General features: G+C 38.0%; 3 protein-coding genes across 3 annotated transcripts; 1 reads left to right on the forward strand and 2 right to left on the reverse strand.

Annotated features, from left to right (window-relative positions):
* The first annotated feature begins 10,724 nt into the window (after window positions 1–10,724).
* Window positions 10,725–11,839, forward strand: LOC131695009 (uncharacterized). The gene is made up of 2 exons (XM_058983545.1): window positions 10,725–11,567; window positions 11,628–11,839. The coding sequence occupies exons 1-2, from the start codon at window positions 10,902–10,904 to the stop codon at window positions 11,766–11,768; spliced, it is 807 nt and encodes a 268-aa protein (XP_058839528.1). The 5' UTR covers window positions 10,725–10,901; the 3' UTR covers window positions 11,769–11,839.
* On the reverse strand, window positions 11,837–13,097 carry LOC131695008 (uncharacterized). The gene is made up of 2 exons (XM_058983544.1): window positions 12,735–13,097; window positions 11,837–12,680 (listed from the first exon to the last, which is right to left on the reverse strand). Exons 1-2 carry the CDS (start codon window positions 13,001–13,003, stop codon window positions 11,846–11,848), a joined length of 1,104 nt encoding a protein of 367 aa, XP_058839527.1. The 5' UTR covers window positions 13,004–13,097; the 3' UTR covers window positions 11,837–11,845.
* A 7,243-nt stretch (window positions 13,098–20,340) lies between these two features.
* LOC131695007 (pro-interleukin-16-like) lies at window positions 20,341–21,735 on the reverse strand (the record flags this gene model as incomplete). Its single annotated transcript, XM_058983543.1, has 2 exons — window positions 20,341–21,457; window positions 21,520–21,735. Coding segments are annotated over 2 exons (531 nt in total), but the record flags the coding sequence as incomplete, so codon positions are not given.
* Window positions 21,736–55,000: the final 33,265 nt, after the last annotated feature.

The raw sequence follows: 55,000 nt of genomic DNA on the forward strand, positions 1-55,000 counted from the left end.
TTAAAACTGCAATTTGAATATTTAGGTAGAATATGCGACTACCGCTTATGAGCAGATTATTGTATCGCTAAAATCCAATATAATTTATATAACACGTATAATAACCATAAGTGGTGTGGATACTATATGATCGCATAATAATATATTCAAAAATCCTTATTATGTATTACTACTAGTGATATTAAATCAACATGCAAAACATAGTGTTTAGAGCATTCTATACTACATCAGTACTAAATAAATGCTAGTAGAATACATTGTTTGTTATTTGTATCCGAAAATCCTGAATTGTCCAGCGTTTATTTTTAGAATTTGGCACCAGTTAGACAGAAGACGAAAAGGTATTTGACCCTAATAATGAAACCACATACGCCGGAAGCGCCAAAAAGCGGAACAACTACGCAGAATGATGATCCAATATTAGAATATAGTGAGGACACTGAAACACAGAATCTAGAAGAGGATTTTCCAAGGAGGAAATTCATGTTAGCGGAACAATAAGAAATTTGGACAATAAGATTATCACGCTTACACCAAACCTGCTCCTGTCTCTTTTGGAGAGTACTGAAGAAGGAAAGGATCTGATTGAAAAGGCGAGCATTTGCGAATTATCCGAAATTAACCAGCTCCAACTAGCCGGGACCATCGCTCGATTTCACCTGAAACACAAAAATATTATTCAAGTTTGAGCGAAAGGTAATAAATAATAATCTGAAAAGTTTTGATTTTAATTATATCACAGACCTACCAGACATGACACTCGAGATCACCAAGGTGTTGCAAAAATTTAACGGCATTTTCAAACGTTAGATTACCATTCCCATAACTTTCCGTGCTCACCACAAGAGGTGCGCAACCGTATGACATGATTGACAAAAATACCCAAACACATGCCATCAACCCATTCATGCCCATGTTGTTTGTAGACAACAACGTTTTTAAACAACTAAAACTTTTGATTAAGGCAAGATTTGCTCACAAAAACAAGTAAGGCTAATAAATATGTCTATTGGCTTTCATTTGAGTATTAACAGTTATAAGGATCAGCTCTAGAACTGAAGTTATTGCCATTAGTCTGATTGAACTCCGATGGAGCAGTGCTGCCAGGGACCGTATACGTTTACGATGGAAAATGAATTTTTCATATAACTTCGTTATGTTGCAATATTAGTGAAAACTGATAAAACTTATCAATTTAGACTATTTTTGGCTACGTTTTCCACGCAATTGGAGTATTGTAAATACTCTAGGAGAATTGTAGTGAGCATTGGAAGGTAAAAATTGAGCAGCTTCTAGCACTGCAAGGAAACCACATACCTTTATGAAAAAAAGTTATTCGAGTTTTTTGGCCCCACCGTTTTCAAGGAAAAATAGTTTTGAAACCCTACATGTACTAGAAAAAAGTTGGGCATGAAAGGGTTAAACGTCCGCGTTTTGTTATTGCCGTTATTGTGCTAAATGAACTATGTTAGGGACCAAAGAGAATAGTGAAAGAGACGCAGAGTGAAAATCAGTCAAAACGGCAACACTCCCTTTACGATGATTTCAACACTAGAATTTGGCAACCGTTTCCAAAGGCAGCACTTTAAATGACTCCTATTATATTTTGAAAACAAACCTTTTGTCGATCGTTGAATTTGTTTATCAAACGATGTGCATTTCGAAACAAAGAGATGAAATAATTCTAAAACTTGTTTTTACTCATACATAGACTCTAGAATGCACCTTACAATCACGATTGCACTAAATTCTGACGAAAATTCAAATTTTTTTTTGATAGATTTACAATACTTATCTCCTCCAACTCAGGCATGAGTAATGTTTATTTACATTGCACGATTGGTCTGCTCAATAAGGTATTTTTGGCTTCACACTATTCGTCTCTTTTCCTATTCTCTTTGTTAGGGACAAACAAAAATAAACTGGTGCTCTATCCTCGACAAACATATGATTACGGCCTAAAAGCCAACTGTCAAAATCCACTTTGAATGGAAATTCCGGACAAACCGTTACACTCCAATCACAGATGTTGATAATAAACGAAAGAGAAAAGTTTTCTCTTTCATAAACTGTTGTGAACTATGTTCGACTAGTAACGGTTTGTCTGGAATTTCCATTCAAAGTTGATTTTGACAGTTGGCTTTTAGGCCGTAATCATATGTTTGTCGAGTATTGATTGTAGTAACCGTTCCCCAGTGAGCAAATTTTCTGGCAGAGACCACTCTGCTAGATGTCTGTAAGTCTTGGTTTGGCAGCCCTGTCAGATTTCTGCGCGTATCCTCCCGCTTGGAAGAAAAACGAGCAGCCAGCAAAAGTCCGTCAGGATTCCGGCAGCTGTCAAAATTATCAAAATGGCGCTGCCAGAATTCAGCTATACTCCTTCCAGTTATGGCAGGCAGATTCGCCTCACCGGTTCTTTTTTGTTTATCGTTGTTTCATTTTCGCCATATTTATATTTTTCCAAGAAGGATAGTTTTGGAAGATGAAAAAATAGGAAGAAACAAAGATTTTGGTTTAAAACAAGGTAAGTAATATGGATTTCATGTCTCCAGACATGTTTTTATTATAAATTTACATAAAATTAAAAAAAAATTAAGAAAAAATACAAGCAAAACCTGAAGCGGTGCAAAACCGGTCCTGCCGGTGCGTGCCTGGCAGAAATCCGGCAGAAAAAACCGTTAATAACCGTAAGGCGAAAAATTCTGCCAGAAACGGTTGTTGCATTTGAGCCGGCCGGCTGGGCAGCGCTCTGCCAGCCAGACCCCCAGAAATTCTGCCAGAGTTTTTATTTCGCTGCCGGCTATCTGGGGGGAATCCTGCCAGGCACGTCCAAGCGGGCTGTCGGGTTAGTTGAGCTAGGGCGAACTCGGTTTCGCTCGCATTTTCTGGCAAATTTTGACAGAAACAGAGCAAAACCCTGGCATCACTCGGACATAAACTGTGCAAAGATCCTGGCAATTCCTACCTGGCAGAATTTAGTACGAATTGAGCAAAACATCTGACAAAGATGTGGCAGGAAGCGTGCAGAGATCTTGGCCGTACATTTCTGGCTCGATTCTGGATAAAAGTGAGCAGCATCGGTTGGTTTAACCGCTTCTGTCAGAAACGGTTGTTGCATTTGAGCGAATTCGTTGCCAGAATTCTCGCACAAATCGCGCAAAATGCTCGCAGAAACTCTGCCAGCATCAATTTCGCTTTGCTCAACTTTTGCTTACTTTCTGCTTGCCACGCTGACCGGGTCGTCTTGAAATCAAAACTTAAAGGTGCTTTCTGTATGAACAAAACGAGGATAAACTTTAGAGGAGCAATGTATGCAGGAAGCAGTGGCCATCAAAATGCACCGCAAATACGATGATTTTGGCAGAGTTTGCAATTAATTCAGTATGTTTTCTGCTGGCCATCAAATGAGAGTCGATTAGGAAATTATTTGACACATTGTTAAGAGTTAATACTAATCCAGTTGAAAATAACAATGAAAATCAAATAGCGTTGTCACAGAGAACAGACATCCACGATCGAACAAAAATATTTAAAAAACGTGTGTAAACATTTGAATTAATATACTAAAAACACTAGCGCCGCCACACCAACCTATCCCAACTATCCGTCAAATCGATTCCGGAACCGGTTCGAAATCCTGGATGGATTCTGCATGGAATCTAGCTCAAAGAAAACAACCGATTCTGACTCTATCGGTTGACGCATTTGAGCTGGAATTCATGCTGGAAGTCCGAATCGGTTCCGGACTAGTTTGACTGGGTAGAGGAATAACCGTTGTCAATTCTGTCGCACTCAGCCACAAAAAAAACATGACGACAGTAGCGCACCTGGTTTAGATATCCAAACTACCTTCGAAACCGTCCTAATGATAATTTCTTAATCTATTTAAAAAATCAAATTGTAATCTGCTACGTGGAATGTGAAGATGTTCGATCGACACTCGGATTCGAATGACACTGTTGAAGGTCCGCTGCAAACCAATGATGGCACCGTTTACTCCATAGTTAGTCCGGCGAAGAGGTAATCGGAGGAATAAATTATTGCGAAGGGCGCGAGGGCGAACGTTCATATTTATCGCACTGAGAAGCTCGGGGCAGTCAATTCGATTTTGCAAAATATCCGAAATCGTCATAGCACGGAATAGATCCCGCCGCACTTGCAATGTATCGAGTCCAATAAGCAAACCCCGGCTTTCGTAACTTGGCAGCTGGTGAGGGTTGCTCCAAGGCAATCGACGAAGGGCAAACCGAACAAATCTGCGCTGTACTGTCTAGGGTGACCATATTAGACGAGTAAAAAACCAGGACAGTCGAAAGGGTACTGATTCCCCCGTTACCTCTCAATCGACATTGCCTTTTCCGCATGCTTTCGGCAGTTAAAAAGTTCTGGGGTCTGGCAGGCAGAGCTTGCACAGTAAAAAAGTTATGGGAGTCTGGGAGGAAGAGCTCTGCCAGAAAGTCTTTCATCGGAATTTCACAGTGGCAGTTCTTGCTACACCACCATAAGCAAACGTTTAATGCTGAGATGGTCTATGCAGTGCCGGCGAGGAGTTTTCAGTACTAAAAACACGACATGGACGTAAATCAGAAACATCAGTGATCCCAAGTAGCTTCCCTGCGCTATGCCTGGCAATCTCCATTGACAACCATTATCTCTCGACTTGAGAGCTGCAAAACCTACCGTTGTTACCAAAAATTTCTCCGTTTAATCGATTGTTATATGAAAACTGGCGGATAGCTTGGTGTAAATAATATCAGTTTGAGCCCGAGCTTGAAAAAATTGACATCCCTGCGTGAATTTGAAAGAAAACAAAATTCAATTCATGCACGTCGCGATGAAAGAAATGTTTGGTTCGTTTCCCTCGTTTTCGTTCATGCTATTCTCGCTGTTAATGTTGTATGGGCTTTTACGATTACCTGGTTTGAGTTGCTTGTGGGGCCTACGGGTCACGATCGCGTATCCGTGTTCTTTGTTATTTACTTTAATATCGGTGGTGCTGGCAGTTGTTTGGGAAGTATTAGGCACATCACAATGATCGTTCACGCTGTGCGTACGTTCTGTTGTTCCAGTAATCGTTGGTGCCTGAGCTACAAATCCGATGGTTTGTGATTTAGTTGATGTTGATGAAGGGCTGTGTGAAGGGTATGCTTGCAGTTGATATTGCTTCGTTAGAGGTTTGTGTACATGGTTTCTCGTAGTGTGTCTTCTTGTATAACAACGTAGGACACGCAGGAGTCTGTCCTTCATACGTGCGCAGCGTGATTTGAGATTTGGTCACGCGTTTTGCTTTGAATTGAAAGTTCAGATATGAAGGAATAGGTCACTCGCATTCTCACGAAATAAAAACCGTTGGAAATACCTAAATTTTCTCCGGGTTTCAAACTTAAAGTATTCCACCGTTACGTATTCCGACATGATGGTTGTAATAAATTTATTAATAGTACCCAGGTGTTGATCGTGCAGACGCATATCAATCTTATCATTGTCGATATAAATGGGTATCTTGGTCCTATCATGCTCAACGACGTATTGCATGTTGTCTTCCATTGCGTAGCTTTCCGTTATAGCCAAAGTTGTAGTAAGCTTGTATAACGACGGCTTCCGATAGTCTAAACTGCATTTGCAAATTTGCTGTTGAATTTTGCTGTTGAGTTTCAAACATCTTGAAATGAATTATCGATATCGTATCGATGAAATTAACGGTGCTTTATTGTTCACAATGGCTTTAGAAAATATTTATTATTCGATTGCTTTGCTTGTTTATAATACTGGCACGGTACATATAGACAGCAGACTTTAGGTAGAAACGTTCGTTTGATTCACTGCACTGTTAACAAGTAGAGCGACTGATTAGGTGCTATTTTTCTTTTTATGGAATGGATTTCCAGTAAGACGAAAAAAACCACTAGCAAGAGATCTCAAGTAGAAGCAGAAGCACCAAAATGCCGATGTGTCTTTTCAGAGGTACCAAAGGGAATTCTTCGAGTCCCGGATTGAATGACGATTTAAGCCAAGGAGAAGCGCTGGTAATCATTGTTTCATCGATATTGACGACGTACTCTTGGGAGATTTAAAGAACCATCAAAAGGTACAATTGGGAGATTCGACTATATTAAGTTTTGTTTGACACATTCCGATTGAGGATGAGTATATGTTGCAGTTATGGTTGCGGTCAGTCGTTACTGCGATCTAGAGCATAGTGAAAATCGAAGACTGAATAGATAGAAATATATTAGGCTTACACGAGAAAAACCAGGACAAATCAAGCATTTTCCTCGACTTCCCAGGACACCAGGACAGACAATGCAAAACCAGGACATGTCCTGGGAAACCAGGATGTATGGTCACCCTAGTACTGTCTCAATTCTATGGATAATAATAATGAGGTTTCCACACAACTGAACAATATTCCAGAGTTAATCGAACGAGTGAGCAGTAGAGAGATTTCAAGCAGTAAATATCTGAAAAGTGCTTAGATATTCTCATTATGAACCCCAAACAGCGTGATGCCTTTGCCACAATATAGCTGATATGCTGTTTAAACGTCAGTTGTTCATCGAGAAAAACTCCGAGATCTTTTACACAATTCGCTCTGTCAATCGTGGATTCAGCTAGACAGTAATCGAATCGAATTGGCGTTTTTTTCCTCGAGAACGTAATGACCGGTTGAACTCGCACCATTCCGCAAAGGTTACCAGTTGGCGTTGAAGGAAAGCTGCATCATCAGTATTCCGGATTCTATGGTATAACTTGAGATCGTCGGCGAAAGACAACCGTGGTCCTTCTAAACCAAAGTTGACGTCATTGAAATATAGAAGAAAAATCAATGAACCGAGATGGCTGCCTTGCGGAATACCAGCAAAGCAAAGCAACTCTACGGATACACAATCACCTATCTTGACTGCTAGACGACGATCACTGAGATACGATTGCATCCAACGGAGAATATTAGTACCTATCCGACTTTGCCACTGTAATAGCGTGATTAATCTTGTTAAATGCAGCTGAAAGGTCCGTGTATATAACGTCAGTTTGAAGGCCGTCCGACATGGCATCTGTAATATATGTTGTGAACGACAGAAGATTCGTAGATGTTGAACGTTTCGGCATAAATCCATTCTGAGTCTCGGAAATATACTGCTTGCAGTGGCTGGAGATGGGTTCCAACACAGCCATTTCAAACAGCTTAGGAACTGCGCTTAGCGTTATAATACCACGGTAGTTGTCAACTACTTTTTTGTCACCTTTTTTGTGAACTGGAAATATGAAGGAGGATTTCCAGAGTTCGGGAAATACTCCGGTTGTTAGCGACAATTTAAACAGATGACAAAAAGGGGTTCAATTAGACCGGCAGAGCATTTTTTTAGAATAATAGTTGGTATACCATCTGGGCCTACCGAGGTTGAAGCCTTCATTTTGCCAATCGCCAGTTGCACCATATTATTGTCGATATTGATAGAGTTCAACGACTGGTATGATTGAGGTACATTGAGAGCCGCGGTGTCAGTTTCTCGTTGGAGAAAACACTCGCGAACTTTTCAGAGAATAGTTGGCAAATCGCCTGTAAACTAGAGCTCATACGTCCTCCATAGCTCATCGTTGAAGGCAACCCGGATTCCTTTCTTTGCTCGTTTACATGCTTCCAGAATGTTTTAGGTTCGGACTTCAACTTACTTCGATGTCTTTTTATAGACTTGGTTAACATGAACGTAGTGTTGTCGCAGCACGTAGCCCCCAAACTTGGAGTACTTCTTCAGAGCGGCTCTTTTAGTCGCTTTTAACCGTCTCAGTTCGGCTGTGTGCCACGCTGGGTGCTTAGATTGAAGACCACTTCTTTTGGGTACATAGCGATCGATAGCATAGCTCATAACATTGGAGAAGGTCTGCACTGCAACGTTGACATCATCATTGTCGAGAATTTCAGTCCAGTATGATGCTATTGTAGTCGGCTTTTCTAAAATTATAGCTGACGGTGTCAGAAGCATTGCAGTCATGCCACAGACTAACAGACATAACACTATGAGGGAATTCCTTCAAAAAACATCGATCCGACAATTTTCCCAGAACACTAGCTCCACCTTTTATTCACAGTCCCAATCACTCATTTACTGGTGGGTTACCCCTCAGGTTTGGGAACAATTTTTCACTAGTGATCTATCCCCCATATGCTTGTTCATATGTCAGTGGCGCCATAATTTCAAATGTGGCCACAGTCCCAACTACAAATATATTTAAAATGACCGTTAAAGCGAGCGAAGCTTTGTTTTTGAGTGTTATGTCTGTTAGTCTGTGGTCATGCTTCACTCGAATCGCTTCAAGCACTATATGCAGGGGAGGGTGGTGTCTAACAGTCTTTACCAGGGGGAACGGTGCTGCGGTAACATTTGGCGCGTAGTCAGATTTGCTCGAAAAACAGAGATCAAGGATTCTGTTGTTCTCGTTCACCACATTATTCGTTTGGCCCAGCAGATTTAGACTGTAGCAGTCAAGCAAACTGGTTATACCATCATGAAAAGATGACAGTTCGGGATCAGCGAACATAAATTCGTCAGAAACAGAGCGCCGTTTTAATCCGGAGAAATTGAAATCGCCAACAATCAGGATCGCATTAACCGGACTTGCTTGAGCGGAAATCCGTTCCAGTGACTCAGTATGTGAATCAATCAATGTCGAATCACGAGTGCGGATCGGTGGAAGATAAACCACGCAAAGAAAAAGTGCGTAGCCAGCCAGTTTGATTCGCACCCACACCTGCTTGACACAGACCCCCAAAGTATCGTCAATCAGTTGCGCTTTCAATCGACAATGGATAGCCACAAGTACCCCGCCGCCGGTAGCCTTGAGACTGTTGCGTGAGCTGCGATCAGTACGGAAAACATCGTAGTTGGCACCAAATGCTTGCACTGACAGAGTGCTATCGCTAAGCCACGTCTCTGTGAGGGCGATTATGTCGAAGCATTCATCCGAACTTGCTATCAAATACTCGTCGATTCCTGAATTCATACCGCCGGCATTCTGGTAATACATTTGTATAGGTTTGGATGCTGCGGTTGACTGGAAGCGAGAAGCTGATCAGTGCTTGCTTTACCAAAATCAGATTCGTACTTGCCGTTGGTATCGATTTGGAAGACCCCTTCACCACTCCTGCACACAGGACCGGGACGACTGGTGAACGCTGGCTGCAATGGCTCGACTGTGGCAGGGAGATCAAGGGCTTCCATTGAGCTAGCTGCAGTGCATCCCAGGGTGCGATGAGTCATACCAGCATAGCATAGAGTGCTTAGTCCTTCTGTGATCGTTGTATAGTTGCATAGTTTAAAGAATCGCCACAAGGCAGCGATAGTGTGCCAAGTGAATTTAAATTGGAAATTATGATCACGTTTTATTCAGTGAACTGTTCTCAGAGTCATGTCTGGTAGGTCTGTGATTATATATTTTCCCATTAGAAAATCATTCCAGCTGCAGAAACGGTCATGGACCATGGAGGTATTCATCGTCCACAAATAATAGAGAAAAATAATAACTATTTACATGTTAATTTAATCTTAAGTCAAAATGTCAGATATAGTATACCAAAGTTTTGATAATATTTTGTAGATGTGATGCGTTGTGATGTTTTTCCAAGTCGACTGTAGTTAGCATCTTTTTCCAATGCCAAACCTCATATCTACACTCTCGGCTGCAATACAGTACGTGAAATATATCACAACTACAAACCCGTTTCTCAAAACGTCACAGTAAAATGTACCATCTACAAACGGTGTTGCCAAGACCACATATGTAAAACAGCATAATAGCAAAGGTGATCGGCAAAATGTAATAAAATAATAGTTATCAATTATCTCTCTATTATCTTCGCGAAAAAACATGTAATATGCTTATGCGATCCTGTAATGAGTAAAAAGAATTAATAGCCTTCTGTGTGCTTTAATTGTTAAATAAATTTAAAAGTTGCAAGGAAATTTTCGCACGCGATTTTCTCCGTTTGACGTTTCTGTTAGATATGCTGTAACGAAAAAAAGCTCTAGAAATATGTCGTATCCAACTTTTTACGTGCCACAATGGCGGTCTAAATTGTTCAGTTCGTAATACGCTTATTGGCCCTTTTTTACAATAATCGTTTACACCAGCTTGACAGCAACGCCCAATTGAAAATGTCGGGCGTTCATTGAATAAACATCTAACGCATTGGCCTAACGTAGGATGATTTAATCTCACTGGGCGGTTGACGTAAACGATTATTGTCAAAAAAGGGCCATTGAACGTATTACGAACTGAACAATTTAGACCGCCATTATGGCACGTAAAAAGCTGGATTCACGTGGAATTTGTTTGAATTTAGTTTGAAACACCACATGAAATGCGTTTTAATGGATTTCCATGTGACATTCAAAGGGAATCATTTCTTTTACTTTCTAATACTATGTTCAGACTACAGAGTTAAAACACGTTATAATAATTAGTAACAAGAAAAACATCATCAAGATAGCGTTAAAATACTTTTAACTCGTAGTTTGAATGCACTATAACATGAAAACGCACATGAAAATGATTTTTAATAGCATATGGTTCTATATCAGGTAGATTAATACCCTGTCAAAAAAATGTTTCTTGAGGTCGTGATATGGAGATGGCGCTGCTGTTGAAAAAATGCTTTACTTGGATCGATTATGTGAAGCGTCTCGTACTTTTTTTTACAGGGTTTGTTTACTTCGTCACAAAAATGCGTTCGAAAACCGTTTAATTTGTATAGCCATTAATCAACAGATAAAAATACCAAAAAGCATTTTTTATTAGAACTATTGTAATAGTTCGGTGTGTTTATTATTAAAACATAAACTTGTTCGTGTAAACTTCCATCTAATTTCACAAATTGATAGTTTAACAACTCATCCCTCGTCATGGAAGACGATCTGAACAAACTGTCCAGCAACATAATCACTAATTTAGATAGAATTAATCGCATTCTCAGCACTGGTCGTTTACAGTCCAAACTTTTGTCAGACCTGAAACTACCGGATCGTCTTCTCGCGCTGGTCCAGCAAGAATGGACACCGACCTCAGATGTACGAACCGTAGATCCGTCCAACCGCCTGTCCGTGGAGGACGTCGATTTACTTTTCAACAAAATTCGTCAACGCCCTGCCGGGGGAACAGCTTCCCGGGTAAACCGAAATCTGACACAAAAGAAGACGGTTCCGTTGCAACAGTCACGAATTCTGAACGAAACCAATCTGGCCAACGGCCAGTCCGGGTCGCTGACCAATTTGTGCGACAGTAGCAAACTAGCCATGAAGAGTGTTGATGTGGAGGCGTTGGTAAAATCATTGAAGCAATCGGCAGAAGCTCTTGGACGAATTGAAAATCGCTGTCTGGAACAGATAGATTTTGATCGGGTGGAGCGATTCAATAGAAGAGAGTGCGCCAAAATTCGAGATACTATCCAAGACATCGAAGTAATGGTGCAGGATTTGGAAAAGTTTGTGGCCTGCGAACAAAACACTGATGGCGAAAGAAAGGAACTGCTGACTGAAAGATTGGTTGGGCTGCTCAGAGATTTGGCGGAGGTAATTAAGACACAAAAAAGAAAGCCTTTTAAGTGATTAATGTAATTTTTTTCGTTTCAGACTATGTCGCAAGTGGTTTTTATAAAAAACAATGAGTACATTCCGGACATGAGTAAGTCGCTTGTTCTAGATTCTTTTCCACTAGCCGAGTGCCTCGATGACGTTAATGAAAACATACGTCGGAATAAATTGTATCAATGAAATTTTTAAACTAGTTCTAAGGTTTCACCGTATTGTATATGTAAAAGAAATGGTATTTGTAATTTAAGAAATGGCTATTATTTGAGATCATGTATGTTTTGCTTCATTAACCTTAGTTCCATTTTAAGTTTTTGTTTTTTCAGCTTTAGTAGCTGAGTTTCTTCTCGCAGTTTGTCTCTTCGAGCCCGCAACACATCTAGTTGTGCTCGCACTATTTGATTATTTGCACCACAGGTAAAACAAGTCACAGGTTTCCACCTTGCCCGTTTCCTGTTTGCAACGCTTTTGGGTATTACGGGATCATCCAGGAATTCAAAAACATAGTCATGATTTGTATAATCATTTTGAATTGAGCCTGAAACCATTTGATCGTCTTTTGAATTGTTTACGTATGCGTTCATGCCACTTGAGTTGTCATTCAATAAACGCTCCTCCGTTGTATCTGTGCAATGAGATGCCACATCAGATTGTGGGGATTTTTCTACTTCTAGTTTCATATGTAGCTCGACTGATGAAACTCTCGGAAAGTATGAACCGTTTTTGTTTATATATTCCTTTAGCTCTGCAACCAATTCCAAACTTCTTTTGGTGTCAAGTATCATTCGCTCAAAGCACGAGTTTTTCCGCAATGAGGCTGCTAAATTAAAAAGATCTTTGGTAGTAAGCTCCTTGCCGTTTTTCAGGCGTACATACTCCCTGATCAGTTTCTTATCAATGTTGTGAAAAAGAAGCACCAATACTTCGTGTTTCATTCCCGCCGAAAGCTTTTTATTGTGAGCCAGATTTTTATTTATCTCTTCAGTGACCTCGTGGTTATGTACGTTTGATGTGCCCATCACTACCAACTGTTGGCCACACTTGGACGCGCGCAGGGCAATATATGCCGGACAGTCATTCCGAAGCGTGGATCGCCTAAAGATATAATAAAAAATTTAAAACGATACAATCAAAACATTTTCAACATACACTCTCTTCGTTCCGGTTGACTTAGTAGTAAAGCGCTGGCCCCCAAAGATACACGAATACCGCACAGAATAGTACCGGAGGGCTGCGGCAATCGGACGTGCTGTCTTGAGGGCGGCTCCTTCAATAGTTCGTGAGTCTCGACGCCAGTAGTGTACAAAATCGTTCGCACTGTGCCGTTCCAGTCTGGCAATGAACTGCTCGTATGAGCTAAAACATTCGCCCTGGCGAAAGCTATGCTCGCTCTCAACAAGCACTAACGGCAGTTCCATATCGATGTTTTCGTTATTAGCGTTGATATTATTTTAAGCGATAATAATGCAAAATCTCGTTCTTTTGACACTCACGCAAACATTTTGTTTTGTTACGAAAAACTGGTAGAAAACGAAAAAAAACATTTGAAACCTGTTTATGAAGAATAATGTGAAGCTATTATTTTAGAGTTTGATAGACAGAGGGCATCTTGAGATTGAAAGAAGTCCTAGCCAAACATATGAAAAGGGCCGATCTGCGAAACGTAAACATTGAGAGAATTGCAAAAGCAAAAGTTTGGTCAGATTTATTATAATCCTATTTAGAAAATTGATACTTATTTCGTTTTACACCGAAGAATAGAAGAATACTCGAACAATTTGAACAATCGTTTATAGCAAACGAAAGAAGAAAGTTTTCTCTTTCGTTGACTGCTATACATCGTGCCTGGGCCAGTGGTGCAAATTTTCATTTTCAAATGCCAACTTCTAGTTCAATTCAACCCCAACTGTGATTCAAAATCAAAGCCTCCCACTTTCAAGTTGGTGGGATTTTCATGACCAAACCGTACGTCTTCATTTCAAATTGATGCTTTTTCATTCACTAACCAAAGTTGTCATGTGCTCTGTAGATGCCAGTTTAGGTCAAATGTTGGAATGTTATGCGTTTTCAAGCTTACATGAACAGCAAGAAGTATGTTCAGAATAGTTTTGCTTGAAAAACCTAGTCGATACCCCAGTAGAGTGATATGCACAGGGTCGATGAAATTGAAAATGATTGGAAAATGATTGAGCAGCTCGGCTGTTTGAATGAATGATGCCAACTAAAGACTGCAAATTGAATATAGTAGGGCATGATTTGAGATTTGTCTTTCCTTCAAGTCAAAACTACTTGTTGAAAATTTGCAGCTCTGGCCCGGGCGATAATGGTTGCTCCAGAATTTCTCCTCAAAGTAAATTTTGACTTTTGAGCCCTAATTATATGTTTGTCGAGAATTAAGTAAAGTCTAATTTGATGGTCAGATTGGCCTCATTGAGCATCGTAAAATCACTATTACTATATTCCTCCCTAATGAGGACAAAATGGGTAAACACTAAACTTTCTCCCAAAGGCGAAAATTTTCGGTGAAACCACTCTTTGTACGTGAAGGGCACGAATCCTAACTTAATAAAGTCATGGGTGCGTTTTGACTTCGTCTCATCAGAAACCGACACTAACTTATTGTCGGAATAGATTAGCTCCGGCTTGTCGCTAAGTCCCTAAACACTATTTATGTTTTCAACCAAACGACTGGTCAAGTGTAATGTCCCGATAGACTAGAAGTTCTGTTAAGCCGATGAGACACAGCGAAGCCGAATCTTGTCTATTCCGACAATAAGTTAGTGTTGGTTTCTGATGAGGCGAAGTCAAAACGCACCTATGACTTTATTAAGTTAGGATTTGTGCCCTTCACGCGCAATGAATGGTTACACAAAAATTTTCGCCTTTGGGAGAAAAATTGGTGGTTACCAAATTTTTCCTCCGTGGGGAGGAATATAGCATAGGGATCATCCATAAATGACGTAGCATTATATGGGGGAGGGGGAAGTTTTGTGATGATGTGTGACGACAGGGAGGTAGGGTGTCATGTCATGCTACGTAGCTTTTTTAAAGAGGAATAACTAACATCATTTTTCATTTTTTTTTAAATTTACGTTGACAAGGTGGGGGGGGGGGGGGGGGAATTACCGTCAAGCTACGTAATTACCAGGGGGATATTTAGAGGTTTTGAAAGGGTGTTGAAAATCACTCAAAAATGCTACGTCATTTATGGATGGTCCCATAGTGCTTTCGTATTAGCCTGCTAAGCCAAGACAAGTTTCGGCTTCGCTGTGTCTCAACGGCTTCACAGAACTTCTAGTCTAACGGAACATCACGTTTGACCAGTCGTTTTATTGAAAACATAAATAGTGTTTCAGTTTTGGGATTTAGCGCCAAGCCGGCGCTAAGCTATTCCGAAACTAAGTTAGCGTCGGTTTCTGATGAGACCAAATCGTAACGCTCCCTTGACTTTATCGTAAAATATTTGTCCTGCATGTACGTTATGGAAAAGCTGGGCTTAGACCCAGTTAACTATTTCATGCCCAACTTTTTTCTAGTGCATGTAGGGTTTCGAAGCTATTTCCTTGAAAACGGTGGGGCCAAAAAACTCGAACAACTTTTTTTTCATAAAGGTACCACCTACCTTTATGAGATTTCCTTGCAGTGCTAGAAGCTGCTCAATTTTTACCTTCCAATGCTCACTACAATTCTCCTAGAGTATTTACAATAGTCCAATTGCGTGGAAAACGTAGCCAAAAATAGTCTAAATTGATAAGTTTTATCAGTTTTTACTAATATTGCAACATAATAAAGTTGTATGAAAAATTCATTTTCCATCGCAAACGTAAACGGTCCCTGGCAGCACTGCTCCATCGGAGTTCAATCAGACTAATGACAATAACTTCAGTTCTAGAGCTGATCCTTATAACTGTTAATACTCAAATGAAAGCCAATAGACATATTTATTAGCCATACTTGTTTTTGTGAGCAAATCTTGCCTAAATCAAAAGTTTTAGTTGTTTAAAAACGTTGTTGTCCACAAACAACATGTGCATGAATGGGTTAAATCCATTTCGGTTCGCAATCCTGAATGGAGTCAGTATGGATTCCAACTCAAATGTAATAACCGACTCCGACACAATCGTTTTCGGATTCGTTTGTAGCATTTGAGCTGGAATCCATACTGACTTTATTCAGGATTCCGAATGGTTTGAACAGGGATCAGTTGTAGTTACGACTAATTCATAGAGTAGGTTTTGAGCTGCTTTTATAAGCCTTTTACAATCAGTTCAATAATCCTTTATAATCCTGTTAAAATGAGTGTATTGCTAGATAGGCCACATTTTGCGCATAAGTTTTTCTATTCCCGTTAAAAAAGAAATGATGCTGAATTATTTGGTGAGGAAAACAAAAATATTTTGCACTACCAAAACCAGTTGAGGTGAGGTATTTTCTGAGGAAAAGCAAATAAAATTCCTTTGGTTTGACTTTGCATGTGGTTGTAAATGAACTTTCAGTTTTTTTGTTCAGGTTTTCGATAGAAGAAAAATTTCGCATTCAATTTTTGCAGATAGTTAAAACCAACCTAGTTCTCCTGTCATGGGAATGAGCAGACCGAGCACCATTTCAGATTACGCACCTGCGACTCTTTTTGTACCAATCAACGAAAACTGGTTGCAGATGGTAAAGAAAATCAGACGAAATATCTGTAATTCTATAGGACAGTCGTGAAGTCTATAGAATTAGATCTACATCATCGAAGTACAGCAGATACATCAACAGTATCAGGTACCTTCCATGCGGTATTTGTTGACGTTGATGCATTGAGACATTCACCGAAACAAACACGCCGCACCAACTGCTTACTAAAGGCCGCTCTAGGGTTGTCAGCAAGTTTTTGGTGTAACTAGTACTTGTGTTTGCTATTTGCGGTAGTGAAAAGCTTCCCATTTCGGTTTAAACAAAAGGACAATTTTTAAAACAGAATTTGATTGATAAGTATTGCTCATTGATGAAACTGTAATCTAAAAAGAAAGTTTTGAATTTTGCTGAACGTGGTGAATTTGGCATTACTTGCATCAACCGGCACAAAACGTTTCATAACGCAAGGCTGATTTTTGGAACAACTTGTGTTCTCAGTCAGCCCTTTGTTATGCAAATTTGCGATATTGTGAAAGATTGGCAAAGCGCGGTGTTTCATGAAGGGCTGCCGTTCCTTTCGATCGGGAAAGGCCGGGTGAATTTTTGGGCAAATGCGCTAATAAATGTGGGTATCTGGAAATGTCTCTCTTGAGGTAGGATCGAAACTACTACAGGAATTATCATTGATTAAAAATATCTGCATTACGAATGTTACATCGTGGTTCGATTTACCAAAAGCTGAATATTGATTGTTAGTTTATCTGAACATTCCGTACTCGTTATTGTGCTGGATGTAGGATATTGTAGGATGTTTGAAACAGAAAGTAAGTTGCTGTCAAACATCCGACGTGAAGCCACCAAGGTATTGCTGTCAGTGAGCCTTACGAGGTTCTATAATGACCAGCTCGAAAAATTTCGAGACAGCGAAGAAGTAATTCGATAGTTCTTGACGTCTCACATAATGCCCTTTTATGGACTGGAAACATGTTCGCGGATTTCTAGTAGTCCATCCTACGATAGAAGTATCCCGAACAAATGAAAGCCCATAGTGATTCCATGGTCGTGGTTCAATGGCACCCCCACTGCATGGTGTTTTGATAGTGTTTTTAATGGGATCGACCCATCAAAACACCATCACCATGGTCCGGTTGATCCCACATAAAAACCATATTTTGGTGTATTTATGGATGATTGAGACCATCTTATGATGTTTTCATGGTTGTGAAACTTGGCACGGATAATATTTATGGTCTTTTTAAGAGGTTGTATGGTGTCTAAGCCTATGAGAATTTGCTCGGGATGCCACTAGTAAGAGATGCTCGTAAGGGACGATCCATAAATGATGTAGCATTTTTTGAGCGATTTTTAACACCCCCTCCCCCATCGTAGCATTTTGTCACAAACCTCTAAATACCCCCCCCCCCCCCGGTAATTACGTTGTTTGACGGTGATTCTCCCCCCCCTTGACCCCGTAAAATTATTTAAAAATATGAAAAACGATAGTAGTTATTCCCCTTTAAAAAAGCTACGTAGCATGACATGACCACCTACCCCCTGTCGTCACACATCATCACATAATACAAATCTCATCCCTCCCCCATATAATGCTACGTCATTTATGGATGATCCCTAAGATGAGAATAAGCGGAGTCACCAAGCCGTCAATGTGATTCTGTAAAAGTTGTGAACGAAAGCCGCCGAGTTGAAAGACTATTCAAACCAAGAAGAAGTCCAGGTAATTATGAGGTTACCGGAAGTTACTCCGGAGCAAACAAGTAAAAAATACTTGCTCCTTTTTACTCCGGTTTGCTACCAGAAGAAGAAAAATGATAAGAAGAGAGCACAGCAGCGGTTTTCTTTGGAGTACTTCCAGTTTCTTCTGGTACTGGAAAAAAACCTATTGTTCTATCAATATCGATAGCGCCCAGAATTGGGTCCACGACCAGAACCGTTTCGATTTGTTTACGTAGCGATCAGAATGAATGAAGCGAAGATTTTTTTGCCTTGGAAGAGAAACACCAGGACAAAAAAGCAGTTTCCTCGATGTTCCAGGACACCAGGATAGTCTGTTAAACACCAGAACATGTCCTGCCTGGGGAACCAGGACTTACAGACACTTTTTACACAGACTTGCGGAGACAAAACAGTAAAACTAGCAATCATGAATATGTACTGGTTTTGCATGGGCTTCCCTCTTTACTATCCCTCACAATACCATCATGCTTGTTTGGCTGCAGTTTTTGACAGTCTGTTTGACTGCATTTTTTGATACTTCGGTATCCCTGTCAGCAATTTGAACCTAAGACAAGACATGACAATAGAGGAGGAGGTCGTTTTTGTATCAATTTTACATCAGAATGGTCCAGTCACTATTGGTTGATTTTGACTTTGCACCGTACGCAATTGCAGGGATAGCGAAATGATGTTTGGCAGTGTTGCTATATTTATAGGAAAATAGAGCAAAAATGATTACATTGAACACAGGTATCTGCTACGCCGCCATGATTTCTATGCCAACATCTAAAACGTCGCGTTACGGTCGATCCACAATAAACAATCAATTTCATTCGACACAATTTTGTGATACTCGAGTTTGTTCAATTTGTTGGTGAATCATGGTGAAAAGTTTTTGTTATTCACCGACATATCCAAAACAACACTTTTCATAAATTGGCGGTGCAATATTTAAACTTTTTAACAAACATGCGTGTCTGAATAGTGAAGGTCGAGCTTGGAGCAAAACGAGCAGAACAATTTGAACTGTCAGTGGGGCCCATAACTTGTGTGCCCGCTGAGACTTATGTCAGTTCAATACAAATGGGATAGGGATGCCATATACGTGATTGAACAGAAATTGTGCGCAAAAGTAATACAAGTATCTAATAGAAAAACTCTAGAAAGAGAACTGCGGAGACTCCATTTTGGATCGATTGGATTCGGGTTTATCAGCCTTTCGAGGCCGGCAAACAGAACAACAGAAAGTATCAGCGATGTGCATAAAACAATTTTTCTGTGCGTTTGTAGGCTACGAGACTATATATAGTAATGCAAAGCATACAAAAAATACCTATTCGCAGTCGCAATACGCCTTTTTACTAAACATCGTTATTACATGTTTCTACAGTTCCAAGATACATGAATTGAAGACTTTTTCATTTTGTCCGATCGGCAAAAGGGAACCTCTCTTCATTTACTTTCTTTTCTTCGGTCGATTTCACGTTTGATCTACTTTTTGCATAACAAGCACAGTGAACAGAGATATAAGCTAGTACAAATATTAAAATGAAAATACGTTAAGAATCACCATTGCCTACCGGTTCGCATATGTGAACCACCATTATATCAAAGTTTGAACGCAAGGGCTGTATAGCGATTGCTATTGTCATTGCAAAGCGATAATTTTATATCTTACACGAATTGAAGACTTCACTTGTATGTCAGTTATTCTTCGACAACCTCGTACCGTATTCCATCGATTTCCACCCCAGAATCAACACTGTTCTGGTTATCACGCTCGCTACCAACTATCAAGCACTATGTCTTCTCTTGTCAGAGTTTGTTATTAGTCTGACTTTCGCAGCCTCCTTTTTAAAAGTAACAAACTCCTCTTCCACTGCCCTGCGATCAACGTTAATGATGTCGATGCTCTCTACGAAGCCAAGAAGCATGGGGATCCTTTGCACATCTGTATCTTCGTATCGTAGCTTCGAGCGCTATGTTGAACAATAGATTAGAGACTGCTTCGCCCTTGTTTAATCAAACAAACATCACAAATGCTTCGTTTGACCCATCAGCGGCAGACGAATCAGTTTTGTGAAAAAATCATGCTTAAACATTATCTGCCATAGTTCGTTTCGTTTCACTAAATCGTACGCAGCCTTGAATTTCACAAGCAGATGGTGAGTCCGCAGGTTATTTTCTCGTTATTCATTCACCACTATTAGTGCATCAAGATAAAAAGGCTCGGCAACCCTCGATGTATTAATTTTAATTAGGTTTCAAATAGATGGTCTATTTTAGACAAGGAATGTTTGGTAATTGGTAAGTGTGGTTACCCAATGTGAAAACCCATAACATTACAAACGATACCACCACAGTGAAAGAAAAAACCAAATAAGAAGCATTTGAGCTGCAAAGGGAAAAGATTTATTTTTCGTTCGAAATGACTTGTTCATAAACGTGTTTATCATATTCACTTTATTATGGTGTGTAAATATATGGAGACTTAAAATCATGATTCTTAACGATATCTTCAATTGAAGATAGAATGTACAAAATATTTAACAAAAATGTAGTGGAAAATAATATTTGATCTCAAACATTTGATGACAATCCTTTGGTATTGTTAAGAAAACCGAGCTCACAAAATTCACAATTGAATTTGCACAAACATTTCATTCACGTTTAATAGACTAGGTGTGCATTAGTTTTACAAGTTCAAAGATGCTAATCGGCTCGTATATGGAATTCAGTACCAGTGAGTTAAGAATTCCACAAAAAACTACCTGATAATTAGTGCCAATCCTGATTAAATGTTTATACAATCATCATTTAACAAAATAAACTTATCAATCCTGTATGTATACTGTCTAATGTAGCTGTCGCAGTTAATTCTATTGTGTACTGATTAGGATACAAGAAAGGTAAACTTTCTATTTTCATAGAAGTCTATAAGTTTTTGGGCTTTCATATCCATATTTTGATATTGCGATTACAACAAAGCCGAATAAGGTGTTTAAATAGCAAGTGATTTTTTCGTTAATGTAAGTGTAGATAATATGCTTGCATTGAATGTTATCTATGACTAATAATTGCAATGTTTGTTTAGAAATCCAATTTTAAGAAAAACCGCTTACTGTAATCTACACGCAAATCGATAGTACGTTTCTTAAGCGGCTAACCGTCAACATCGCTTCACCTTGTTACAACCAGGTCGATCACGCCTGGGGAACTCCCTGAGGAGACGGTGTATCCAACTTTCTTCGATTATTGCGCCGTCCAATTAGTATAACCACCTCTCCAGTTTTGATCGATTTGAACACATTGATCGCCTCCTGGTGTGACAATCCTTGGAATGCTTTCCCATTCACCGAAAGAATTTCGTCCCCTTCCAGTAGGGTTCCTTTATCGGCAGCCTGCCCATTCGGATAAATGGTTTTCACATAGATTCCCATCGATCCTTTGGGGGAGTCTTTTCCGCCGACGATAGAAAAGCCGAGAGCCTTTGCACCGTTTCCTTTGACAAATCGAGCCTAAAAGATCGAATTTTGTGTTAGGTAAATGTAAATGCTAGTTTAGATATCTAACGACTTACTTGTCGGATGGTGAATGCATTGGGTCCGCTTCGTGGTAGAGTGCAAAATTTACTCTCCTCAATTTCATCCTCATCAAGTTCTTCGTCCTCCTCCGTTGGAGCAGAATTACCGAAATTGTTCAGCTGGTGATGATCCTGCGATTTGGAGAAGGAGACCGCAGATGATTTTGTGATCCCGTCCGTTGAGGCGGAGGATTTCTGTGAGTTGTCGGAAATCTGCAAAAAGAAAATTGGAACGTTAAGGTAATTAAATCTCACATGTGTTTTATTCACAATAAATCAAAATAATTTCTCATGACAACATTCCGACTTAGATTTCCTTAAATGAACAGTTAAGTTTAAGTTTGAAAATTGTGAGCCTAGTTCAAAAAATAGAAGTGGTTGAGCACCACGGTATTTAACTCAACATGCGTTGTCGATTTTCACATTTGGACACCCAATCCGTTACGCTAATCTATCATTACAGAAACACACCCTAACAGAGCCAATGGCACGCGACTAATATTTGCATAGAGGTAGTTATTCTGACTGTTCTGCTTCTTCACCTACACTGACCAATTGACCACGGATTAGATACTTATTCATGCTATGCCACGAACTGGCGGTAACTGTGCTTTGATGGATAGGAATTTCTGTCCATGTTTAAATGGTAACTTTAATTGATACGCCTATTTTGTGTCCACTACTTGAGACATTCATTCATTCAGTCATTCACCCACTCAGTCAGTTAGTCAGTGTGCCAATTGAAAGACAAACCTAATTAGAATATAATTAAAGCTTAGCGGTTTCGACGCCTTTTTCAACTACCGCCATCCGTTGTGGTGGATGTGAATATTTCAACTGCGGAGTGGTCAATTTCGACGGTTTCACCGCTCGATTAGGTCCTTATTATCGCAAATTTGTTTTTAAACCTACAGTGAGGGATCTGAAATTGGGTAGCATTGCAAAAACGTGACAACGTGTAATGTACATTAGAGTGACAAGAAAAAAATGACCCTATCGGTCCACCTCTGAGTCGATTCCTAGTCCCACCAGGAGTACTTGCACCAAATTTGAGGCAAATCGGATAAGTCTAGCTACCGGACCAACGTGCCTGAAGATTGTATGGGATTTTTCGACAATTTACATGGAGAAAACCCACTAACTCGTATTTTCGCCGCTAGGTGGCACTGTGTGCATCGTATTATCACTGTAAGCAAAAATCAGAAAGATAATTTAACTGTCCACAACTTCGTCGAAGACCGCTAGTAAATTCGGCTTTGTTAAAAGAAGTTATTAAACTTTTAGCGATGTCTGAGTCAGTTTTGCATAGTTGTGTATCAGTACTCGAACTGCGTGAATTAAATTTTTTTGTGAAATAATGGTTGGGTTTAGCTCAATAGTATGTTCAGAACAATTATATTAAATAATACGAGTCATGTTTTGGTTAGAACATTTTAGTTCAATATGTTACCGCATAGAGGGCGGCAACACTAACTTTTCAATGGAGAGAGATAGAAATTAGGTGTCCTTCACAAAGTTGTAGAACAGGTATTTTGCAAAAACTCTTCCCAACATGTCGATATTCTATCACTCTTCTAAGAAAAGTTAATGCTGTCGCCCTCTATGCGGCCACAGATGGAACAAAAATTTTTCTAAACTATACAAAACACGTATTATGTACTACAATTCTTCTAAACATACTATTGAGCTAAATCTAACCATTATTTCACAAAAATGTGTGGTTCGTGGGAATCGAGTCCTGATGCACAACCCTACACTGCTAGGCCACATGCAAAACTGACTCAGACATCACTTCGTTAAAATTTTAATAACTTCTTTTAACAAAACCGGATTGACTAGTAGTCTTTGACAAAGTTGTAGACAATTAAGTTATATTTCTTATTTTCACTTACAATGATAATACGATGCATACAGTGCCACCTAGCGGCGAAAATGCGAGCTAGTGGTCTTTCTCAATCTCAAAGCAAAAGCGAGTGTGCGGAAAAAATAATGAAAGTGCTCTTTTTGAATTTACTTGCATGTTTATCCTAGTCTATTGTCTCATTTTCGTTTTCGTAAAGTTCTGTTTTTTGTCGCTCTTTCGACATTTGCGCCTGATTTTGGTGGATCTCACAAATTCTTAGACTGGATAAGGGGCCGTTCATATTCCACGCTGACGAAAAACCTTCATTTTGAACCCGCTCCTCCCCATACGTGGACAAGCGTGGACAATTCCTATACCCCCACCCCTCCCTCCCTACGATGTCCACGTGGACTTTCCAAATTTTCCTTCGTGTTAGACTACTATGGCGAAGAAGGGCAATAAAAATCATTCAAACCATAACAACAGAATATCATACACTTTTTTCGTCTTTTGTGAAATATCCATGGAAATTTCTCATTTCTGAACGATATTATGAGCTTTTATATTTACGTTTCAAAGATTCATCTTAATAACATCAAATTGAACTATGCTATATTTCACCCTAAGGAAGAAAATTTGGTAAAAACCAAAATTTCTCACTAGGGTGAAAATTTGTTGGTAAAAACCAGTCTTTGTACAGCTAATACGCTAATCTATTCCGACAATGTGTTAGTGTCGGTTTCTGATGAGGCGAAGCCGAAACGCAACATAGTATGAAATAAGGATTTGTGCCCTCCTGTACAAAGACTGGTTTTTACCAACAAATTTTCACCCTAGTGAGAAATTTTGGTTTTTACCAAATTTTCCTCCTTAGGGTGAAATATAGCATAGTGCTTTCGCATAGGCCTGCTAAGCCAAGACAAGTTTCGGCTTCACTTGTGTCTCATCGGCATAAACAGAACTTCTGCTCGAACGGGACATCACGTTTGATCAGTCGTTTGATTGAAACACATAGTGTGTTTTAGTTCTAGGGGATTTGCGTCAAGTCGGCGCTAATCTATTCCGACAATGTGTTAGTGTCGGTTTCTGATGAGGCGAAGCCGAAACGCAACATAGTATCAAATTGAAGTAATTTATGGATTCTTGAATTGTCTCGTAATTTCAACTTCAACTTCAATTTCAAATCCAAAATTAGTGGTATTTGACCAAGTCACAGAAAATTGAAATTTTATCGGATTTTGTTTTGCGCGATTTCCTCTGATTTTTGTTGTTGTTAAAGTGGCAATCACCCACTATGCTGTTATAGGCACTTTGGCTATATAAAAATCTTGAAAAAAAATTTGAAGGTAAGCGCTCACACCAATGACGATGCAAATTTATTTCATTTTCTTATAAAAAACAAAAATATAATAAAAAGTCCACGTGGACATTTCCATTACCAACCCGCCCTACTCCCCATGAACAAGCATAGACTTTCTTGTGACCCCTACCTTCCCCTAAATTGTCCACGTGGTATATGGGTGACCCCTAACTAGGCGAAAAATGTTGAGTCCAGTAACGCTTAAAACTTATTATGGCATGAATTTTAAAGTAAAAGGAACACTCGCTCAAACTGCTACTGGAGGGAGTAAGTTCAAGTTTTAAACCTGACCAAAACATCCGTATACACTATACAGACACACGCGCTACAGCGGAAAATGACGAGCTTAGTGGCAGTGCACATCTCAGTTGTGTTATGTCATCCACATAATACCCCTCTATTGAAAACTGTCTAACACTAACCTAAGGCATTCCAAGGATATTTTTGTCTGTGAATATACTACATTGAAACCGATATCTTGTTATATCCGTAAGAATAATTTAGTCCAAACGGACTAACTCCGTTATTGCCAGTATGGTAACGATACCCGAGGTTAGTCATAGTGTTGAGTAAAGATAATACAACTTTATCAACAATTCCTTACGATACTCATCCAATGGCGCTGCAAGTATAATCTTTCTAGGCATCGAATTGAAAGAATTTATTGATTTGTAGAACAAGGAGCTTTGTGATAAACTAAATAAAAAAAATAGTATTCTTACATCAGACAAGTTTCTAATATTGTACATATGACATAACTTCTTTCAATTCAGTTACACAAATATCGAGGCAGGTTGCCATTCATAATTTTAATGAACATCGTTGTCAAGTTACAATTACATCGTTATACATCCAGCATGAAATTAGAGGAAGTGTATCGGTTAGATTTTAAAATCAATCACATTATCCTGACCATGATTCATTATGATGCTTTCAACTGTATTATAGTACCTTTCTTGAATTTCAAAAAAAAACGTTAATGATCATTTTTTTGTTAGCTGACCATACCCTTTCAAATGACACCCATATCGATGATGATTTTCACCATTTTATGGTAAGCGAAAGTCGTCATCTTGGATTTCAAAACGACGTTAAACATCAATTTCCGTGGTCTACTGACTGCTCCCTTTGAAATGACACGCATATTGATCGTGGTTCTCTCTAATATCTTCTAACCAGAAGTCGCCATCTTGGATTTCAAAATGCCGTTAATCATCAATTTTCGATTTATATTGACCAAAGTCTTTCAAATGACATTCATATTGATGATGGTTTTCACTGTTTTGTGGTAACCTAAAGGCGTCATATTGGTGCTACACGGTGCTACAAAATGAATTGAATGTGCTTTTAAAGTGACCTTTTGGTAGGTTGTAGGTCTGGTCAAATACAACACATTTGTTCAATTTAATATACCCTTAAAATCTAGACTTATAGGAGAAAAACTATTTTTCTACGCAGTCATTTTTCAACCGATTTTTAATTCCTTTAGTGTTTTTAAAAGAAGAAGAAATGACCTTTCCAACGGTATTCTATGCTATATTCTTTTGTTGAAAGTACTATGCGGTTTTGGGACAACAATATAAAAGTAACCATTATTTTGGGATGTTATCGCGAAAATTATGAAAATTGCTCAACATTCTTATTAGGAAGCTTCTTTGTTTTAATAAAAATTTAAAGAGAACATTTAATTCCACATCCAATGACTCATTTATGGTCAAAATAGGTTGAAAAATGGCAGAGTTATTAATTTTTTCTCAAATTAGAAATTTGCTCACATGAAGTTTATACTAGGTCACTTGAAAAGTACAAAATCACTGTAGCTCCGTGTAATCGATTTCCGATGTTTAATGACTACCCCATTTCCATATTGACGATGGTTTTCACTGATTTGTGATAAATAAGTTCTGAAACCATTCTTTGGATAAAAATGCAATATTTCTCATCTCAGGGTAAAAGTGGTAAATCTTTACATCCCACTTTTGGGCTAAGATTTTTTTATCGGATTTGCTCTTAAGAGGTTACATACCTTTTTGCGAGAAAAATTTGAAGAAAGTTTGAATTTACGGAAGGGCAAAAAGCAATGATTTTATTACACCAAAGTTATAGTATGTTGTTACTAAATTTTTCAGCGAAAAAAAAACAAGCATTAGTTTCTAAAAATATATCGATAATTGGCGGAGTTATGACCTTTTAGCCGAAACCCTTTTTTAATTAAGAGGCTTTCGGTTATCACTATGGAAGACCAATTGATCAACTGTAATCCTAAAACTCATAAAATTCCATTAGTGCAGGAGCAATCCTCGTATTTTAACGATTAGTTGAATAAATAATAATTTTGTCCTCCATTCGGGAACATTTTCCTTAAAAAATTCGGTGTTTCAAGCTCTAAAAACTGTATTCCAAAAAATATTACCCATACAACAAAAAATTATGCATAAAAAAGGAATCGTTAAGGTGCGAGAATTATTAAGATCCATTGAAAAAAAGATGGGTGGGTAATGTCAGAGACATAACCGGAGTGAAGTAGAATACACTTTAGACCGGTAAATTCTGCTCTGGAATAAGCAATTTCTATGCGATTTTGTCGACTTTAGCACATTCATAGTTTATTTGGAGTATGTTTGGAATTATCAAGTTGACAATTTGCAACATTCTTTGAAAATATTGTTGAACTTTTATGAATGAAGGCACGAAAACGAGCGTTTACCCGTCGTCCTACTACCAGCATCAGAGAAGTAGCAGATCAGCATTTTTCTCTACATGGCCTGTACCAAACAAACCGCTCGTAAGTCCACTGGAGGAAAGGCTCCCCACCAGCAGTTGGCAACGAAGGCCGTGTAAAAGTGTACCAGTCAAGGTTGGCGTTAAGAAGCCTCATCGCTACCGAACAGAAACTGTCGCCCTGCGAAAAATTTACAGCTATCAGAAATCGAGCGGGCCTAAATTGTGACCCAAAATAAACCACAAACCAACAAGTTCTTTTCAGGACCAGCCAATTATAAAGTATTATTATTATAAATGAAATTTTCCATTGCCTTACAACCTCCCTCCCCCTTTCCTCCCGGCTTGAATTACTATCAATCTTGATGAGGCTGTGCGGCGGGGGCACTAGTTTTTATTATAGTGGAAAATTTAGGTTTGCGCGTTTTTCCCAAAAGTTTTTTAGCTGTGCTGTTTTCAAGGAAGTTGTAGTTGAATTCAAAATAAAATAGTTTATTTCTATTGTCAGAGATGGACCTTCCAACGAAAACTAGTCTGGCTCGCTCTGAATCGAATTGTATGGACCAACCACTGCTTTCACAAAATCTGTTATTTTCAGTAATTGAACATTCTACACAACTAGTCACAACTATTTCCAATCAGCGCAAAAATCGAAGATTTTCATTCAGTACAATAGCAGATTTACACTTTTAGAAAAACAGGCAACATTCTGGCCGAAACGGAGCACCTATATCGAAACGTTAGAAAACGTTCGATTTTTGTAAATTGAATCATTACACTAACCTGTCTACAAATCACACAAATAACTTTTTTATTTTGTGCCATTCTACTTGAAAGCGACGGTATTGTTCACAAGTGGCTCACTTACCATCCAACGCTCTTGACAAGCCACTTTCTGATGCTTGTAATAACAAAATTTCAATTTCATTCTTTGTCGATAAATTGATGGCCCTGAAAAGGGCCTTTTGTTTGGGCAGTGTCCGGAATTTACTTGGAGCTGGTGTATATGGTAACAGTTTTGGTGCCATCGAAGACGGCGTGATTGGCCAACTCTTCTAGCAGCAGCAAACGGACGGCGGTTTAAATTTTGCGGGACATGCTGCAAACGAACTGCTGCATGCTGATGCTGCAAACGAACTGATCGTGAACAACGGCATGCTGAGTGTTTATACCTGACTACAGCACAATGTAAGCTCGTCCTTTTTTGTGTTGTCCTCAATATGTGTTTTTCGTAGCTCCACCCCTTCGTTGGTCGACCACATATTTTTGATAAAGAACAAAATTGAAATTGTGTTTTCAATACGGAGGTTATCGAACACTCAGGGTAAAAAGAGTAATGTAATACGGCACCTTGGTAAAATGTTTGAGAATTGAAACCTTTTTTGAATGCGCCTAGTAAACACGAAACTGTAAACAAACAAACAAATGATAACTTTTTCTTTTGTGAAATACTTGAAATCGACGATATTGTTCACAAGTAGCTCACTTTCCATCGAACGCTCTTGGCAAGCTACTTTCGGATGCTTGTAATAACAAAACTTCAATTCGATTCTTTGTTGATAAATGGCCCGTACCAAACAAACCGCTCGTAAGTCCACCAGAGGAAAGCCTCCCCGCAAACATTAAGCAACGAAGGTCGTGTAAAAGTACCCCAGTCACGGTTGGCGTTAGGAAGCCTCATCACTACTGAACAGAAACTGTCGCCCTGCGAGAAATTCACAGCTATCAGCAATCGAGCAGGCCTAAATTGTGACCCAAAATAAACCACAAACCAACAAGTTCTTTTCAGGACCAGCCAATTATATTCCAGTAAAATATAAATGAAATTTTCGTTTTCCATTGCCTTACAACCTCTTTCCTCCCGGCTTGAATTACTATCAATCTTGATGCTGTGCGGCGGGGCACAGGCAGTTTCCATTATAGTGGAAAATTTAGGTCTGCGCGTTTTTCCCAAAAGTTTTTTAACTGTGCTGTTTTCAAGGAAGTTGTAGTTGAATTCAAAATAAAATAGTTTACTTCTATTGTCAGAGGTGGACCTTCCAACGAAAACTAGTCTGGCTCGCTTAGAATCGAATTGTATGGACCAACCACTGCTTTCACAAAATCCGTTATTTTCAGTAATTGTACATTCTACAGAAATAGTCACAACTATTTCCAATCAGCGCAAAAATCGAAGGTTTTCATTCAATACAACAGCCCCACGTTTGAAAAAAACATTTTCACGTTTGAAAAAACAGGGGCATTCTGGCCGAAAATTTTGAAACGAAACACCTATATCGAAACGTTAGAAAACGTTCGATTTTTGTAAATTGAATCATTACACTAACCTGTCTACAAATAACTTTTGATTTTGTTCCATTCTATTTGAAAGCGACGGTATTGTTTACAAGTGGCTCACTTACCATCCAACGCTCTTGACAAGCCACTTTCTGCTGCTTGTAATAACAAAATTTCAATTTCATTCTTTGTCGATAAATTGATGGCCCTGAAAAGGGCCTTTTGTTTGGACAGTGTTCGGAATTTACTTGGAGCTGGTGTATATGGTAACAGTTTTAGTGCCATGGAAGACGGCGTGCTTGGCCAACTCTTCTAACAGCAGCAAACGGACGGCGGTTTGAATTTTGCGGGAGATACTGCAAACGAACTGCTGTATGCTGATGCTGGAAACGAACTGAGCGTGAGCAACAGCATGCTGAGTTTTTATACCTGACTACAGCACAATGTAATGCTGATTTCGTTTTTAGATCAGAGTTGCTCTAGGTTCGCTCGGAGCTGTCACTTTTGTATGGAAACTGTAAACATTAGAGCGAACCTAGGGCGACTCGATTTTAAAACCGAAAACAGCATAAGCTCGTCCTTTTTTGTGTTGTCCTCAATATGTGTTCTTCGTAGCTCCACCCTTTCGTTGGTCGACCGCATATTTTTGATAAAGAACAAAATTGAAATTGTGTTTCCAATACGGAGATTATCGAACACTCAGGGTAAAGAGAGTAATGTAATACGGCACTTTGGTAAAATGTTTGAGAATTGAAACCTTTTTTGAATGCGCCTAGTAAAAATGTTTTCCACTTCACTCCAGTTTGTTTCTGACCATATTTGCAATTTGCGTACTGAAATAAATCATAATTTAGGGTTTAACTCAAATTGCTCTCCAGGGAGAAACAGTCCATGAAACAGAAAATGCAAACTTATTCTTTGAAATGATTTTGGTTTCCCTGAAAAGGGCCTTTTTTATAATGATACAAGTGAGTTCTACCTTTTCAACTTTCAAATCCATACAAAGTGCGTCCCTGCCGCTTCAGAGTATAGCCGACATTCATTGCCGTTTTGCGCTTGGCGTGTTCAGTGTAGGTCACGGCATCTCGGATGACATTTTCTTGCACACCATCATCATTCGTAGATGAAATCGAAGATGCATTTTACACCACCACGACGAGCCAGACGCCGAATGGCGGATTTGGTGATGCCCTGCATTTTATCACGAAGAACCTTGCGATGACGCTTGGTACGGGAACGCAAACATGATACCGCTCATTGTACCGTCCGGACGAGCATGTTGCTCGTGTGGTAAGCGAGCACCCACTGATACAAAACAAGCTCGCGTGACCTGTATATATAACATTCCCGTATGTAATGAAACGCTTACATGCTCCTTTTTGACGGCTCTGCGTGGGATTCAGGCACGTAGCCAGAGGGGGGGCTAGGGGGCTAAAGCCCCCCCCGAAAATTTTCAAAAATAAATTTAAGAAACAACATGTTTTTCGGTGACTCTTAAAAAAATTATATCTTGTTTGGTTTCAACAAATTAATGCGAGAATTGTGAGGAAGATTGCTATTTCGAACCACCGAAGACAGCGGTCAGGATATCTACTCAGTATGCTGAGTGTGATAAAACAGTTCCCTTCATATTGTGTGACTCGTCGGAAGAACAAAAGAAACTGTTACTTTAATTCTTGCTGTGGGGATCTGTCGAATGATTGAGTCGCAGAAGCAAGAAGTAGTGCTCCAGTCAAATACGGAGGCTATTGACTTCCGGTCTTTTCGCATAAGATCGATCTTATGCGAAAAGACCTGAAGTCAATAGCCTCCGTATTTGGCTGGCGCAACATTCATGATGTGAAATTTTTGCTGAAGGTGATTATGGAGGTTATGCTTACGAACATCGCCTTTAACGAGTTTAACCATGTCAGGCGTTCAGTGCTGATGCCATTTAACAAATTAGCCCAGGCGATACCAGTCATTTTGCATAACAACTTGTAACATGTGGTTGATCCTCATATATATGGACGATGAGAAAATCAATGCTCGGCTACAAGATCTGATACCACTTACTTGCACCGTGGCTATTAAAAGATTCCTGTCACATTTGGAATAAAATGGTATTCATTATAAAGGACACATCTAGGAAGTATATTAAATGGTGTTTTTGTGGTGAAAATCTAGGTGAACAGACAGATTTCCTCCAACCTGACCCTGCACGTAAAAACTGAATGCGATAGTATTATTTTACACATTATATCTTTGCATATACATAGTCTCCAATACCATTTCCTGAAAAACAAACATTTGCCAAATTTTGGCTGCTGTTCGGATAATATTGACGGCAAAAACTGCGTCTAGTATCTCAAAATCAACGGTCGGCACCATCATTGAGGAAGTCGACACTCGTGACCCATCAGAAATTCGCGAACATGGACATGGCAGTAACCACTATGATGATAAGGAAGTGTACGAGATAGAAATGAACACCACCGCGACACTGTTGGTTAGGAAAAATATTTCCCAGCCTAGTAAATAGTTCTCCACATGCAATCGCTAGTTGTTCGCACGAGATCTGTAGGACAACCATTTACGTTTTATCACTTTCATTGTTCACATCATGGAAATATATTGAAGACACAAGGCTGTGTCGGAATAAAGAGATGCTGAAATTATTGAGCTTGTTCATATTTATAATATCTAGTTCTTTTTTTTTTCAATCTAAAGTTTTATTTGAAACGGCTCAATGCGTTAGTACAACTGAGTCGTGGGTCTTTTAATTTTTTTTACAATAAGTAAAAATAAAAAAATTCTAAGAATGTCGGTCTGCCAGATCTTGTTGACGCAGTTTGCTGCTGCGTGTTGAGATCTTTTTCCTTGGCGGTTAGGCCGCTTGGTGGTCATTCAGTCTGCCTTCTCTCGCGTTATCGTTCCCCTCCATGTCGTCATCGGTACTGCTTTCTTCCTGTTCACGATCAGAGGTTCTTATTTGTTTCTTGTTCTTATGGGTCGCTATTGTATATCCGTCTTCAACGGGATTTGCTTCTTTATTGGCTATGCTAGTTGTTTGTTTTGGATCGGTTGTCGTGGTCGTTGTACCTGCATTATTGGGTAATTGGATCGTTGTTTTAGGTTTATCTGAAGGTATCGGTGGCTGCTTGTTAGAGTTGGCTGTAGTAGATGAGTTTTGACTAGTTGCTTCGGCACATGTTTTTCCGTAGTAGGCTTTATAGTTACAGAATTGGCATGTTGGGGTCTTTCCGGGCTATGTAATTAGCGTTGTTTGCTTATAGGTCGCGCCATCCTTCGGTGATTTGCATTCGATAGTCATGTAAGAAGGTATTGGTTTAGTCACTCGCATTCTCACAATACGAACGCCGTTGGGAATGCCGGTGAAAAAATTTCTCCAGGTGTCATTCGTAATAGATTCAACTTCTCCATATTGCGACATGATTTGTTTGATGAAATCCTCCTTCGTGCGCGGGGCCAAATCATGGATACGCACGTCCACCATGTCGTTTTCCATATGCACGGGGATCTTGATTCTGGTGTTATTAAATTCGACCTCGTGTTGCATGTTGTTCTTTGCAATGAAGTTTTCGGCCTGTGCTAAGCTTCTAAACGTGATCAAAACACAGTTTTTACGTGATGTAGCTGAATGTAGGTAACTTCAGCGAGATTAAGCTCCATTTTCACTTTAACTAATTGTTCCACTTCCTTAACTGTTTGTGTTATCCCGTAGCACAGGCAATTTTGCTTCATTTGGCAAACTCATTTCACGCCGCAGCCGGGGGCAACGATACAATTTGTATGTGCACTGATATAGAACACTAGCTAGCTTGATTCACTGGTGCCTATAGCCTGCTATAGCGTAGCGGTTTTTTTGCTTCTGCTTTTTGCGACGTCAGAAGATAGACCTTCTAGTTCTTTTGGTAATACATTTAACAAATATCACGTACCGTCAAGTCACCAGTTACCGTGCGTTTAGGTGGATTTGACGTGACCTCAAACCCTGTTTTTTTATCAAACTGAAAACCGCCCTCATAGTCACCGTAAAAATACCTATCTAAATACGTCACAATTTAGAAATAATATAAAACTATTACCAACAAAACGAGAATAAGTATTTGAGGACATTTGTTTGGCACCACTGCACGTTATATGATCAACTTACCGTGTATTTAAAATTTTGATTCAACTTTAGTTGGAATGTTTCAATAAAACGATGAAACGAGAGGATTTGGGATCTGGATCTCTCCGATGGATTTAGGAAGCTAGTTCTTTAAATTTCGAAATTTTGAAACTGCACGGTGAACGAAACATGCACGGCGACTGGCGACTTGAAGGAACATTAGAAGATATTAGTAATCAGTGTTTTCATTCGATTTGTAGACAATTTTCTTTAATCAATTAAATTGTGGGCAGTTTCCTTCAGTTGATTTAATCATTTAAATTTATATATTGATCCTATTGATCACCAAAAATCCTTCCTAACTGGGGCTCTAATCTACCAGACCAAGGCTAGTCTTGAAAATAGTTTCATTTAAATAGAATATATCAAAAAAATGTGTTAGCATGATGCCTTGGAACTGGTAATACTCGCAGAACGCAAGACAAAAAAAATAGAAGTTGAACCGTCTCTGCGCATCTACAAATCGCTTGCTAAATCAGAAGATTTTATGCGAATTTCGACATTCTCTTCGTTCGAACATTTTATGGATATTTTTCTACTCATTTCGGTTAAGTATCTTCTACGCCTTTTAAAGGTGTAGCTTGGAACACCTAGTGTTTTCCAGCACCGTCAAGCATTGTCATATTCGGTTAGCGCATAAATACTGTGAACTCTAGAATATACTTTGTTGTAACGAGAGTAAGTACTATAACCATTCTTGTGACAATGAACATATTTTTAGGATTGTCTTAGATTTGGAATTGATTTCATTATGAACTTTCCAAAATTTAATTTAGTTTCTAGTGACTATATCAAATTGTCAGAATTAAAAGTTTTATGCAAATTTTTTTAAGCCCCTCCCGAAACAAAATCCTGGCTACGGGCCTGAGGGATATGCTGGCAAATTGCGCATTTTCCTCGCTGTTTTCTGAAAATCCTTGTTTTGGTTTATTTATAGTAGTCGCAGTAATTCCGAAATTTAATACGAAATACGTGCACAAATTTCCGATCAGATAGTGCAAAAATATTGCGATTTCGTCCAGTAGAACGGAAGATATTCGCATTTCAAATCTGGGAAAATTTCTCAACTGAAATTTTTGAAACGGGACCCCATATTGAAACGTTAGAAGTATTCTACTTCAAAAAATGATAAAAAAAAATCGGTTTAGTAGTTTTTGCAGGCTCCTGCTAGACAGCCATCTTGTCCTAGCTAATATCTGCCTTTGTTAAAATCAAAACAACCCAATGCTATTGCACAGGCAACATGGACCTAGAAGCGGCTAGGCCCATCATATGTTGGCTAAACTGTCAAAGTCTGTATATCTCCATAGCGGATGACAGGTGTGGCACCAGAGTCGAAAAATGTTTTTTTCATTTACCAAAATCAGGTGAAAATAACGAGACAGCGATGCTACTTTCTAAAGCATCGGAACTTTGCGAAAACGAAAATGAGACAACCGCCTAGGACAAAACATACGAGTAAGATCAATTTCATTATTTCCTACGCACACTCGTTTTCGTTTTGAGATTGAGAGCGACATTAGTCTCTTCGATATTGAACGTAGTGCTGAGCGAACGAAAATACACTACTAACGATATTTACTTGTCGTTGTTCTATTTCGTGGAATTAGAAGCTAGCGATGACTAGCTATTGGACGACTGAAGAACTATTGATGTGCATATTTCCTGTTGTTGCCACGTTCTAGTTGCAGTTCTATGATGCACATTGCTATAATTTCATTTAATGAAAATTAAAATGAATATCAAAATTGCTGATTTAAAATTAAAACGAGATTGAATTCTGATATTGTCATAGGAAAACGAAAGTCGCTGCTTCTGCTACTCGCTTTCATAGAATCGTAAGAAGAAGCCGGCTACCTATGTCTTTTTTGTTTTGCTTTGTATGTATTTAGTGATGCACGAGCAGTGATGTACCGATGGGAAAAATTCCATCTTCCCGGGTTTTTATTTTTGGGTTTTAACCGGGTTTTTTCCCAAATCATTTTAACCCGGACGAAATATGGGTTTTTTTCGTTTTATCGAATGTATGATGTTCATTTAATGTTTTTAACCATTCGGCAGTCGCGTTAGTGCACTGAGTGCACGCTGCTCCGAAAATCTAGCAAAATCGTCTTAGGGCACCAGCGGCTGCTAGTTCAGTGGGCCATAAGCGCGACTTCCGGAGGGTTAAAGAATCTTGCATTTACATTTGAGAGACCGAAAATAAAAGTCGCAAGGATAAAACATACTTTGTAGAACCCACTCCAGATATCTTAGCATATAAAAATCGAATATAAATATCAAGCCTAAAAATCGGACAGAGATCCTCGAGCATGATAATCGCTTAGAATATTCTCACCCGACGAAGTCGGGGAGTATGAACCTCCAGTATAATTCGCTCACAGGAAATTCATACAACGTTACATTCAAGATTAAAAGTTGGATAAAGAAAAGTCATTTGTAAGAACCGAATATACTTTTTTACGGTTTTTATTCAATAGGACATAATCGAAAAGCTCCTATCCGAAACTTGAAGTTCAAATCCAATTTTTTACATTCTATTATATTTATAACGGGTTTTACGAAGCAATTTCTGTTCCTGCAACTTTAATTTCGGTCCATTCCATATTCCAACTTGTTTCATATAATACTGGGGACAATAGTCATTGTTAATCTGACTAGTGAAAATTAGAATAATCGTGTGATGCCTAAGCTTCTTTTATTCTGCTTGTTACTCATTTTAGGTGTTGCTATACTTTTAGCAAAATAAGGTAGGTATTCACACAAAATTTAGAAAATACCTATTTAGTTCGGTGAAAAGTAAAAGTGAGTAATATGCAGAAAGCCTTGTGGCCTTGACATTCGTCTTTAGTATGAACAGTAATAAGAACTCTCACAAATCGCAATCCGAATTCTTTCGGCATCAACTACATCAGCAACAGCAGAAAAAATTTTTAGTGCGTTTAGGTGGATTCACAGTAAGAAACGCAATCGACTTAGCCTAAAACGTGTTGAAAAATTTTGTCACTTATTTAACCACAATATTTGTAAAGAAATGTTGGATCACCGCTATAACAATGATTCAATCGAGGAAAACCATTCAGAATTCATATACATGCAAAACTTTATGACAATAATGCTCATAAATAAAATAAAAATGTTTGGATAACAATACATTAATGTTCAATTACTAAAATATCAAAAATCACAAAAAACCCAATCTTCCCACGAAAAAACCGTTTCAACCGGGAAAAAACCTTGGGTTTTTTCCCCTAAACTATAAAAACCCGATTTGGTACATCACTGTGCACGAGGCAGTTCAACAGTGGGCCAGAGAGGTCTTAGGGCGACTCTAAGCATTTGTTGACTAGAATTGAGCCCTTGTTGCACAACTCACGTCTCCTAATTCGAAGGGTTGGAAATCCTCAACTATCAGTTGGAGAAGCAATACAATAAGATGTGTACATTAGGCTGTCCCAAAAAAATCCATGTTCGAAAAGTCATGGTGCTGAAGTCCATAATGAAAGGTAAGTATATTTTAAGCACTTTTGTAGAACAAATCAAATTTCCAAAAAATCACCTAGAGGTTCCGCAAATGCGATTTATGAAAAATGTTCATTTTTGAGCCAAATTTTAGTATATATGTAGTTTTCGCAACTTTTTTAAAGCCCAAATATTTTTTCTATTTTTCTTTGGACCATAGAGAACAAATCCCATTTAAAAGTTTTCACAAAAAGTGCCTATATTAATTATATAACCCCTAAATCATGGCGAAAAAAAATATTTTTTTGGTTGATTTTGAAGAAAATCAATACAATACTAATAATTTATTTTTTTCATTAAATCAAAGGCATGTATTGAAAAATATTATTCATTACAAAAAATTTCGTGAGCCAGTATTGTGAAAATTTGGTCGGGGTGCAGAGATATAGCATTTTTAGTAAATGATTTCAAAGCTTGAAACTTTGCCACGTTTTTTTTAATTGGTCAATATCTCACCGTAATTTGACCAGGCATTTTGGGTGTCGCATAAAAAGGATCTTACAAAATTTTTCCATGTAGAATTTACCATCTTATTCTAAGGTAGTTATTGAAAGATTTATGGAATTGTGCATGATCAACAACTTTTCGAATAAGAAGTGATAAGGCCAGTGGCGGATCCAGGGGAAGGTTCCGGACCCCCCCTCCGATTTTTGGTAGTTCTTGATAAATTTTGAAATAGTTTTTTATTTTAATTTTTTTCTAAATTCAAAATCATTCAAAACCAGATTCGATCACCAAAACTGATTTTTATTAAATGAGAGTATTACATATTACGTAATGTACAATGACCATTTCAAAATCGATATTTCGGACCCCCTCTGAAAATTTTTCTGGATCCGCTCATGGATAAGACCAATGACGCTATAACCTGTATAACATTCACGATTAATTAGATTTATTTATTAATGTTATTAACACTTAATTTTTTCTGCCGTATCTCAGCTTTTTTCACATCTTTTGCCGATATCTCAACAGCTGAGATCTCAGCACACAATTTTTTCGCTGAGATCTCAGTAAAAGTGACGTTTGTTAGCTGAGACTCGGAAAATATTTCACCGAAAATCAGCAAACAAAACTTACTTTACTGAGACATCAGCTTCCAAATTTGCTGACTACACGGCTGTTGGGAAATAGCTGAGCCGAATCGAGGGTGTAAGTCTTGTAAAAAATAACACTCAAATTGAAACCATTTCATGTTTTATCGAATAAATATGGCATGATTGAACTATTAGAAGAGTTAATTTGACTCCTGCTATTTTAGGTGATAGTCAGTAACAATTCGTTTCTATCAGTGTCATGTTAGAGCCATCTCGTAGAATTCTCCACATAAAGCTACTTTTCTTTCAGCACGATCATTGCTGTCATTTAAGGTTGAACGGAAAAATACAAGAATATTGAAAACGAAGATAGAAGTTTATTTCCCCACCGATTTTCTTCAACAAAATCAAATACTAGTACTACTGATTGAATTTAGTGAAGATTTAGCAAACGCAGTGGAGAAAGCTGCTTATCTCTTTGTAAATTTTTGAACCTTTTTCAGTTCAACTTTAAGATTTCCGACCAAACTTTGACATACCTAAAACGATTCAGTGTAGCTCATGCTGATTGATCTGTGTTAAAGACAAATCCAGTTATATCGAAATATTGGAATATATTTTGTGCAACTTAATCTGATTGCGTATAGAGATTCAAACTGTTTTACTCTGATCAAACATTCCACAGTACTTTTCTTTTTCAAGTTCTTAACCATTGCACAATTAATTTAATCATGGATATCTGATATTAGAGCTAAATATTTCGAACCCACGCTGCTAGATTATATTATCCGTACTTAACTCCAATATTTCGATACAACTTGTTTTTAACACATATCAATCAGCACGGGCTACCAAGAATTGTATTAGTCATGTCAAAGTTGTCTCGGAAATCTTAAGCATACTCGGAAAATATATCAGTAATGATCAACCTGTACGATTAGTAGCTTCATGTGAAAAATTGAGCAAAGATGGTCCAAAGAATAGCATTTATAAAAACGAGTTATTACTAATTATCGCCAAAAACAGAAAGGGCCCAAATAAATCTTCTAAAGCTTCAATCATGCCATATGTATTCGATAACATATGAAATGGTTTCAATTTGATTGTTTTATTACAAGACTTATCATACAATAACATTATTAAATAAATCTAATCAATCGTGAATGTTATACAAGCTATAGCATCATTGGTGTTATCACTTCTTTTTCGAAAATGTAGGTCATGCAAAATTCCATAAATACCTCAATAACTACCTTAGAATAAGATTTACCATTCACATATGGAAAAAAATTGTAAGATAGAGGGAAATCCTTTTTATTCGACACCCAAAATGCCTACACTGGTCAAGTTACGGTTGAGATATTGATCAATTAAAAAAATGTAGCAAAGTTTCAAGGTTTGAACACATTTACTAGAAATGCTGTATCTCAACCCCCTGACCGAATTTTCACAATATTGATTTCAAACCTTGAAACTTTGCCTTAACGAAAATTTTCCAATACATGCCTTAGATTCAATGAAAAAAAAATTATTGATATTCGTTTCAAAGTTTACTAAAACATATTTTTTCGCCATGATTAAGAGGTTTTATCATTGATATAAGCACTTTTAGTAAAAAACTTCTAAATGGAAATTGTTCTCTAAGGTCTACAGAAAAAAATAATTTAAAAACAATTGGGTTTTGAAAAAGTTGCGAAACCCGCTTATATACGAAAATTTTGCTAAAAAATGACCATTTTTCATAAATCGCATTTGCGGTACCTCTAGATGATTTTTTTAGAAACTTGATTTGTTCTACAAAAGTGCTTAAAATATGCTTATCTTTCATTATAGGGTTGAACACCACTACTTTTCGAACATCGATTTTTTTTGGGACAGCCTAGTATGCATGCTGCGAACCCAATAAAAATGACAGCATCATAGAGATTTAACGTTTATTTAGTCCGACTGGGTCAACCGTCAACGACACCAAAAGATATAATTCTTCAAAGATAAATAAAGTGCCTATGCCTCCGCATAAAAACTATCTATCTATTAAACGCCTATTAGACCGCTTGGCTGTATAGGTCATGAGATCTGGACGACACACAGAGGTAGGAACCCTGAAAAAGTAGAGCAAAAGCAACGTTTTCAAAATTTTATGGATGCCAACGTATCATAAAATATACAAATTGAGTCATATACTTAATAGTACACTATTAATATGAATGTGTGATAGCTAGTATAGGAACTGGTTCTCAAGTGGACTAATTTTAGGCAATTAGGTTATGCCTAATGTTTTAGTATAAAAAAGCAAAGCAAAATATCAGTAGACCTTAATAATGTATAAAGAGTGTTATTCTACTGTTTTTATCGTATCTTTTAATCAATATTTAGACTCTGTGAACATGAACTGGATGAGTTCAATGGATCTTGGAACCTAGCCATGTGGGAGTTCTTGGAATCACCTCAGAAGACTGCTTCTTTTCGTTAAATGATTGATGAATGGAACCCTGAGTGACCGTTCCGAGGTCAAATCATCATACGGCCTGCAACAATAAGAAACACACTTTTGAGGCAATTCTAAGATTTTTGTATTTCAATTATAGAGGTTTCAACCTTAAGGTCATTCGCCTCTTCGGGTTACAAAAATATCTTATTAAAAATTTCTAGCCCTATGTGCAGGGTCGGGACTCGAACCCAAGTGCGCTGCGTACAAGGTAATCGATTTACCAACTACGCTGCGCCCACCTCTAATTCTAAGAATGTTGATACCTATATTGAATTGTGTTGAAATTCACAAGTCGTATCCAGTATTGAGACAAGCCGCCCAGAAATCCGGTTTTCTGATAATCAGATTAACTGATGCGGTTACTTCTAACAGGGTCAAAAGTCCTGGATTCAAAACATCTAAAAGTGTCGAAATCTGTTAAAATTTGCCAGAGTCATTATCACAAACTCATTTTTCACATTCGTAGCTTCAAGAATAAAGTCAGTAATCTTGAATCGACAGACTTTAGAAATCGTATCTTTTCCATTCATAGTTTAGATTAAACCCCAATTCAAATTATCTCGCGAAGGACTTTTTATTGCACTCAAAGAAACCGGAGGAACATTCCAAGACTACACTGAAACGAAGACCATGGTGTAAACTACTATATTAGAGGTTTAAATTAAAAAGGCCGTACCAGTGAATTTTGGTAGAAAATATATTATGCTTGACTTGAATATTATTCCTGTTATTGATACCATGTGCATTCCGACATAGCGATATGGTATTTCTTACTATTTCGTAGTAGTATTATGGTCATTTTTACTATGCCTCTAATTACAATAAATGGTTAGAATTACCATATGAATAGTTGTTTTGAAAATTTCTATCTGATTGAAATTACTATTGTTTACCATGCTATTGTAATAGTAATATAGTATATTATTATAGAATTTAATTTCTTTTAGTTAAAACAAAAACCAACTTTTTTCGATTTTATTTAAAAATTTATGCATCACAATTCAACTTAAAACATTAAATGATTATCTAATTTTTGTTTCCGGTAGTCTTCACATTTCGAGGTTTTCGTCGGTAACTATAAAGAGAAAATGCAACAATAAAAGCTTTTAAGTTTTTTTTTTCATAATCCAATCATATTTCACTTACCGATAATAAATTGTGGATCAGAAATGTAGTTAACAATTGATTTCACTTTGTTTTCATTTGAATAAAACCTCACTTTGGAAAAACAAAATAAGAAAGCCGAAAAATCGTTCACATTCACGAACATTGATATTTATAACAGTATGGCGTACTGCTATAATGCACTAAAATATGCTGCAAATAACCATGCTTATAGTAATTTCAAAAGTACAGCGTATTCAGCTAAAAAACACTGGTAAATCTTTTCACTATTACCATGTTCGTGGTAACTGATACAAGCTGAACAAACTACAGAAATTTGATTCCAAAAGCATAGTAAAATTTAAAATATTTTAGCGGTAATTTCAACCATGGAAGCATACTTAAATTAAATATAGAAACTAGTAAAAACTAACATGAGTGATTCTCAAGACTATATTGTAGTTTCAAATATTTTCTGGTAGTTTAATAATTATGTATGGTAAATTTTACTGAATATTGAAAATAGTATTTTCTACCATGGCTCTATGGTTATCTCTACCATGTATTTCTTTTCAGTGTAGAAGGAAGCGGCTAAGTGCAAATGTTAAACCCGCTGCATAATATGTTTCAACCGATCGACACTCTACTGCAACCCGAAGAACAGCTATCAGAATCAACCTACGAGAGCTATGAGCTGTTGGCCCTTCTTCTGGTTGCTCATGGGAATTGGTACGTGCTTGGCAGTTATAATTAATGGAATTGAGACGAGATTTATTATTTTCTGCGGAGGAGAATAATGAACCTATTAGCCTCCAGTAGAACATGCGTTCTCTCGCAAAGAAGTAATACACATCAACATATGTACCATCAGCATACATACCAACGGTAACTTGAGTTTCCGCGTGAAATTCCCCTTTTGAACGAAGATGATTTTTTCCCAGTAGCAGCATGCACAAATGAGTAAGTAGGTAATTACTCATTTCTAAGATCTAACACAGCACATATCGAACGATTCTAACACCAAACAGCAGCGGCTAGAATTCCGGTTTGAGTACCCCATCATAACAATGGAACCACATGGAATTCGAACCTTTCACTTAGAGGCCTTATTTGTATAACGTTTCTTGAGACCGAAGAAGCGAATGTGCGAATTGTTTTGTTTTGCTTTCCAACGTTTCTTCGGCTTCTGTCTGCACTGGGTCACGGAGCGCCGCGATGGAAGAACCTGAGGCCAACTGGCGTGCGTAGATTATTTCTCCTATTTTGAAATTCCAAACGCGTATTTGCATTAGGCAGGGTCGAAGACCTCAGCGTAATTATGTTATAGTTTTGCATCTGTTACTATTGTAAAAATGGTTCGCCGAAATTACGCATTAATTCGCACCTGAAACAGATTCGGCGCTAAGCGGATAAAAGTGAGCTCCCGCGAGATGACATCAGCTCCAGAGTTCTTCTTTTGGCGAAAGTCGGCGGTTAGCACCTTAGCACCCGAACGTGTTTTTACAACCCATTTTGTGCGATCTGTCGATGCTAACCGCACCCAAACAGGTACAATGGGATATTAAAAGTTATGACAGCACACTATCGCCGCAGCGCAATTTGGGTTGGAAACCTTATAAACACGCACCATATTATTCAAAATTAAAATATTAACCTCCATTGAGCTCCCAAATGTAGTGGAGCATTTTGTAGTGATTGTAAATAAGCTTGATCCAGCGGTCTTTCCTGGAATGGGAACGATTTATGACTAACCTAATTTCGTCCAATTAAAACATGATGAGAAAACTGCTTGGGAAAGACACCCGCTATTAGCGACGAAGTGTTAGGTTTAATTGTAAGCACTAGCTTGTGCTTGGTGTTCACTACCGGTCGATTAATTCACTGAAATGGTCAATTTTGGTTTGTTTATGGCAGCTGTTGAAGTAAAATAATTTATAAATATACGAATTTCAATTGTTGTCTGAGAAAATCAGCTGTAATAAGCGAAATACTGAATCAAAAATCTATTACCTATATTTTTCCATACAATGCTACACGGGTTTAGAATACCTCCAAAGTGAGATCACACACAACCGTAGCTTCCACTCAACACATTTGATCTATTTAAGGTTGGACAGAGAATGGGCAAAAATCGAAAACGAAAACAGCAGTTTTTTCAACACCGTGTGATAGATCTTCATAAAATGAATCAGCTTATGTAGAATGTTGTTACAGTACTGCTGATTGATTTTTTTTTTGAAAATCTAACACGCGGAATGGAAAAAAATGCTTTTTTTGTTTTCGAATTTTGCCCTTTTTCTGTTCAACCTTAATTTCAAAGACCCGGGTTTTTATTATCGTCTGGTGTCTATTTTTGGCTCTTTGTCCATCGTGTTTCGGCGGGTAAGAGGCAGGGTACGATCACTGTCGCCAATGCAGTAATCATGTGCGCTTTCTGAGACGTCATCATATCCTAGGGATAGCATAAGGGTGTGAGGATGTGTGCATGGGGCCGGAGTCCCAAGGGTTGCAGGTTTGAATCCTGCCTCTGGGGGATTTTTTTCAGATTATAATTGCTTTCGCTTAACTCACCAGTTCGATCTGTTTTCCCCGTTGAATACCAGCAGTTAAATAAGGTATTGGCAATTAGGCCAACAACCCAAAAATGAAGTATTTATATTATTGAGTGCCCGTCACATCTCGTGTATGCAACTTGCTATTGCGCATGGAAACACGTCTGCTGTATCATGGAGCTCATTCATTTTTCCTCTTTTTGTCGTTCACGTCTATATCATCATCTTGAAATTTATAAAGCTGTGTTGGTGCTTGTGATAAGCTGTTCTTTCTTGTCCTTTGCACTTCTGGGTTATGAGCGTAAACCTGCCATTATTGGAATTTGCTTCCTCGTTGATAGAGCTGACTATTGATTTGAGAATACTGGATGCTGATTTTGCAGTTACCATTATGGCCTGAATAACAGCTATAAATTTGACAACAGTTCATGTACGATAAATAAATTTGACAATAGTGATGCACTCTCCTCAGTATCAATAGCGCAAGATTTTCCACGATGTACCATCTGATTCTGGTAAGTAGAAAGCTGTCCTTAATAAATGCATATTATGATTTGCGTAATTATAGTATCACGTGCTTTGAATTGTCAGGTAGGAAAGAATAGGTCCTTCGACCCCCAAACATGCCACAAAAATGTTGTTAGAAATACCTGAGATCTCGTTTTACCCAAGTGTCAAGTGTAAAAAATGCATATTGTCCGTATTGTGACATGTATTTTTTTAATGAACTTGGGGTAACTACGCGTTGTCGAATCATGCATGTGCACCGCTATTTTTATGTCTTCTATATACACGGAAATCCTAACTCTAACGCTGTCACTTTCGACGACGTGTTTTGGGAAGTTCTGCAACATGAAAATGTCTGCTTGGGCTAACGTGTTGAATGATATCACTACTGAATGGTGCAGGTGATAAAACTGAACATAAGCGATTTCTGTACCCTATTAACAATTCAGGTTTTATGGCACACGCCCTGCTTAAATCTTAGAATGCACTTGAGTTGTGCTATAAAACCAGAATTGTTACTTGGGTAGGCCTATACCTCCTTTTCACAGAAAATATTCGCTTTTCCGAAGACTCGATCTATAAAACAAAATTCGAAGTCAACGACCGTGGCGTAGGATAGAAGCTGCGCTTTTTCGCCAATTTCGCTCAAACAATCACAAAATCCATCTGATTTGGAATAGAGAGAAAATATGGTCGATAAGGTTGACAGCACAACGGTGCAAGAAATTATGGATAGTTCGAGGGGCGACCCGCTTCAGTATTTTCAATTCAGACTAATGTACTGAGTGAGTATTTGTGTATTTTTTACAGAATTAAATGCATTACAGCATCATCATTATCATCATGGTCGAACAATCCAGGTATTAGGTGAAAGCAATATTCTTGTCTAAAATATACTTAGCACTCGAAAGTCTGCTTTCTTCAACGTCCACGCCTTATTATCCAACAAAGCAACTGGAAGTATCAGCGATATGAAGAGAGCAAGTTTCGTGCGCGTCTGTAGCCTACTTTAGTTATGCAATATTAATTCCCAAAAATCCTATCTTTATTTGAGCAGGGCAAAACGTGAAGTTACCCGCTGTCCACAGGGTGTTGTTGGTGCAGCTTGCTGCTGTGTTTGCAGATCCTTTTTCTTAATGGTGATATATCAGCCTCGTTGTCTACGGTAGCTTGTGGATCATTCGGTCTTCTCTCATGTTATCGTTCACGTTCATGTCGTCATCGGTACTGCTGTTCATGAACAGATGTTCTTATTTTTTTCTTGTTCTTTATTTAGTTTTTTTTATTCCATGTACTTTTTGGCTGTTTGAAAACTTCAAAAATTACCCTGACAAGGGGGTGGGGAGCGTTACCGTCAAGCTACGTAATACCAAGGGGGGGGGGGTGTATTTAGAGGTTTGTGACGAAATGCTACGATGGGAGAGAGGGGTGTTAAAAATCACTCAAAATATGCTACGTCATTTAAGGATGGTCCCTATGATCTTAAATTGAAATTATTACGGCATTTGAATTAAAAGTAAACCATAGTTTTTGACTACGTAAGCTAAGAAATGTTCCTAAAACCACAGCGATACGTTGGATGCGTTTTTTAAATTTAGCTCACAAGATCCACAAATGGAGTATTCAGAAAAAAAACGTTTATTTAGTTGCGCTCAGGGGTGGATCCAGATTTTTTTCGAGAGGTGTCTAAAATTTTGATTTATAATGCACATTGTACAATTCTTTAGACGTAATAATCTTATTTAATGAATATCAGTTTTGTTGGCCAAATTTAGTTTGGAATGATTTTGAGTTTGAAACCAATATAAAATAAAAGCTAATTTAAAATTTCTCAAAAAGCAAAAAAAACCGTTCCATTCAAAACATTGTATCATCGATAGTGTACAGAATTCAGCACTCAAATGTTATGTATATAATGTTTGAAGATCGATAATCAAAAATCGTTTTATCATCGCTCTAGATAGTTAAGGGGTTACATAGTTTTGTGTGCGAAAAATGCCAAGAAAGTTTGAATTTACCTAAAGGCCTAAAGCAATGATTTCATTACATCAAACTTATAGTATTTTGGTAGCACAATTTTCAGTAAAATAAACAAGAATAAGTTTATTAAAATATATTGATAATTGGCGGAGTTATGCCTTTTTCCCCGAAACTCTTTTTTATTTAATAGGTTTGCAGTGATCACGATTGAAGTTAAAATCGAGTTTAAAATTTCAAGCTACCACTGCTCTTGGTAGATGAAGTGCGCTTCGGGGCGCTGTAACTTTCGATCTATTTCTCGGATCACAAAAAAAAATTGGAAAAATATTCAAAAGGTGGTTCAGATAAAGTAATAAAAATTATTTCGATTTATTGAAAAATAAAAAGGTATGTAACCCCTTAATATACCTGCCTACCTTCAAAATTGCCTAAAATCTTGCTTAATGTTCGAAAAATTCCTCGATACCTTACAGATATGTTTGAAATTAGTAAGACTTATCGTGTTGGACACGTCATATCGAAAGCTTGCAAAGGTTTTTTTTTATATTCGTCAGATTTTCCTTATTTTGTAATATTTTCTCGGAATATTTCATTGGAATTAAATTTAAAGATTTGAAAGATTTTCCAGAAATCGGAACGCACCCATGATTTTATTAAGTTAGAATCTGTGCCCTTCACGTACAAAGAGTGGTTTCACGAACAATCGCCTTTGGGAGAAAGATTGGTGTTTACCCAACTTTTCCTCCTTAGTGAGGAATATAGCATACTGCTTTCGCATTGGCTTGCTAAACCAAAACAAGTTTCGGCTTCGCTGTGTCTCATTGGCATAATTTGTGTACTCGCTTTGGAATTTAGCGTCAACCCGGCGCTAATCTATTCCCACGGCAATAAGTTACTGTCGGTTTCTGATAAGACGAAATCGAAGCACACCCATGACTTTATTGAGATTTTCGTTCCAATTGGCCCCAGTTACTAGCACGGAGCTGTACAAACTAACAAACTAATTATTACAGTCGGTTCAAGGAGCCGGCTGCATCACCTTCTCTCCCGATGTTGAAATGTAATGTATGGCCATCCAATAAAGTTGACTAATAGAAACCGACTAAAATTATAATTCTTTTTGTTCAAGATTTGCGCCTCGGTGCATAAAAAATTCGGTAAGTTTCTTCGTTCAACTCCTTGCTCTTCCTTGAGTACTTAGTATTGAAAAAAATATTTCACACCCCTTGCTAATTAAATGTCGTTTCAATATAAAAACCACAATACAAATCTATTTTGAAATGAAACCCTTTGAGCATTTTTCAGTTCAGTTTATATGGGAATTTGCTGTGTGGCCGCACTCTTCAACCCGTAACTCCGGAACCGATAGACCAATCAATAAAACATTCAATGGCAGCCGATGGGATGGTTGCACCTATCATTTGAGACTAAGTTTATGCAAATCGGTCCAGTCATCTCTGAGAAACAGAGGTAACATTTTTTTCCACATACACACATACATACACTCAGGTTTTTTACGCGGTTTTTTACGAGGTTTTTTTACGGGGATTTTCCAATTGACGCGGTTTTTTTGTGCGGATTTTCCAATTACCGCGGTTTTTGCAAAAAAAAATCGATAGATTTTCAGAAAGATGGAAGAAACGGGTCTGAAAGACTCCTTATGGCCCGCACCTCAACAATATGGATATTTTCGGAATTGGCTTGACGAGTAGCTGCCAAAAATTGATTTTTGACGCCATTTTGAAATCCAAGATGGCGACTTCCGGCTTAGTGAAATTCGCTATAACCCAATCAATTCCGGTGTTTTTGGAAGTTGAAGTTGGAGTACAAATAGTTTTAATTAAATACAGTGAAGACCTGATTTTATCAGCACCCGATTTTATGTACACCCGATTTTATCAGCTTTTTGACCCGATTTTATCAGCTTCATATGAAAATTGATAGCTGGTAGTTCGATGGGCTCTAGCGGACGAACCAAGTTGAATTCGAGTAAATCCTTTCTTATGCATATTTTTCTTAGAGATCCGAAATATGCAAAAAATATATTTTTTCTGAAGTTTGCACTGTCAGATCCCCTTAAGGGAATTTTATGCTGAATAATCAGGAAAGGTTATGAGGGTATATCTAGGAACTAAAGAAGAATATTTTAAGATCTTCGGTTTCTTAAAAAGAAAGAAAAATATATGTCCCGATTTTATCAATGTCCCCGTTTTATCAGCCTAAAATTCACCAACGGGCTGATAAAAACGAGTCTTCACTGTAGTTGAATATATTTGAATTTAAGCAATGTGTTTAATTTGAATCAATTCAATCCCCCCCACTCACACCACATACTTCTCTTTCTTATCTCACTTCCACTCTTCTGGATGAACACATAAAAATATTTTTCATTTCGTTGGTTTATGATAAGATCTTATATTCGAGGATATTTTGGATGATTGCCCAGATTTTTCATGCGGGAATTTAGGTGAACCGAAAGTTGCCATCTAGAATTTAAAATGACGCCAAACATCGACGTTTGTCTTCTACTCGTCAAAACCATTCCGAAAATATTCATATTAATTGAGTTGTAGAGAATCTCGCTAAGCCGGAAGTCGCCATCTCGGATTTCAAAATGACGTCAAAAATCAATTTTTCATGGAAAACCTTGCGGGGAAGGTCCAGATTAATTAATTTATTCATTTCTGGCACCTACTCGTCAAGACCAAGACCGAAAACCCTTATTGATTGGGTTATAGCGAATTTCAGAAAACCGGAAGTCGCCATCTTGGATTTCAACATGGCATCAAACATAAATTTCTGGCACCTACTCTTTACGACCATTCCGAAAATATCCATATCGCATGGGTTATAGCAAATTTCGCTAAACCGTAAATCGCCATCTTGGATTTCAACATGGCATCAAACATAAATTTCTGGCACCTGCTCGTTAGGACCATTCCGAAAATACCCATATTGCATGGGTTGTAGAGAATCTCCGCTGAACCGGAAGTCGCCATCTTGGATTTCAAAATGGCGTCACACATAACATAGCACCAACTTGTTAAGACCATTCCGAAAAAACCCATGTTGATCGGGTTATAGCGAATTTCGCTAAGCCGAAAGTCGCCATCTTGGATTTCAAAATGCCGTTAAAAATCAATTTCTGGTACCTACTCTTCAAGACCATTCCGAAAATATCCATATTGTTGAGGTGCGGGCCATAAGGAGTCCAGACCCGTCTCTTCCATCTTCCCAAAAATCTTCTTTTGCATTTTGTTTTTGCAAAACCGTGGTAATTGCGAAATGCGCACAAAACAACTTCTTTTGCTGAGATTTTGTTTACGCTGATTTTCGAATTAATGCGGTTTTTTTACGCGGATTTTCGAATTACCGCGGTTTTTTTACCCGGATTGTCCAATTAACTTGATTTTTTTACGCGGATTTTCTAATTAACGCGGTTTTTTATGCGGTACGTATCCCCCGCGTAAGAAAAAACTTTGGCGTACAAGTACATACACACACAGACATTTTCTTATCTCGACGAGCTGAGTCGAATGGGTTATGACACTCGGTCCTCCGAGCCGGGATTAAGTTAACGATTTTCAGAGTGATTGCATAACCTTTCTATATGAGAAAGGCAAAAAAGAAAAATGAACTTCTCTGTCGTTAATAAAAAAAACCTGTTTTAATCCACCTAGCGGTGCAATTGTGCCTTTCTCATTGATCCAAACTACACGAATTTTTGCGGAACATACACATTTTTGCGATGTGAAAACAGGACCATGAACAAAAATGTGTTTTATAATTATGTTCAATTTCCCTTCACCCGCATAACGCTTATTTTAGTGGAACTATTTGTTTTTGTTTTGTGAACAAGTCATTTCTAATGCGATTTTCAGTACGCAAACGAGTTCATGACATTATGCACATTATTCATAAAACCAAAGGTTGACTCATGATGATTTTCATAGATATAGGAGCCTTAGTTCACGAAATCAAAATATTCTGGATATGTTCTCGTGAACTATTTCGCGAAATTCAAAAATGTATTCATGAATCCATTTAATTCTCGTGAACTAATTCATGATCTCTAATATATTAGGTACGATCCAATATCCGTGCTCGTGAATTAGTGCACAAAATCATCAAATATTTTTCATGTATTCGTGAACTGGTTCATGATTCTTATTATGTCACGATCCAATATCCGTGATCGTGAAATAGTTCACGAAATCATGAAATATAATTCAAGTATTCGTGAACTGGTTCATGATGTTTAGTATAAGTCACAACTCACGTTAATTTTTGTAAAATACTTCACGAAATCATTAAATATTATTCATGTATTTGTGAACTGCTTCATGATGCCTAGTACATGATTTACAATCTATTTTGCGTGCTGGTGATATTTAGAAGATATCGCTAATCATTTGCAATTTCATGCAACATGATACTGAAATTTTCCCGTGAACTATTTCACAAAATTTGGAGAATTATTTTTATTCCATGCACTGTTTTATGAAATGTCCAGCTGCTAGCGACCATAGTAATAGACACGCAATAATAGAGCATTAGATATAAAAAAAAACTATTAGGACCTCGAACATAGTTATTCTCTTGATAAGGTTAATGGTGATGTCTGGATAGAAAACGAAAATTGCGCTGAGAATCCCAAATAGTGTGCGTGAAATAATTCACAGAACAAGATATCGCGAATCAGTCATATTTTTATGATCCAGTTCATATTGTCACGTTATTCCAAATAAAAAAAAATCGATAGTAACCAAAAAGTAATAGATCACAATTAGGCGAAGAGAATTTACGAATACCATAGTAAAACTGCTGATATCATGAACTTTAGTCATATTACTCTTCGTGTCAAATTTGGAAGTAAGTTTTAAAATAAAACATTACGATAACATGAACAGAAATTACGAAAATCATGACTAAGATCCTGAAATTATGAACATGAATTACTCTATTTATGACTAAAATATTACGATAACATGAACAGCTGTTACAAAAATCGTGACTTAGATCCTGAAATCATGAATTTTAATCCCACTAGTCTGACAGAAAAATGCGATAGTGAACCCATGAATAAGATAGCACAATAACGTGATGAGATATCACTAGAATTGCGAATAAGCTCCTGAAATCATGAACATCATTTGACTGTCGGCTGTATATTCCCAAATCATGAACTAGAATCACAACAAAAACTAAACATGGCTAGGGAACAACAACAGTATCCTAACCAAACATTCTAATGTAACGCCATGTACCTGTATAGTCGGGGCGAACTAGTTTTTTGAAAGCAAGTTTCATGGATTTGAGGTTTATTATTCATAATTTCAGGAACTTGGTCATGGTTTTCGTAAAATGTTCAGTTCACGAAATCGTGACCTTTTGCCCATGAATTTATGACTGGTTTTTTCGTGTACGATTCCATGGCTGGTTATGTTTAATATAATGGTGGAAATGTCCATTACATATTCAGTACGATTTGCACTTACATACAATGGATCGACAGCCACGAACTTGAGAAGCTATGTGTCGTAGCTAAAACACTTGAACACAGCAGCGGATCCAGGAGGAGGGTTCGGGGTTTCGGACCCCGCCAAAAAGTTTCAGCTTGTTAACAAATTTTAAATTAGTTTCAATTTTAAAGTAGTTTTCAAACTCAAAATTATTTCAAATCAAACTTTTCACCGGTTTTACAGACATACTAAGGAAGTTAATTTAGGAGGAACTAGGAAATTTTCTTCGGGATGGGGGTGGTAATTGATGAGGGAAGGTGGGATGGTGTGTGATGGGGGGATAGACCGGGATTAGGTTAACGATATTCAGATTGATTGCATAACCTTTCTACATGAGAAAGGCAAAGAAGTCATGTGCACTTTTAAATATGGGACATCACTTTTTTCACTTAAACTACCATAACAAACGAACAACACGCACCAGGGCTTCTAAAGTTCGGGAAACGTCGTTGATTAAGCTTCAAAACAAACGCTAACAAATTGGTGCAGTTTGATTGAATAGAAAAAAGTTATTCTGAGAAATTAGGGTGAACGTATAAATGTGGGATACACTGTACTTTCCCATGAAACCAATGTCAAAAACTTCAAGCAAAGGCGGGCGGAGGTCTAAAATTGTCCAAATAATATGAAATTTGGCATCTGAGTTTACTTTGCTATTTGTCACAATAGGAGGCCTTTGAGATTTCAAAACTGAGTGTTTTTGCAATGCTCTAATGCAGGTGCGAGGGTGGCAGGGGGGGGGGGGTGATGAAATGAAACTACACTAAACTGAATATTATACCTTCCATCTGAGACTTGTTTTGAAAAAATCGGTTCGGTCATCTCCGTAATTTGTAACCGATGCGCAATTGTCGGTCACACATATATACACAGACATACACACATACGAATACACACGTTTTCCGAACTCAACGAAATGAGCCGAATGGTATGAGAGTATCGGCCAACAATTGCAAGCAATTTGTAACTCATTTTAATTATGTTTGCATCATTTATACATGATTATCAGTTTATATAGAAATTTCGCTTGAGGTCTTCAAGTACTTCAACCCGTAACACAGGAACCAGAACTCCGATTCAAAGGAAATTTAATAGCATTCAATGGGAATTTTCTAGCTTTCATTTTAGACTGATTTTGTGAAAATCGAGTCAGACATTTATGAGAAGCAGATGTGAATTCAACTCTGGAACATAACCACTTTCCCGAAGCTTCCGGTTCCGCCAAAGTTGTCCAATGTGGTCAACGTGGATTTGATTGGGCATCACTGGGCTGAAACTATAAATCCAAACATTTTTCCACACATTTTATGCAGTTTTGCATCTTTTAGATACCGTGCTGATTCCGATTTATATGGGAATTTCATGCGTGACCCCACTCTTTAACCTGTAACTCCGGAACCGGAAGTCGGAATTTAATGAAATTCAATAGCAGTCGCAGTAGGATAATATCCGAGTCCATCTCGGGGAGCTGGGAGCTAAATGGCTCAAGGAAGCGGGTATCGGTGTCGGGGGAAATTTCTCCGTCGGGGAACTATCGGTCGGAGAAGTGTGAGTTCATTATGGGGACTATCCAAGTAGATCCACTCCATGAACCAAGCGAGGCTCTGAGAGCCACTCCATGAACCAAGCGAGGCTCTGAGATAGCGCAGAAGAAAGAGGTGCGACGGAAGCACAACGAACCCCCCCACCCCCCCCCCCCCCCCACGAAGTCATACGATGACGTAGTTCCGTGGGCAAGAAAGGCGTAAAAAGTAAGGAATGTTTTTAGTGGTTAGGCACGAACGTGAGTCGTGACTCTCACACAGTGCCAATACACTACAGGCCAGGTTTTTGAAGCTTTTTTTAAACCTTACAAAAAAAACATACGCACAGACATTTGCATAACTCGACGAACTGAGTCAAATGGTATATGAGACTCAGCCCTCCGGTCCTCGGTTAAAAAATCGGTTTTCAGAGTGATTGCATAGCCTTTCTATAGGAGAAAGGCAAACAAGTTATATTTTACGCTGATCTAAATAGCAAGTTCAATAATTTTATCGATTTAACGAGTTATATATGTTTCGGTCTTGGTCTTGACGAGTAGGTGCAAAAAAGGGAAAAGTTTCAAATTTTGTGAAGGTATGTTGCAATATTTATGTCAAATACTTGTTATACGTATAGCGTAGCGCAATGTCTAATTCTAATCCACTTGAGAACACGAAAAAAAAATTAATAATTGTCGAAGTTATAACAATATTTGCAAAATGCGTTTTTTCAAAGAGGTTTGCCGTGACTATGACGCCTGTCTCAACAAAAAGCATAAACTAAAAGCATAAACGCAAAAAAATGTTAGTACAGGGACTTGTGGTGTCTTTGAACGATTCATTGTGAATATTTTTTTTAGTTTTG

Source organism: Topomyia yanbarensis, unplaced genomic scaffold (genome assembly GCF_030247195.1).
Source record: "Topomyia yanbarensis strain Yona2022 unplaced genomic scaffold, ASM3024719v1 HiC_scaffold_230, whole genome shotgun sequence".
Taxonomy (NCBI): Eukaryota; Metazoa; Arthropoda; class Insecta; order Diptera; family Culicidae; genus Topomyia; species Topomyia yanbarensis.

Bases quoted from the DNA above. Each gene is read 5' to 3' on its own strand.
- LOC131695009 (XM_058983545.1), top strand. From the start codon at position 10,902: ATGGAAGACGATCTGAACAAACTGTCCAGCAACATAATCACTAATTTA. The intron at 11,568-11,627 runs GTAATTAAGACA...TTTTCGTTTCAG, and splicing joins TGCTCAGAGATTTGGCGGAG to ACTATGTCGCAAGTGGTTTT.
- LOC131695008 (XM_058983544.1), bottom strand. From the start codon at position 13,003: ATGGAACTGCCGTTAGTGCTTGTTGAGAGCGAGCATAGCTTTCGCCAG. The intron at 12,681-12,734 runs GTATGTTGAAAA...TTATATCTTTAG, and splicing joins TCAACCGGAACGAAGAGAGT to GCGATCCACGCTTCGGAATG.